General features: G+C 41.8%; 1 protein-coding gene across 1 annotated transcript; it reads right to left on the bottom strand.

Annotated features, from left to right (window-relative positions):
- Positions 1-9,833: 9,833 nt before the first annotated feature.
- On the bottom strand, positions 9,834-24,980 carry LOC133926668 (uncharacterized). Its single transcript, XM_062372691.1, has 12 exons — positions 24,300-24,980; positions 23,851-23,936; positions 16,155-16,234; positions 15,557-15,612; positions 14,844-14,892; positions 14,083-14,232; positions 13,859-13,954; positions 12,376-12,489; positions 12,163-12,290; positions 11,820-12,055; positions 10,338-11,105; positions 9,834-10,244 (listed from the first exon to the last, which is right to left on the bottom strand). The coding sequence occupies exons 1-12, from the start codon at positions 24,974-24,976 to the stop codon at positions 10,195-10,197; spliced, it is 2,490 nt and encodes an 829-aa protein (XP_062228675.1). The 5' UTR covers positions 24,977-24,980; the 3' UTR covers positions 9,834-10,194.
- Positions 24,981-65,402: the final 40,422 nt, after the last annotated feature.

Raw genomic sequence — 65,402 nt, 5'->3', positions numbered from 1 at the left:
TGCTCAACACAAATGTCATTGCAAAGGGGTGAGCTAGATAAAATAATTAAATCATCACAACAAGTAGAAGCATCTACCTTAGGATGAAACTAAATAGAGAGGTAGATTGCTTCAAAGAGACTTTTTGTTTGATATTCAATGCACCCAAATTTAGCCTTAAGCTCTTCATTCTCCTTATTTAGCAAATTGAATTTGCACAATAATTGTTCATAATTAGAAACAAAGGTAGCATAAATGGTATTAAGTGCATTGAATTTCTTAAGCTCTTTAGATTGTTTCTTAAGGGCTCTTTGTTGCTCATTGATCAAATGAAGGAGTTCATCATAGGAGGGAGAATCCTCATTGGCTTCATCATCACTTACATCGCTATTCATATCTTTTGCCATGCGGCACTTGTGTGATGACTTGCACGATAACTTGTGTGATGATGACCTTGAGGAAGAGCTTCTCTTGGAGGGGAGGATGGCGAGGTTCTTATCACTTGAGCTTGACTTTTCATTGTCACTCACCCATCTTTCTATGCTTGCGATTGCTTTGGCTCTTCCCCTTGTCTCCCTCTTGTTTTTAGTCTTCTTCTTCTCCTTCTTGATATGATCAATTGTTTTGACCAAATCCTTTATGGAGATTGGGTGATCAATTTTGGCATTGATCTTCTTGATGTTCTTCTCCATTTATGAGATGAGCTTGGGGACTTTAGGATCCATCTCTTCATCGCTTGAGGTGCTTTGCTCATCTTCTTCATAGCTTTCTTCATCTTCATCTCCTTCATCTTCACTTGAGCTTGACTCTTGCTTTTGTCTCCTCATCCTTGCCTTCATGTATTGTCATTGAACTTGCTTTCTTGTGAGAGCAAGATTCTTGGTGTCAGATGAATAAGAAGCTTCCACCCCCATGTTCATTGTCATCTCATGGGTGGTGATCTTACCGAGCACTTAACTTGGAGTCATCTTCTTGATGTCATTGTTGTCGTAGATGTTGGAGACTATCAACTTGTACTTTGGAAGAAGAGCTTGAAGTATTCTTCTCACCATTTTATCATCTTCAATTGACGTCAAAACTAACCCATTGATCTCATTGACAAGAATATTTAAACGTGAGTACATGTCATTAGCACTTCCATAGGGTAGTTGCTTGATGCCATTGAGCTTAGTAACAAGCACTTGATATTTCTCATTACGTACATCATTTGTATCTTCATATATTTCAATAAGACTAGTCCAAATATCATGTGTATTGGTGAGAGATTAAACACGATTAAATGCATCAACACATATGGATGATAAAAGGATACTCTTTGCCAATGCATCTAATTGCCTCTCCTTATTAGTGATGTGTTGTCTCATCTTTTCCTTGGTGACTCTCCAAACATCTAACCCTTGGACTTGCAAATAACAAGTCATTAGAATTTTTCACCGGGAGAAGTTTGTGCCATCAAAAAGTGGAGCACCATGGGAAAGGATGTGAAGCCTAGGTAGTGAAGCTTAGCTGATCACAACGAAACTAAGGCTCAAATGCCACTTGAATTGGCGAAATATTGTGAAAGGTGTGAAGCTCTAACACAAATTGAAGAGCTAGATGTGAGCCCTACCTCTGATACTAATTGAAGGGATCGGTGACATCCTAAGAGTGGGGGTGAATTAGGACACTTAGAAACTATTTGGCTCTAAAGACTAACCAAGATAAACCTATATCAATTTCTATCTAAATGTACTCTAGATTTATCTAGTGTGCCTACTTTACCGATCGAAACGCTTGCAACCTATCTAAGAAGGTAAATTGCAAGTAAGTAAATGTAGAAAAGTAAATAAGGTAGAGAGAGCAAACTCGGCACAAGAATTTTTCCCATGGTATTGATGGCACGAATGCCTCCTCTAGTCCACATTGGAGCTCCATCAAGGATATGCTCTTGGTCAGCACCTGATCATGGCTATTAAGCCACCAAGTCACTAAGACAATGCCTCAACCCGGATGAGCCACTAAGCCACCAAGGCAAGGCCTCACCACAAGCATCTTTTCTGGTCCCTTGCCACCATGATTACTTTGGAGATTGAGCCACAAAGGCAAGGGTCTCTGCGTCCCTGCACAATCGTCTTGCCGCCGCTCCACATCAAGTCAGGGGGTTAACAAGCTCACCAACGAGTCACCCAAACTCCAAAGTACCGGCGTACCAAGAGGTACAAGCTTGGATCACTCTTTGATCCACTCTCTAGGCAGCAATCACCTAGTAACAAACTCTCTATGCCTATAATCACTGATCACTCTCTGTTGGTGTGCTTATTCACCTTAAATGATCACTTTAAGCACTTTGGTGGCTCAAATGTTTTCTCAGATGTACATGAACTTCTCAGAACTCCAGCAACGTCAAATGACTGAGTGGAGAAGTATTTATAACCTCAAACACACACACTATCCGTTAACACAATAGTTCAGAAAAATTGTTAATACCAAATAATTTGGTGAGAACAATAGTACTAACACCGTATCATCTGGTGAGTACACTCTGACAATAGTACTAACACCGTATCATCTGGTGAGTACACTCTGACAAACTAGCAGTTGGAACCCCCACTCAAGCCTCTATGAACACTGGACACTCCAGTGTATATATCATCCATCACTAGACTATCATGCGAGTTATCCTGAGCCATCTGAGCCTTTCCTTATTCTCTGTGTAAATTGCTCTGGTGAAAGTATCCGATGCACATCACTTCATCACCGTACTATCCGGTGCCTTGAACTTCGTTCTTCAACACTTGACACCCTTTCTGTGTAAATTAATCCCGTGCTTACTCTGGTGCACTTCTCTTCATCACTGGACCATCCAGTGAGTTATCTTCAACCTTCTCTTCTTTTCCCTAGAAATGCTACGGTGCAATTCTTTGTGATCATCGAATTATCTGGTGCATTGATCCTCAACTTGCTCAATGGCTGCAACCGTCTCTGATAGAAATGCTCCGGTGAGGTCTTCAGGCCTCTCTCCCCCTTTGTCAAACATGCTCCGGTGAGTTCAACACCTAGAGCATCAGACCATCCTGTGATGTAAATCTTATTGGGACTTCTCCAATTCAGTCTGATTTTGTCCCGACTGCGGTGGCTTCTTCATGTATTGCATCCATGAGACCTACTAACATATATTCTTGACAAACATGTTAGTCCCATTGACTATATTATTATTAATCATCAAAATCACAACCATGGCCTAAGAGGGCTATTTTCGCTACAATAGAGAAGCTTGATCAAAGATTGCTAACAATCCCATCAAAGCGAGCAAACAGCGCATCCAAAGACTCTATGGGGCCTTGCACAAATATTTGATATTCTTGGTTGTATTTGCTTTAACGTCTGGCCTTAATCTAATGAGTGTCTTAATAAAAGACACTCAAAATATTCTAGATCTCTCGGGCAGCATGGAGGTGCTAGACCCTGTCAAACTCATTCCAACTCAGGCTGGTGAACAAAATATTTCTCGCCTTGTTGTTGGCCTCATACCGTTCAATTTGAATCTGAGTCGTGCGAGCAGTGGGGATCCCGTAGTTGGAATCAACTACTTCCCATATTGCACTTTCTTGGCTTAGAAAATGATCCTCCATGCGTACCTTCCAATATGAAAAATTGACTAGAGGGAGTGAATAGGCACCTCAACAAATATCTTGCAAAATCGGTGGCATTCTCCTATTTGGATCACCCAATAAACCTCAAAACTCAAGCAGAATCAAAAATAGAGTGAAGTTTTAACAAGAGAAAATCGAGGCAACATGACTCCACGGATGGTATATGAACTATAGGTTCCATTTAAGATCAATCCATGTGTCTTAGCACTCGAAAAATCACAACTAGCAAAGAAACAAGAAAGATGAACATCAGGCAATAAAACTCTCCAAGTTGATTGTCTAGAGGCAAAGGAATTCAAGACCCCATCACAAAAGAGTGTGTATGCGAATTTTATGCCTCTAGCAACAAGAAAAATGACATCACAAGGTGCTGAAATTTTAGCCCAAAAACCAAAACGAAAATCAAATCCAGAAACTGAAAACTTGAAAACTTTCAAGGGAACCAATAAAGGGAAACTATAAGGAGATGAGCACAGTAATATGAAAAAAATAAACTTCATTACAACAGAGGTCAGTCCTATTTTAGGCAGATTATAAACATTTTTCACTCAAAACTCTCACATAATACATAGGCTAAACACGCATCCTTCCTCTCCTCTAAAACCCTAGCACTAGGCTCTCAAATGAGTAGCATAATAGGTGCAAGTGGCTCGTTCCCACTCTCCTATAGCCCTACCCCTCTATTTCCTAGCTTTTTCTCAAAATACTCATCTCTTGTAGTACACTTCAACCTACCACCAAAGGTATTTTAGTCCTTTTTCTTCTCCATTCATCGGACGGCCACGGCACCTTTAGGACTTAGCTTCGTCTCGACGCAAACTTCATGATGGTGCCACATACTCCTCCAGTCCTCCCATAGTTTTGAGGCCAAACCGCGGAACCCTAGTATGCTTCTTACAATGTGACTAGCCACCACTTGCTTCCACCTGAAGCAAACACTCCGATGATGACGCATGTCCTCCATCTTGCGATCTTGATCGCACTAAGTCTCTCATAATCCAGATCTTTCAGGCCACCTTATCACTTAGACCGGCATCCCTTTCGCCTGACTTTATCAACACGCAATCTTTATCCTCTGTTTCATACTTTGCTTGACCTTCATGTGTACAGCTAGGATCACCCTTGACTCCGCCCGGTCCTCCTTGATCATTCGGCACCAAGCATCCGCTTAGCCCCGATAATTCGTCGTCGACTGCCAAGTTGCATCTATCACCTGCACACCTTGAAACAAGCAAACATATTTCTCCACACTCCTAAAAATCTCCACGTTAGTATTAAATCAAAAACTTTAAATCAGAGCACATCCTACAGAAAACATGAACACTGGATGTTCCAGTGTGTTCTGCTCTTGAACACCAGACCATCCAGTGAGTGTAACACTATCTGTTCCAGGAAAACTTTGCTCTCTACAAGAAAAGGTCCGGTGAAAGCTTCTGGTGATCTCATGTCCACAATGGATAATCCGGTGTGTAAAAATCCACCAAACCACTCTTCTGCAAACTCCCTGCAACAAAAGGTCGCGTGCATCCTCTGGTGTTCACAATCTCAGCACCAGACTATCTAGCGTACATAATCAAACTTGGCGTCAAAAATCTCCTCTCTGCAAAAATACTACAGTGCTCTCAAAGTCCACCACCGAACCATCCGGTGTTTGCTTTCATTTCTGCTTCAACACTGAAAATGCTTCACCCTTAGGTATAGCCACCACACTCATCGGACCTTCCAGTGCATTGATCTACAATTTCGCTCAAAAAATTGCTCTATGCAAGAAATAGTCCAATGAGTATACACTACCCACACCGGAACATCCGGTGTCTATAATTTTTCTGCGTACAGAGAAGAATTTGCCAATTCCAAACACCGCTAACTCAAGTTAGATATGAACAAGAACAAGCATCTACAAACACATGCTAACCAAGTTTAAGATACATCAACTGTTGTCAATGCCTCATCACATCCAAACTAAGTCACTTCTCCACTTGGTTTCTGAATATCATTCCTGATACGTTGAGTCTTGCGTCTCCCCTTTGTTTCAACCTTGTTGTTTGGATCTGAAATCCAAGCCGGACTATTTTTAGGCTGCTTCGTGAAGTCCTTCACCGCCCACCACCCAAGCAACTCACCAGCCCAAGTACTTTCTACGACTTCCTTGCGGTAGTACGGTGATATAAAATACTCAGATTCTATGTTGCCCTTCGTGCAAGAATCTAGCACATAATAGAAAGGCAAATGCATCAATGATGGCTTGTTGCATGTGCACTCGCACTTGTTGTCACCTGATCACAACATGCATTCCATTGTAATTTCCTACCTTCTGATATCAAATCTTCCCTTGTCACGCACCATCACCTTGAACACGTGCTGACGGTAACCAACAACATGAACCCTATGGGACTGGCTCGTCCCACTCTTCTCTTCCATTTTAGATGTTATCTTCTCCGTGTACACCCTATGCGGGTTGCCCATATGTAGTGTGGCCTTACTATAACGTTCTCAGAGATACCGCTACGTTTCACGAGTGACTCACTCCACAATTGCCACCAATAGCAATGACCTATTCCCCTTCATTACCCAATAATAAACCTCAGTGAGGTTAGTTGTCATAATTCCATAACGTGAACCATCAGTGTTCGCAATGAGTGCCTATTTACCTAATGGTTCGTGTCTAATCCAGTCGGAGAAACACTTAACCCTCCTTCCACCTTTCATCCTCCTGGTCACACTCTGCGGCTCAAGTGGTAAAGGCTCTAATCCCTCAAGTTCCTCCTCACTTGGTACAACTGGTTTCTTCAAAACTTCATCCATGTGCCTATCAGTTAGTTTATCTAGCTCTTCCTACATAGCATCAAACTTCCTCCTCTGGTTTTGTTTGCATAACATCCTAAAAAGATCCATCAAGTTCTTGCTCCTGAATTGTTTGTAGAAGTTTTCTCCAAGATGGCGCATGCACCATCGACTATGCAAATTTGGCCACAACAAAACCCCGCTCACTCCCCTCTGCAATGTGTTGATAGCGTTCAACAAGCGTGCATGGCAATCGTGGAGGACACATACATTCGACATGTTACCAACAACACCTCTCTTAACCCACTACAGGAACCACAACTAACTATTTGTAGACTCGTGTTCCACGAATGCAAAAGCAAAGGCAAAACCTATTTCTCACCATCTACCCCGATAGATGTAAGTATCTGCCCCCTGTATTTTCCTGTCAGTAATGTCCCGTCCACACACATCACCAACCGAACGACTCGAACGCCCGTTGAATGACTCAATCTCCATCCTGATTGACAAAATCATGAGTAGCAATGCAGGTTCGCAGGTTCCTCCCCTGAATAACCTCTAGCAATGAAGGTAGTTTGTGGTACAAGTCCTTATATGTACCAAAGCTCTTCTCTAACACCTTCTGTTTCACTCTCCAAGCCATGCATATGAAATATCATACCCAAATCTGTTGTCTATAGCATGCATAATTCCAAACGAGGACATACTAGTCTTCTTCACAATCTCTGGGTACATCTCCTTTGCAACACAATATGTGGTCATGTTCTTCTGTGTGCGCAGAGGTAGACTCAAATTGTAAGTATGTGGCTCAACAATGGACGTAACACAAACAATGTCACACCTCGGCAAGAATCCATGGACTCGCCACGTGCAATATTATCTAAACATTTCATGTTGTATGTCTGAGGATTAGAAATAACCACCTTGAACTCTCTTTTTCTCCGAGAAGCGCCATCTCTTCATTGCATGTTGCAGATGGACCTTGTCATGAAACATCTAGCCTTTACTCACCACGATGGAGTCATACTGTTATGAAAACTCGTGTCTATCGTTCACCGTGAAATTCTTCAATGCAAAATTCGAACATTCCTCTAGAGTTCCAACACCTAAGTCCATAAATGTGCAGAACTCATTGTCATCTGCCTCCATCAGGTCCACAAGTGCCTCATTCCGCTCCCCCCAATCAGCAAGCATCGCGACCTGATTATCTTCCCCATCATTACGTTCTTCTCTTATCGTCTCTACCTCAACCAATGCACTAGTCCACAAGGGAACTTCTGTAACCAGACTCTCCTGCTGCTCCTCATCGATAACATTTTCGCCAACAGCTTCTATGGTGCTAGGACTGGCTTTTGTTAAACCAAGATCGCTTGCTTCAACAAGGATGGAGTGGGAAAAAACTCCATCTCAACCCCAGTGACACAAAATGCTACCATTGCTTTGAACATGTAAGCTCCCGAGCTCCCACTGCCACCCCGTTCCACGATGTCTAGGATTCAAAACCTTCATCGTCAGCCGCTAATGTGCTGGACTAACTAGTAGAAGATTATACAGCCAACATAACACTTGGACCCGCCTCATCTCTCTCAGACTATTCAATTTTGTGTCCATATACTGGAAGTTACTCAAATCCACCCCACTGTCACAATGCATGACATATCCAGGGCCGTAAAAAACCCTGAACCCCAATATAGTCGACATCCATGATTCAATAACCATACTACACTCTGTCAGGTTAAATAATTGTAGTCAACACACAACATCTACGACAACAAAATCTATTCAACCTTAATACTTGTAGTCTACATAACCATCAAATATCATCATTACTATACCCTTTCTGTTGACACTATACCATTCTAAATAATAATGCTACCAAAAAAACTATTTCACTTCAATTCTAAATATCCTACAACTATGGAATATTTGTACTACATATTCACAACAATTCGACTTCAAACTATTCTATATTGTCTAAATATTGTAAATATTTTTAACTACATACATTGTACAAATATTCTAGATTCACAATCTACTTCAAAATAGTCAGACTTTTCTAACTATTTAAAAATTCTAAACTATGTATGCTCTATGCTAAATTATCTATTCTGCTCTCATGTAAATTTTCCTGCTCTAAATTCCAAATAAATCTAATTTTTTCCCCTACCATTCTAAATAAAATACTGCGAAAATCCACAACAATTCAATTATACAATTTCTACATCAACGGAAAATGTGTACGTCTAATAATATCAAATTTTTGAAGAACATTAAATACCTATTTTAACTCTAAACTACCAAAATATTTGAACTTTTCTAACTATTCTATATTTCCGAACTAACTATACTATATTTTCTACCTATAGCTAATTTCCAAACCATACCTACTCTATTATAAATCTCATACCCTTACTTTTCTAAATTATCTACTCTACTCTATATTTCTCTAATATTCTCTAACTATTTTCCTACTATTTTTTTAAGTATTTCTAATTTCTAACTACTATTTTCCTAATTTTTGTAACTATTCCTAATTTCTAACTATTTTCTACTGTTTTCTAACTATTTCCTAATTTCATATCGTAATGTTTTTCCTAATTTCTAATTTTTCTACCTATTCCTATTTTCCAACCACTCCTAAATTTCTAACTACTCCTAACTATTTCTTAAAAAATAAAAATACTAACCGTTATAGCCGTTGCTGCTCGTCGGCATGCTGCGCCTCACCGCCCGCCGCTGCTTGCTCGCACGTCGCCGCCCGCCGTTGCATGCCGTCTGCGCTCGCTTGCCCTCACGCCTCTCTGTAGCAACGGTCGTACGTGGGAGGGGAATCGATGACCAGGGAATAAATAAAGACATGTCGACACTCAGCGTGCCAACAAGACTAACGTGGCACATGTTGACACTCCGCATGCCGACAAGCCATGACGCATCACCTATCGACACGCGAAGTACCGACAAGTTTATTCGCACCACAAACATGATATGTGGCACCTCTTTCACCAGGTCCACTGTCACGTAGAAAGTCGGCATACGAAGTAACAACAAATCCCTAGTCAGCACCTAAAGTATCGGTAAGTACTTATTCTTACAATTTTATAAATTTTACTATTATTTTTTAATTTTCCAACAAAATAATATTATTAAAAAAAATCGGTAACAACGGAGGGATGCTTTTCCCCTCTTGGATGGTCTAGGATGTTGTAAATATTTCATTTTGGAATCTCGCTATGTTGGTGGCATTTTATTTTGAACGTTGCAGCAAAAATTGCAAAATATTAGTTTTATCGCAAAACTAAAATAACTTTGTATTTACCAATGTTTCGTTTTCTTGTGAATGCGCTGTCAATTTTTAGGAAAATTGTTAAACTCCCTGCAATTTGGGGGGTCTGTCTAAAACATCCCTACAACTCTTTTTCTTTGTCTAACGCTTGCAGCTTTTCTTTGACACCAACTATCCCCTGGAATGGTTTGACTACATGATAGCATTTATGTGGCTTCCAGCTCACCACGGTAGTTTTTCTAGCATGGACTCTAATTTCCTTTAGACCATTTAATCTAATCTATCACTCTATTGTTTGCATGCAATCCACCACGATGTGACTGGCCTAAACTCTAGCTGAGATTGAGTGTCGGTTTAGATCAAATGGTCCAGGAGTCGTTCAAAACTACACTAGACACAACCACGACATGTTGGAAGCGCAATGTGAACGTGCTCGCAGACTCATTACACTAACACTCCAGGCACGCGCTCCAGTTTGCTGCAACATGACCAGTGAGAGCTGTTGCTGAGAAAACTTCAATAACCCAGACGATCATTCAATGCAGTGCGCCCATCACCAGTTTGACCTATAGAACGTTCAGCAATGGTATTACTATGGAATAAATCAATTGATATGGTACTGACTAGTATGCAGTAACATATTAGTAAAATTTCTGTACCTTCAGGTGGCACCCATGTTTCATATTCTGGTCCCGCTTCAAGAAAATCTGGTCTTGCTGGACCCAATGCACGTTTTTGTTTTGATTTTTTTCCTTCTCTCTTGCTAGCATGTGGTTCATTCTCATCCTCCATTTCTTCTGAAGTCTGTAGACCACGTTTATGCTTAAGCAGAAGGGCCACAGCATCAGCAGCAGATGCTTCAGATTCAACAGAAGACGAATCTGCCTCACTGACAGCTGACTGATCAGTGGACTTTCTCTTCCGTAGAATAAGCCCAGGAGCAGCCTCTTCAAGCTCTTTTCCACTGCTTGAATTAGAAAGAATAGTTTTTCGATCTTTGTAGTCCACAAAATTTTCAGGCTCCTCTGCATCCGCCTTTTCTTCATTTGTGAAGTTTTCTTCAGGTTTTATGATCCTCTTGTCGCCAAGCCATTGAGGCTTTGGAATGGCAAACGCAGGTTTGCTGCCATTTTCTTGGTTTTCGGAGACATCATTCTCCACCTTAGCAGGTTTATCTGTTTGTGTTTTGTTAGAAGAACCCTTGAGCTTCTCCTCAGTTGAAGTGGTTTGCGCAATTTTATTTTTTTTGTTGGATTCAGGTCTCGGTTTATCATTAGATGCTGCGGTTTTTGCTTCTTGTGGCTTTAGATCCCACTTGCGAGCTGCTTCTCCCATAGGATCAGCTATTTTTAGTAGGTAAACTACTCTGTCCAGCTCAGTCTGAAGATCAGATAGTGCCTTTTGAATTTGGGCAATGTTATGATGTACTACAAGATAGTTCAAATTAGTTAGATGATTGCAAGACAATTGACTACATATAAAACTGAAAATAAATATAAGAAATAAGTGTGCATAAAAGCATTAACTTCAGGCTGTTTTATCAATGTTAATGGCCGAACCAATGCTCAGGGCTAAACATAGTAATGCGTACACAATGAAAAAAATAGCATGAGCGCAACAGTGTATACTTTAGTCATTTAATACTCGATTATCGTTTGAGGTAAAATCAATAAAGAAGCATGTATCCTTTTCTAAATGCTGTATGTGTATGACCAAACCCTCTACAGTTATGCAATAACCCATAACTGGATTTCACGAATTCAAGGTCATGACAAAGATTTAGTCTAGTGAAGGATTGCTTTTATTCTGGCAGAATATAGGCTTTAATGATTTTGCAAAACAGAAGGGAATGAGGTTCCAGCAGAGGCCTCAAATCAGAATTTTTAGCTAGTATACATAGGTCTGTCTTTTCCCATCTTTTGCTTACCTCACATAAGTCATGATAGCACCATGATCACAGCTCACATAGAAACTATTATACAGTACTTTCCAACAATTCTAAGAAGAAAATAGTAGTGAACAAACAGCAATCAAGGTCATTACTGATGGCATTCAGACATCAGGCTCATAAGGAGAATTCAAACATGTCAAAATTCTGAGATTCATAAATGATCAATCGATTTAATTGGAATGTAACATACCTAATTGAGATGACAGGCCACTCATGTAAGCATCAAGGTCATCCCCAAGATCTGCAGTATCGCTTTGAGCCAGCTTATGCTTCTCTTCTTCAAGCAATTTCTTTTTACTTTCAATATCATTTGTGATGGAATCCTTTTTCTCAAGAAGACTGTCAGCAGTCTCGACTGATTGTTGCTCACTGGATTTCTGACTAGATGATTTCTTCTTCGTCCGATCATAAAATTCATCATCGTCACTGAATTATTTAACAATCCATCAGTCAGCTCATGAGATCAAGCAGTCTCAATGTATAAAAATCATACACCAATGTAGCAGTCAGGTCAAATCTATCAGAGTACAAACCTAAGAACATCTTCTTCCTCAAGATTTGCTTTATGGCTATCACGATTTGTCTTTCCAGAACGAGCACCAAGACTTTCCCGTATACTGTCATTTAAAGTTTCTTCTAGATTATCTAGCTCCTCCATAATCTGAAGAGAAGGTTTACACCAAATGATAAATGAATGGTGACAGCATATTAATAAATGTAGGTGAAGCATATGATCCTCCACTAACCTGAGATATCCGTTGTTCATTTCGTGCAATCTGTGTTTGTTGACCTTGGGTTAGCCCACCTTGAGAAATGTCCTTAATTCTTATTGCATCAATTTCTTTCTTCATGTTGGCAATCTGAAACAAAAGAATAGTAGGTCAAGCTTCATACTGTGCAGAGATACAATCGTACAACAGTGGGGATCCTCATTATATAAGATATACCACATCTGAAAACATAGGGTGGACAATTTTTCAGAAGTTTGGATCTATCATTCCATCTACACAAGAGGATTGCCCTTATATATATGGCGACATGGCTACCACCAAGAGTGCAGTCGCAGGGCTGTCTACAACTCAAACAGCACCTAAGGCAATGCACCTACAACCTTTTCTATAAGCATTCGGTAGTTAAAACCCAGAGTATTTGACATGAGAGACCCTCAGCTAGCTGAGGAGATTGTTCCTCTTGATTTCTCAGTGCCAGTAGCACCAAAATGCCCAAGGGTTTGGTCTGTCAAGTCCTACGTTAGTTTCAGGGAACATGTCCCTTGAAGCACTTCACAAAAGTGTAAAGAACTCGAAGTAAGCACTTTCTGAAGATGATACAAGTAATGGACAACTAGCAACATGATAACAGACACTATTTCAATGTCATTCTTGATTTAGTCTTGTAGAAACATAAGGTGGTAGGCAGATAAAAATTGATTTTACATTCTTACTATCTAGCAAAGCACTAGCAAAACCAAAATTAGCTTCTAGTTCTTAGTTTCTAAATTTAAAACAAGTGTTAAAGCCCCTCAATAATCAATCCCCCCAGCCTTCGGTTATCTTATGGCAAGGGGGCCTACAAACGGCATGGAGTGTAGAGTAACAAACAGCACAGTAGCATGGGTACTGTTCATGTAACATTACTTGTGCTCTTTCTATCTACTTATTGATTAATATAGATATCATTTACTCGAGTATTGTAGATTGCTTGATTGCACCCCCTATATAACTGAGGGATCATAAGCATTTGAAGCATCAAGCATGGTCATTGAACCAATAAGTAAGGAAATAAACTAGCTAATAAATGAGTAAGTGAAACAATTGGTGCCAGGTGTAAATTATATGCACTACATTACTGACCCATGTGTCAGCTATCTGCACCAGAACATATATCATCTGGATTCGTGTAATAAGAGTCCAGAATTAGTTTTCACACATTTAAACAGTCTAGCAGTATGTAAAAAAGCAAGCATAGCTCGGTGATGATATATTCCAAACATAAACTTTTGTGTTCATCACATATCACCAGATTTCCCATTGGATGAAAAAGGCACTCGAAAGAGAATCAGTGTAAAAATAGAACAGGACACAGCTGCATATTAATCGAAACCTAATAAGTGATGGCAACAATTTCACATGCAATCAAACTAAATTTTTCGCCCTAGTAGAGTATAGGATAAATGAGAAGTTGCAATGATCAACAAGAGTATGACATTTCAGTACAACAAGCGCTTACTTTCTCCATTCGCTTTACTATCTTGCTACGTGTTTTCTCCTGTCTATCAGTAAGCTGACCTTTGTAGGTTTGCCAAGTGATTTCATCTGCTTCATCCTAAGATACAAGAACATGTTCAGTAAAAACAAAAAGAAATTTATGAACACCAATTAGGAAAGTGCAGCAAAATATGAAACGGTGCAGCTAGAGCATGAGAATAGCTCCATCAAAAGTTTTTATCTTACCTCTGCAGATTCTTCAACTGCATCCTCAGCCATACCCCATGAGATTCCCTCTGCTAAAGCCGCTTGAGTTTTTGCACGTAAAAGGGAAGCTTCACGATCAAGCATATCTTGCTGAATCTTAGCATCCCGGCGCTTCTGCATATCTTTTTCCTGCCATTCAAAAGAAACAAGTGAATATAAAAAAACTGAAACAACAGGATAGGTTTGTGGTGTTTACTGGATTTAAAAATGTTCCTCGCAACAATATTGACGAGTGGTCTTGCACAATTAAGAAGCATGAGGTCTAAAAGTTAAGACTAACACAGTTAAGGTAATATAACTAGTTAACTAGTTTGGATTCCATATACAAGAAAGTTTTTACATTTTTTGTATGACAATTATCTTTGTTCAACACCAAAATAAATGTTTCTCTAAGAAGTTTTTCAAAATGCTTTGTAGCATTAACATTGGACACAGATAACATATAGCAGGCTTTGCTTGATTTACTATTCGAATATAACTGATACAACATCAGAAGTATTACAAAATCAGTACTGCAAAATAGAACACTGAGAAAATCCTTCTTTGAGGATGACATAGCGTCTCACGGTTTGTCTGGTACATAGCCTCATGAAGCGGAAATTGAAAACAGTAGGCTGCTAGTTGCATCATCAATTAACTTTAATTAAGATGTGGATGCAGCAGCAAGAAAGCAAATACTAAGAAATTATAAAAATGGTAGAGTGGTAGAAGAGACAATTGAATGAGTTTCAGAATCTTACTGGAGGCATCAGCTCAGATGGTCCTTGGAAAATGTACAAACGTGACGATCTAGTTAACACATAAGAGGAAAGTTAAGTCCCAATTAACCCAGTGAAAAGGACACCAAATTAATACAAAAGTGTAAACTGGTTCCCAGAATAATACAACAGTATAAAGGAAAAAAATGAACTTAACAAAAGAGCTAGCAAGGACTTGATCACGTGACTAGAAGTTACAGAGAAATAGTGACATTTTTATTTACCAACATTATTTTCTTTTTTCAACCTTTCTTACTTTCTGTTTCATTTAAAGGGCATTTGTCAAGCATATAATGTAGTCATAGTTTTATAAAATATAATATGCATAGTTTATAAAATACAAAGTAACACCAAAAGTCCTGCTGAAGACATGAAAAACTAGCCACTAAATACATGTCACTGTTTAACATTGGGCATTGGTATACCGATGCCCCCCGTGTTTATTTATTTGACCAGGGAATATGCTTTGAGTATGGAATAAGCCAGTTATGCAATAAATATGTTTAAAGGCTACAAACATTAAAAATTGAAATACTGTCTAACACAACCTAAAAAAAAGGTAGCCTAGAGAGATCATAAATAATTGAGCTCCACAAAGCTGCAATTTATGAAGGAACTTCTGCATTAAGAAATGGAAGATGAAGAGAAAAGGGAAAGAAGTTCCTTCGAAATAAAATAATGAACAGGTAACTTACTGCCCAAATCGAATTACATCTCCAACATGAATCTCCGTGTAGAACTTCTTCTTGATCTGCTTGTTCAGTACGTATCATCAAAATAAATAAGACAATAACAGGGAAGTTCAAAAAATTAAGATAACAAATATAAACACAGGCCAGCCAAATAAAATGTTGACGAGTTTATTTTGAACAAATTATAGCATTGCCATGGTACACATTGATCAATAGCCTAACACACTCCCTGTGTAACTCTTAAAATGTATGAGTTTGCAAGAGTACATGAACATGTGACAAACTAATCAATTGTTACATTTGTAGAAAAAAAAAGGGATGGTATAGAAAAGCTAGAGAGCAAAATAGCTCAAAGGAACAGCATTCAGCTAGCATGAAAGGAACACAGGATATACATTGACTGTTTTATAAGTTTTCAGGAATGTGGCAAATTTACAGAGTGAATCAGCAGTGCAACAACATAAGAATACCAATATATTACCAACACAAATCGCGCTGTTTTCTAATGAAAAAGCCAGGTAAAATGACAGAATGCATTCGTGTAGTTCAATGATATAAAGATCTTTAAAAAATTTGAAGGCTTACCGGAAATCCCTATTACCTGAGTTTTGTTGATGAAAGACCCATGTGTGCTTCCAAGATCATAAAGGAAAGCCTTCCCATCATTTCTAAACTGCAGAACTAAAATAGCATAAAAACAATTCATGAGTGTGCTGCTTAAGCACTAAAAAAGAAATCCATTGTGATAAAGTCCACAAATGTTGCATTCCAAGATTAGTTGAAGTTAAAGAAACATTCAAAATAAGGAGGAACAATTGCCCATAAAAAAGAGTACTTTAGATAATAAATTTTGTAAGGAGAATATAGTAGAAGCGCTTATTCAGCAAGAAAATCAACTGCATAACCTAGCTAACCCAATCTCCCAAGTTTGTTGTATTAAGTTTCTTCTGCTATATGTAATGGCATTCATATGTTATACTTGCAGCATGCTAAGCAAATGCTTTCTCCTCGACAAAATGACATGGTGTTGCACATAACATTAGTATCATCAACAAAGTGGGAACAGTTTGGTTTGCCACTTCACCTTGTGCTGTCACCATGTCATCAATAGTTGTGATTTTACCAAGAACGTATGCACAATGGACTCGACATAGAACTCCTTAGACAAACTAATGGAAAGGTTCCATTCAACAAAATTAACTATTATTATTATCTTGATTCCATAAAGTTTGTCGGAGTATTGAGTAAAGGGACATCCTGGCTAACAAGCCCCACAAGGCATGTGGCGACCGGCGAAGGATATTTTTTGAACGTTGACCCATCGCGCGACCAGTGTGGCGACCGGCGAAGGATATTTTCTGACCCTTGACCCATCGCGCGACCAGCCCTTGGCTCGCCTTGCACAACCAGCCTCCTTGCAATATAATATGGTACTGTGACCAGCCCTTGCTGATCGCATGATGCCGATACCTAACATGTCTAATCGCATTTATTGATGTCTACTCAAGTATTTTTCTTCTCGAAGCACATCCTCCAGCGAACAAAGCCATGGCTGACGCAGATAGGTAGTGCCCCGTCCCGTAGCATTAATTGCTACAGAGTGGGATGTTGCGGAATGACATGCGCCATGCGACGGATGGGATAGGATCTGCAGAACGACCAGGCAAGTGGATGATTTTGCAGTTAGACTCGCGAAGCGTAGGGACGGGACGACTTGGCAGACGAACTTGCGGCGCACGGCGATAGGAGAGGCCGAGCGACCGGGGAAGGTAGGTGCGGCGGCATTCCACGAATGGGACGGGCATGCAGAGCTCTCAGGGCAAGTAAGGTTCACCTGGTTCTCCATGATAATGATCCAAGAGTAAAATATCTAGCCAGGTATGGGTCTGCTAAGAAGGACCCACTTGTAAATTCTTCTCTCTAGTATATAAAGAGACGAGGACCCGATTTGTAAAGGGAGGGAGAATGAGGAGTCAAGAGAACTCATCTATAACCAGTTCACAAACTCTGATAACAAAATACACAGGACGTAAGGTTGTTATCTTTCGGGAGGCCTGAACCTAGATAATCCCCGTGTTATTTAGTTCATCATAAGCACACGTACACCATAAGCGTTCACGCGCCCACCGACCGGTGCACCCCGGAATCATTGCTAGGGATTAACCCTCGACAGTTAGCGCGCCAAGTAGGGGGCACGATTCTGTGTTTCGGTAAGTGTTTAAGATTAGATTGGGTTACCCATGGCCGGATCCACGGTAATCGCTGAGTCCCGTTCCGAGGACCCCGGCCATCGCGAGGTTTTCGCCATGGAATACAACCCGGATGAGCCTGGTGTGCACAGATGAGCCCGGTGTGCTCCAGGAATGAGACACCAAAGCGGAGTTCGAGGGCTCTGAGGCTCAACGGGAAGTTTGCATTACAGTTCATGCAACGGGGGGTAGTGAAGGCTCCTGTGTTCCGAGTGCCGACGATGATTCCCAGGCCACGCGCCCAAAGGGGAACTAGACTAGCACTGGACACAGGGACGCTCTAGCATAGCCCCAACCACCACAGCGTCGTCCAGAGGAGTTGTAGAGGACCCAGTCTTTGGCGGCATCGTCACCAAGGTCGTCACGCCACACGAATGTCGGGGGCTCCCCCCTCGCAATATGTCGTCACCTCGCGCTCGGCAGCTCGACTATGAGGCCATGACGCATACACAGAATCTTCAGACCGTGCGAATGCTTTTTAGCCACCCACCAGTAACAGTACAGGAGGGTTCGCCAGTTGCGCTATGGTTACATGACATCGCCCTCCTGGTTGAGACCGCCCGACGCCAAACTACGGCGCCAAACACCACGTCCGTCGCTAGGACTGGTGAAGGTCGCGATCTCTAAGAATCGCGACAAGCCCCACGGCAGGAAAGATCCCATCCTCCCTCAGTAATGGGGAGCGCTCGAAGACCCCCGCCGCGTCGGGACAACCAACCCTTGGACTTGCGCACCGCGCTGTCGTCCATCAGCGGGTGACTCCCTGTTACGAAACAGGGTGCAACGCCCTATCAGGCTAATTACGAGAGGTGTGCTGGCCGGATAAGTTTCGATCAGTCCTAGTCGAAAAGTATGATGACATGACTAACCTCGAGGAGTTCCTGCAGATCTACACCACCATGGTGCAAGTCGTAGAAGACCACAGGAAAGTCATAGCCAACTACTTCCCGGCCACCTTGACCAGTTCAGCCCGATCCTGGCTTATGAACCTCCCCCACGAATCGATTCGCTCCTGGGAGGATGTGCTACCAGTTTGTCGCCAACTTTTAGGAGACCTATGCTCGACCCAGGGTCGAGGACGACCTGTACCAAGTCAGGCAGCGACAAGATGAGTCGTTGCGAGACTTCATCTAGCGCTTTAACGAGCGCCGAAACACCATTCCAAGGATCACAGGTGAATTCGTTGTCATAGTATTCAAGAGAGGGGTCAGAGACCAAAAGATAGTCGAGAAGATGGCCACCAAGGAAATCCAAAGCACTACCGAGCTCTTTGAGCTCGCAAAAAACTGTGCACAGGCCGCCAAGGCCCAAGAGCGTCAAATTGACGTCAGGTCACGACCAACCTCCGACCAGCCCATCTCCTCCAAAGGGGTCGACCGGAAGGAGAAAATGAAGAACAAACGCAATGAGGGACCATCCGACGTCATGACGGTCAAGCAGACCAACCAACCGCGCCGATGCTTCAAGAGGGAGGAGAAGAAGGGTCGTGGCTACTACCCGATCCATCGCATAGATGCCCACGACCTGACTGAGTGTAAGGTTGTGTAGGGTATCATCGACAAGGAGCTTAAAGAGCGTAAATCCAGGCACGACAAGGATGATGAGGATGAGGCCGACCCCGACCAGTCGACACTAAGGTACCAGCAGACCGATCACATGGTCCACCGCATCTTCGGGGCGCCGCGACATATTCCTCGAACAGGGAATACAAGCCAGTGGTCCGGGAAGTGTGGGCAACCACGCCGGGCCCAAGCCTGCGTCTGAAGTGGTCGGATGTGCCCCTTACCTTCAGTCAGGGAGACCACCGCGCGAGTGTCAAGAGACCTGGTCATTACCCTATTGTGATCGAACCCACCGTTCAGAACATCCGACTGGTTCACGTGTTGATCAATGGAGGGAGCTCCATCAACTTCCTCTTCACCACCGCGCTGGACGCCCTACAAATCCCAAGGAACGCGTTGAAACCGTCTCCCCCTTCTTTGGGATTACTCCGGGCTCTTCGGTTAAACCCTTAGGGCAAGTCGAGCTACCCGTCACTTTCGGCTCACCAAGTAACTTCAGAACCGAAAAGGTCCTATTTGATGTGACGGACTTTGGAACCACTCATAATGCGATCCTGGGGCGGCCAACAATAGTCCAGTTCATGGTCGTCACCCACTACGCATATCAGGTGATCAAAATCCCTGATCCAACCGCGGCCATCACTATCTTTGGCAACACAAAGACGAACCTGCACTGCGACAAGAGGAGCCTTGACATGGTCGACTTAACTCTCAGGTCGCAGCCGGAGAATGCTACGCCTAGTCACCGCCCGGTAAAGGTTCATGTTGCCGCCAGCCAAGACGAGCAGCTCAAGGTAGTATGCCTTGATGACTCCGACCCGACCAGGACGGTCCAGATAGGGACCGGTCTAGACCTCAAATAGGAACTCGTGCTCATCACTTTCCTTCGGACGAACCTGAACGTCTTTTCATGGAGTCCGTCTGATATGCCCGGAGTCCTAAGGATGTGATCGAGCACAAGGTGTCCATGAGACCTAACGCGCGACCAGTCAAACAAAAAGTGCGTCGGTTCGTAGCCGATCGAAATGAAGCACTTCGTAAGAAGATTGACAAGCTCCTGGAAGCAAGCTTCATCCGAGAAATGTAGTACCCAGAGTGACTAACCCAGTCATGGTTCGAAAACACAATGGGTAGAGGATGTACGTCGATTTCACCGATCTCAACAAGGCGTGCTTGAAAGATCTCTTCCCTCTACCCTAGATCGACCAGCTTGTTGACTCAACCGCTGGCGACAATTTTCTAAAGTTCTTAGATGCCCGTTCGGGGTACCACCAGATTAGCACGTACAGGGAAGATAGGGAGAAGCCTACTTTTGTGACCCTTCGGGGTCTTTTGTTATGTAAAAAGCGCCAATGCCACTTACCAACGTTGTAGTCAGCTCATTCTTCGACCACAGCTCGGTAGAAACGTCGAGACGTTGTTGATGATGTGGTTGTAAAGAGTAGAACCAAGGACGACTTGGTCGCGGACCTCCAGGAAACGTTTAACAAACTTCGAAAGTACCACATGAAACTGAACCCTGAGAAGTGCACATTTGAAGTCCCATTAAGAAAGTTACTCGGGCTCCTCGTTTCTAGTCGAGGGATAGAGGCAAACCCTAGCAAGATCAGAGCCATCGATCAGATGAAATGCCCAACCAAGCTAAAGGAAGTCCAAAAACTAACAAGATGTGTGACAGCTTTAAGCAGGTTCATCTCAAGGTTAGAAGAGAAGGGGCTTCCGCTCTTCAAGCTCCTAAAGAAGAGGGGCCACTTCCAATGGACCTCAGAAGTGAAAGCAGTCCTCCAAGTTCTAAAAAGGTATCTCTCCTCTCCTCCTGTACTGACCGTACCTCGACCAAACAAGGAGCTCTTGCTCTATGTTGCAACTACCCCATATATCGCGAGCACGGTACTGGTCGTCGAGTGAGGTCTTTAACGACCAGTATACTACGTCAGTGAGGTCCTACACGACGCGAAGGCTCAGTACCCACAGGCTCAGAAGCTGCTATACGCCTTTCTGATGGCCTCTCGTAAGCTCAGGCACTACTTCTAGGCCCACAAAATCAAGGTAATCTCCTCGCTCCCGATTAGATAAATTCTCCATAATATGGATGCGGAAGGAAGAACAGTAAAGTGCGCAGTAGAGCTCAGAGAGTTCGATCTCTAATTAGTCCCCCCGAACAGGTATCAAGTCCCAGACACTGGTCGATTTTATGGTCGAGTAGTCGTCCTTTGAGCCCAAGCAGGTATAGCGACCAGAGGCGAACGAACACTGAACCATGCACTTTGACGGATCATTGAAGGGAGCGGGGGCTAGAGTGGTCCAAACCTCAGCAACCGGCGACCTACTCAGGTACGTAGTTCAATTATATTTTTCCAGCCACTAACAATAATGCGGAATACAAGGACCTCTTGTCTGGAACGCGAGCAGCCTACGCACTTGAGATTAAATGCTTGTTAGCGATGACTCGCTATTGATTGTTAACAAGTGCAAAAGAAATTTCAATGCTCTGATCCAACAATGGCGGCATACCTCGCCAAAGTGAGAATACTGGTGCGATGTTTTTTTAGTTTTGAAGTCAAGCACGTCCCTCGCAAGGATAACTTCCTAACCGATGAGCTGCCCCATCTAGCTTCTTCTCACGAAACTGCCCTAGTCGGAATCTTTGTAGAAAGACTCACACGACCATCCACCGTGGTCTTGGGTCAAGGTGATAGGGATGCTGTAGGATCAAGGATACCGACTAGATGGGGTGAATAGGCGATTTTAAAAAAAAACTAATTACTAAGCGATCAAGAAAACTTGCGAAACAAACTAAAGATCACTAGAACAATATGAAAGACAATTAAGAGATATATTGAGATTTACAATCCTAGGGTGACATGCAACAAGTTATAAACTAGGAAGACAAATTGCTTAATGTAAATTGCAAGAAAGTAAATAGCTCAAAGATAACACAAGAGATTTTTCCCATGGTATCGGTGATTTGCCGATCACCCCTAATCCACGTTGAGGTGAGTTCGAGCTTTAATCCGCTTCTCTATCAAGTATCCAATTCTCTCACGAGAAAGGACTTACACTGAGCATGGGTCTGCTAAGTAGGACCCACTTGTAAGTTCTCGTCTCTAGTATATAAAGAGAGGATGACCCGGTTTGTAAAGGGATGGAGAGGAGGAATCAAGAAAACTCTACAGTAACCAGTTCACAAACTCTAATAACAAGATACACAGGATGTAGGGCTGTTATCCTTCGAGAGGCCGGAACCTGGATAACCCTCGTGTTCTTTCGTTCATCACAAGCACACGCACACCACAAATGATGTTCCCACGCCCACCGACCGGTACCCTCGACAAAGTTAATGCTTAATGTCTTGATTCAACTTTATTTCATTGTTATGAGGTCATCTATACAATTTTGACAATAAATAAACAGTTTTCAAAGCATGCGGTAAAAATGTAAAAATAGACAACATATGTCAACATATTTGCCAAAATAGACAACAGATCAGCGTATTTGCAAATCTAGCACCTGTATTCGGTACCTCAAAATCCGAAAACCCGAATTCGGTACCTCAAACACCGAAAAAAGGCTAGCCCCACTGTTTTCGGCACCTGAGGTGCCGAATACGGGACTGTTCACCGTATTCAGCACCTCAGGTGCCGAAAACTCCCTGTATCCGGGCCCACTGTTCCAAGGTTTTTTCGGAATTTGATGTACGAATACGAGTGCTAGATAGGTGCCGAATACAGTGCACAGTGCCGTATTCGGCACCTCAGGTCTCAAAAACACCGCACACCGAAAGCAAAGACAGGACGTGACTGCGCAGCAGGTTGGGCTGTATTTAGCGCCTGGTGCCGAATACGGTGTACAGTGCCGTATTCGGCACCTATGGTCCGAACCCACCATTCCAAGGTTTTTTCGGAATTTGAGGTACGAATACGAGTGCTAGATTTGAAAATACACCAATATGTTGTCTCTTTTAGCAAATATGGTAGCGTATATTGTCTATTTTTTCATTTTTTCCCAAAGCATGCTTATCCTCTCAATAAAAAGGTTTGTTCAAAGCAAAGTTCATGGTTTCCTGATGCTAATTCATTTATAATATATTCATCAATGGCAACTGTGCTCACTGTTCTTCCCAAGGTTCATTAATATGGGGATGTACCAGTTCCCAGGTTTTCAGTCTGCTATCTCAGGAATCAGTGAAAAGATGACCTAGTTTGCTGGCCCAAAAGTATTTCCAGTTTTCGTTTGGAAATGGGAACCATCCAAACAGCTAGTCAGTGCAGCGAAGCAGACAGCTACAGCACAGATTCCTGGTTTGCTAGTATTTTAAAGTAATAATAATAACGATAATTTCTACTTCAGTTTCAAGCATGACACCCCTAAAAAAAGCCAGTCTTCAAGAACAATTCTGGAGCAGAAACATTAAACCAGCAGGTTAACACCATGGTTTCGAAACTCTGCCTTTGTCATAATTGAATAGAGGATGACTACAACATACCAGCATGAAATCGAGAAATGGTCAGATGCTCCAGTACAAAATCGCATAGATCAATTCGACCAAACATGTAAGCTCCTTTGTCGGACCTGCATCATGTAATGCCTGTCATTTCACCAACCCAAATATCGGAAAAATCAACAACCAAAATAATAATTTTATAGCAGACACTTTGAGTCCAGTGCAAAACTGTCTCAGAAAGCCATATCCAGTGCAGCGAATCAAAATATGAGAGGAAACAAATACTTAACTAACGTTCTTTAGGGTACTACTCATTTCACAGAACTAAAAATCACATAATACGAGCTAAAATTCACTACCAACTAATTGCACGAGGAACCACACATTATCCTTTACGAAGACATGAGCAGCGAATACCACCGAAAACCACAATAGCACCATAATTATATTCACAAATGGAACTACTGGCAGAACCGGGACTGACGACTCACACGCCAAGCTTGTCGACGATTGTTCCGTCCTTCAGCACCTCGAGGAAGAAGGGGTGACCCGGCGCGGAGCTCCACTCGGGAATGGCGTACGGCGCGCGCGGCCGCTGCTGCTGCCTCTGCCGCTCCGCTGGCGGCGCGTCCGCCTCCTCCATCTCGGTGTCGCCGGATGAGGGCCCGCTGTGGTTCCCCGCCTCATCCACCGACGAGTCGCTCACACTAGGGCTAGGATTCTCAATCCCGTCCGCCCCCGCCGACGTGCCAGGCTCAGACAACGCCTCCGCCTCCGCCTCCGGCTGCGGTGTTGGTGACGAGGGTTTTGGGGGCGGAGGAGGCAGCATAGAGGAGGACGAGCTAGGGTTATCGCTCCCCTCCGCCTCAGCTGCGGATGCGCGAGGCTCCGACGCCGAACCCCCTTCCAGCTGCGGCGCCGACGGCGAGGGTTTCGGGAGCGGAGGCGGCGGCATAGAGGAGATGGAAGGGTTAGGGTTCCGCGGAGGCGGTGGCGGCATGGAAGGGTTCATGGCCGGACTCGGGAGATGAAAAGAGGAGACGGAGACGACGGCGGGGTGGGAGACGAGTTGCGGGCTCGCCTCGAGTCGGGCAAAGCCGGAGGCAGCGTGCGTCGCGGCGAGGCGGCGAACCCGTGCTCGGCGCAATCCTCGCCGTTCGTTCCCCATCCTATTGAATATAGGTTGTATCAAGAAAAACAACATTTCAGATAAAAAAAACAAATCTGGGCATAATTGTATTATTTCTTTGCGGGATTCAAATATCAATTGCCATAGTGAAGACATGTTTGGATGAGGAAATCAAAAACATATCCGCGTCCTTGAATTCTATAATCAAATAATTCAGACAATCCGCATTTGCTTTTCACTATTGCATTGAATTATATAATCAAATAATTCATTATTTCCATTGTTCCACCCTAATGTGACAGCATCAATAAGTTGTTTCTCAACTGCGTATCCACGTTCCAATTTTAGCAGGATTTTATTTTTCCGAAACAAGGTCAACCAGAGAAACTATATGCTCTTCAGTATGGTATGTCTCTTGGTTTTTCTGGAAGTTAAACGCTCGTTAAAGGGTCACTCGCAGCCTAGCGTCTAGATGGTGGTTTAGACGTTTTAAATGTTATGTACAGTAACAGTAAAAATATGTAACAAAACAATTATATACTAAATATTTTTCTAGTGAGAATGTGAGATTTATAGCATACCTTACATAAGCTCTCATTACTTCAATCAATCTTCTATTGTGTTCTCCAATCGGCAGCAAGCACAAGCACATATGAAGCAAGCACAACCAAGTAACATAGCACTGAGCACAAGCATGAAGCAAGTAACATGCACACAACACAAGCATGAGACAAGTAGGCAGGTAGTACATGTAAGGAGGAGCAATTGAGCAACTACATGTTCTGTACTGCTGTTTTTGTTCGCCGACGGTGGAGGAGAAGCAGTGGAGGAGGAGTCCACGGCGGAGAGGACTGGATGAAGACGTGGGTGCGTGATAAGGACAAGTCAAGGGTCGAAGGTGATTGGAGGAGAGGGCGGGCGCGTGACGAGGACGAGTCAAGGACGGGTGAATCCACGGTGCACGGCATGGAGTGTGCGCGACGGTGGTGATTGGAGGAGAGGGCAAAGACGGCAAATGGGAAAAGGAACGGCGCTAGTCGCTAGGCCGATTTGGGCTTAGCAGACAGCCAAACCTAAAGATCATGCGGTTGGTGCGGCTCAAGCTTGACCGAAATTTCCCCTCCCGATCGATCGCGCCAAAAATTCCATCACCTAAATGGCTGACTAGACGCGTACGCAATCGTTTAAACGTGTTCAGCTTGTGTTTAATAACTCCATTTAAACCGTTTTTTACCAGTGTTGACCGTCTAAGCGCGTCTAGCATTTAATTCAGTATTTAGAGACGGTCTACCACTGTTGACCGTCTAAACACATCTAGCATTTAATTCAGCATTTAGACCCTAAATTACACGTAAACCCACCGTTTAGCATTTAAACCTGTCTAAACACCCATCTACATACGTTTAGGCGAACACCGCAAGTAGCGTGGTCCCTATGAGAAGTACCGTAAAGCATATGCAACAAAATAAATTTATTGAAAAATCGTACCAGTTTTAGCTTTCGGTGAGACACTGGGTATTCTCCATTTGTTTCCATTTAGCAACACAGCTAAATTGTCCCGAGACCGGAACCGTACAAAACCACTAACTATTAGGAAGATGTAAGTCCATAGTTTCACTCTTCAACACCATGTTCTCCTTTCCTCAGAACACACGCACACACATGACACTCCATTTTCTCTCAGTTGCACATTGATAAACAAGTTTAGCAGACGCACAAATTAAGCATAGTACATTCAGAAGAACCATCCCATAACTATTTGCGAAGACAAGTCGATGACAATAGTAACTCTAGAATTTCACATTTGAACTTACAGTCTGAAGTTTGTGCATCCCTCCTGTAGATGCATATATGAAACTCAATTCAATTCAGTCCACGGTGGTCGGCCGGCCAAACAAATCATGAAAAAAATATCATGTTATTCAAATGAAGCTTTTATTGCCTAGCTAAAAACTACCCTGGAGACGAACGACGACTCTAACATGACTGCAATTCAGGCCTTGGAAGGAGCACCTCTCTTGTGGAGCATTGAGCATGCATCGTTATACTACACAGCTACTACGTTTGATACAACCGCAAGAACAATCATCAAGGCGGCTAGAATCTCGTCCCACTTCTTTGGTATGCCGTGTGGATGCCTGTCCGGACCAAGCTAAGGATAGATTAATACTCATACTATATATTAAGTTAGAAATTAATCTCAATATATAGCGACTTTATAGATGATAACAAAACATAATGTCACAACTTAACGTAATTATTTGTTATTACAGAAGGGATCTTCGAGGGTCAAAAAGCAAATAAAACTCCGCAGCTAACGTAGTATTCTTATTTCGTGTCTTCCATAAGCAATCAATGTAGAGTACCACCTCAGAATTTGTCATCCTCAGAGTAATCCTTATAATCTTTCCCAGCTGAGCAGTATGATTATAGCAAGTATGAGTATATCTCGTACTCTGCAAGTTATGGTAAAAAATGTAATGAAGACTTTCACAATAATAGAGCTTAGGGGGCATATTTGCATAAAGGCAAAATTTAACAAAAACAGTTAATAAAAATGAAAGTAATAACTAAATAAAACTACCTCAAGAATTAATCTTCTTGACATAAACCACTTCAACCACAGTTAACCAGATCAAATATGGTTCACGCAACCATAAATGAACTACCAATCCAAAGCTAACATTCCCAAACCTCTACCAATGTATTCTAATATGTGTGGCGTTCCTCGTCGTCCATGACCATGAACACAATTGATTAATCATTTTTATATTATACGGAGATGGTACACTTTATCAACAAGTCATTATTAGACTATTTTATCGATACTCGTTAGTACTTTACACACTCCCAAGATGTGCACCGAGTTGACCAAATAATGCTGCATTATTAACTGGAAAATGTTGTATAAGTCACTTGGAAAAGTCAATTCGCTACAGTACCATAAAATATTGCATAACTAATCGGAAAATGTTGCATAATTAATCAAAAAATGTTGAACTAGTCACGAAACTGAAAAATATTGCAATTAACCAAAAAAACATTGAATTAGCCATAAAACCAGAACGAACCAAAAATATTGAACTAGTTACCAATCCAGAGAATATTACATAATTAATTGGAAATTTGAATTGGTCACGAAACCGGAAAATATTGGATAATTAACCGGAAAACTAAAATTCAAGTATATATCCATATTCTAATCATCATATATGCCAATTTTTGTTATCAACACAGGATGCTTGATATAATGATAGTGTGATATTTCTATCTATATATCTATTTGTGATGATATGTTAGTTAAACATCAAAATATAGAGAAGATGCTGTCAAAAAAAATTTATTGGACGGGCTTGTAGAGTAGTTTGTAACATTCCGGTGGTCCCTAGGTGCTACAGTTCTGAACCGGTACTGTTATATTCCCTGTTGTAGTGCATTTCATCGAACACACGTGTGGACTCACGGATTGGCAAAATCATTCGAATATAGCAATACAACAGCAGATCAGGCAGCACATTAGTAGATCGATGCTCGTCTCCCTCTGCTCCTTCGGCAGTACACCAAACCCCTCTCTTCCTGAAGGGCACCCAGGAGAAACATGGTTACTCGCTCGCCCAGGCAAAACCAGTGTGCTGTTGAGCTAGGGCAACAGGGGTAGTCAGCTCCCCCGGCTTTGAAAGATGTGGTGCCATCGATGGTGAGGATCGGCAGTGCTCAGACGGTGGGCATGGAGGAGTGTGCGTCGGGCTCGATGAGAAAGACAGTGATTCAAAATTTGAACGAGGTGGGCCTAGGCGATCCGCAAATCAAGGACAACCCGTCACTAGTTACCAATTCATTTGTAATGGATAAATTTTCAATCCGTCTTTAGAACTATCATTAGTAACGGGTGCTAACAACAACCCGTCACTAGTGACCGAGTCATTAGTGACGGGTATATTTACAACCATTCATTAATTATCTAGAACTAGTAACGGACAGCTACAACCCATCACTGGTGACCGAGTCATCAGCGATGGGTGTATTTAACACCCGTTACTAATGATAGAGTCTCGGAGACGGGTTTGAAAGGTACCCGTCACTGGGACTCGGTCATCAGTGACGGGTGAATTTACCACCCGTCACTAATGTTCTCATCCATTGAAGGGATTTACCTGTTTCCTGGCTATATCCTGAAGCAATGTCAAGATTTGGTAACCGTCTTCTCCTGCAAATAAGATACATCCAGATACGAATATAACAACAAATTACATAATCACATTGTAGGGACATCTAGATACGACCCACATTGTAGGGACAAAGTCACGAGATATGCAACCACAAATTACATAATCAAAAGTTCTCAAAACGTACAATGACGCAAGTTCACATCAAGATAGTTACAAATTACATAAGTTAAAAGTGGAACCACAAATTACATAAGTCAGAGCCTTACCTCCCTACAATAGAACTTGCCTTTTGAAGAGATGACTTCGGTCATTAAGAACAAGACGATCCGTGCTCGAATGTTGGAGAGTGCAGACTCGTTGATGTTGCCGTCCGTATGCTGAATTCCTGTTTCGATACTCTCAAACCTTCAAAACACTATCTAGTAGTCATGAAAAATCAAGAAAATAATTTTTGGTATAGAGCATGCTATCATCTAGTGCTCACAAAGTTCAAATCAAACAATTACTTGTACAATAAGAAACAAAAAATAAATTTCAGCATTGTTGAAATTTGTCTTTTTTGTTTCTCATCTTACCGGTCATATTTTTATCCGAAAACTTATGGAGGGCTAGATGGTAGCATACATGCACTACCAAAAATTTTCATAACTATTTAGATAGTGTTCTGAAGGTCAGCGAGCGAAACGAGACATTTTTATGATTTTAAAATAAATTGCCCGATGTAAGGGTGATAAGTATAAATCATCCACTGAATGGACGATAAGTATAGATTCCCTATTCAACGGGTGACAAGTAACTATTTTTACAATTTTTTAAAACATGTGCATATTTTAGCTATTTTAAAAAATAAAAAATATATAAATAAATAAAATTCCTGGGGAACCTGACTGAGCTGGGCTTGGTGGCTTCAATTGGCAAGGATGCCAAGGCCTGAGCTCTGAACTAAATGATGCTAGGGCTGGGAGATTCTCCGGCTCAGGAGCGCGACAGAGCGACTGCCTCGGCCCAATTATCTGCGCTAGCTGATATAGGCCTTGGGGGAGAGGCAATCGCATTCCATATCACTGCTGGGAGTGACTCAGCCTGGGACTTAGTCTCTGTTAGGCAAGGCTAGAACCAGGCCCCCTCTACTACAATTCAGAGGCACTGGGGGCCGAAAGGAGCGGACTTCTTTAGTGGCGCTTGGAGCCCAAACCAAATAGGGTGTTGTTCTGGCCTCTTCGTCGGATGCTACACCGAGACGTCAAAGCAAGAGAAGAGCAGGTGATAATAACGAGTATACTATGATGTGAGCTGAACTAATGACGGCATGGCATAAGTTGGAGGAACCATATTTAAGTCCTTTGCAAATTCCATTCTTTCATTTTCCGAATACACATATATATATATATATTCTAATATTCAAAACCTAGGTATTTCTATGGGCAATAACATAGATGGTTCTGTAGAATTAATAAGTCTGTGGAAATAAATAGGTTACTTATAATATCAAGCAAATCAAATGAAAATGAGGAGGTAATAGATAAAAATGAGGAAGATAATGAAAGTGATGAAGAATAGATAACGTAACCCTTGGTCACTTATGTGCTGATCTAATGGAGGAGGTTATGGGTGTGGGCAGTGATCACCTAAGTTGTGATTTTCAACTGCTCCACGAAAAAAGAAGTCAAGATCTTCAAAAAAGAAAAAGGCTTATGGAGTCCGTGCTTCCAAAGGTCAAAAAACAAATCATTTTAGATGAAAGGGAACTTTTGGAATAGCATAGATCTTCGTAACTTGGCTAAATATCAGTTCCTCTCAAATACTCCAAAAGAGCAACAACTTGATTTTATTGCAATTCTAGAGACAGGTACAAAGAAATTTTTTTATACTTATCTTAATACTTTCTTTGGTGGTAGAGATTTCTTTTTGGCATTGGACTGAACCCCATGGTAGATCTAGAGGTATTTTATTGGGTATCAATTTAGAGGTCTTTGATATTTGAGGTCTTGATGTGGGGGTACTTTTATGTGATATTTCATCTGAGAAACAAGGATGATGGTTTTAATGGATTTTGGTGGCTATTTATGGAGCAGCACAACCATAGTTTAAGAATGTTTTCTAGCTGAACTGGTCTATTCTTGTAGTAAAGAGAAACTAACTATTATGTTGGGGGTGGTTTAACATTGTAGGAAGCCCAAGTGAGAAGAATAATGATAAATATGATAGTCAATGTCCTTTCTTGTTCAACACCATTATTGAAGGCTTGGATTTGAGAGAGCTAGAACTATCCGACATAAAAACACTTGGGCTAACATAGATGATATACCCACATTTGAGAAACTTGATAGAATCTTGGTGAGCACACAATGGGAACAAACATTCCCTCTATATATGGTGCAGGCTTGATTAGAAATATATCAAACCATACATAGTTACTACTTAATACTGGGAAAGCATCACATAGTGGTAATAAACCATTGTTCAGATTTAAACTTAGTAGAGGTATCTTTGAGTTAGTATCGCATGTTTGGCGTAAAGAATCTGGAGGTCATACACCAGTAGAAAGGTGGCCTAATAGTCCAAAATATGGCGATTAAGACAATTATTATGGGGATGGGCTAAAAATGATAGTGGTGCTTATAGAAAAGAAAAGTAAGAGTTATTAGCAAACGTTGATGAGTTAGATAAGAAAGTCGACTGTATGATGGTGCCACCTCATGAACTAGAATTTAAGCCTAAAAAACAAGCTAGCTAAGTTGTTAAGAAAGAAGGAAATTAAATTGTTACGATGATCTAAAACAACAAAGTTGTTTGACAGTGATAACAAAACTAAATATTTCAGTTGGATGCCAATGGGAAACATATAAAGATACATATTTTTTGACTCGAACAAGATGAAGGTATTATTGAGGGTGATGGGAATCTCAAAAGACATGTTACAAAATAATACAACGGTCTTTTTGGACCACCGAAGAATAATTAATTTACAATGATTGAGTCTTTTTGGGATGATATTCTCCAAGTTTCTAATGCTGAAAAATAATTTGTTAATGAAATTTTTCTCATAGAAGGAGGTAAAAGAGACAATCTTTCAATTGGAAAATAATAAAGCACTTGGAGTTGATGGTTTTCCAGCAGAGTTTTATCAAGCATTATGAGAAATCATTAAAGAGGACTTAATGCTGCTTTTTTAACAGTTCTATAAGTGTGAGTTGCCATTGTTTAGGTTCAATTTTGGGATAATAACGTTGTTACCTAAGTGCAATGAAGCTAAGGAAACCCAACAAAGTAGGCCCATCTATCTTCTAAATGTTTGCTTTAAAGTCTTTACTAAAGTCATCACCAATAGGAATATTGTGGTTGCCCAAAAGATTATTTGACCAACTCAAACAACTTTCTTGCCGGGTAGATATGTTATGGAGCATGTGGTTATCCTTCATGAGATTCATAGGGGAAAAAACTTAATGGTATAATTCTAAAGCTAGATTATGAGAAAGTTTATGATAAAGTAAAATTATCATTTTTTGTAACAAACCTTAGGGATGAAGGGTTTCTCACCTCTTTTTTTAACAAACCTTAGTGGATTGAGCATGTGGGCATAGGGGGAAATGTGGGAGTGAAAATTAATAATGACTTTGGCCATTACTTTTGGACAAAAAAGACTTAATATAGTAGTCGATATGCAAGCTATTTAAATTTCTAGAGCAAAGGAGGAAGGACAAATAATATGGGTGGTGCCACGTCTAGTCGATGATGACCTCTCAATTCTACAATATGCCAATGACATAATACTCTTCATAGAACATGACTTCGTACATGCTAAGAATATGAAACTCTTGCCATGTGCATTTAAGCAACTGTCAGGTCTGGAAATTAATTTCCATAAGAGTGGATTATTGTGTTATGGTGAAGCAAAGAATTTTGAGGAAGATTATTCACTGATTTTTTGTTGTGAAATGGGCAATTACCCTTTTATATATTTGGGAATTCCTATGCATCATAGAAGGTTAAGCAATACGAATTGGAAAGAGATGGAGCAGAGGTTTGGAAAATAACTGAGTTTCTAGAAAAGCAAATTGTTATCAGCTGGAGGCAAACTCGTCCTTATCAATTAAGTCCTTAAAAGCTTAGCAATGTTCGAGTTTTCTATGGGGCTTATGAAGAAATTAGATTTTTATAGATCGAGACAAGCATAACAAAAAAAAGGCTATCTAGATAGAGCATTCTTTGCACTCTCAAAGTCAGGATGGCGGTTTCTTAAGTGCTTACTTAGAAAATGGTTATTTTAAACTAAATAAAGAGTAAGGGGTGTGACAAAATATTCACAAAAATAAATACTTGAGAAACAAAACAATTGCTCAAGTTGAAAAAAATTTGGGCGATTCACACTTCTGGACAAGCCTGGTGAAGGTCAAACATGACTTTTTGAATGTAGGTTATTTTAACTTGTAAAATATATCTCAAATTCTTTTTTGGAGAATGTTTGGCTCGGGCAAAGAATGCTTAAGGAACAATATTCTTTATAATATTGTGAGGAATAAAGATGCAAAGGTAGTGGAGGTATTAAAATTTGATTCATTAATGTGTCTTTCCAAATGTCAATAGTGGGGAATTAGTTAATTACTTTGCAGGAGCTAGTAGCTAAAATAGTGAATGTACAGCTTAATGACCAACAATATATCAGATGGTCTTTATATCAGCATGGTCGATTTTTTATCCAATCTATATGTAGAGTTTTGATAAATAATGATGTCGTACCTAATAACCGCTACATTTAGAAGCTCGAACCGCCTAAATAAAAGTGCAGAGGATCACTGTTTGTATAGTAAAATAAACCTTATGCTACAGTAATATACATTAGCGATATTTACTCTAATAACTGCAGAGGATACCGATCGGTTCGGATCAGGCTCAATCTGGTGGGAGCTGAAAGCTGATGCAGGGTTCCCGTCGACGGCAGACGGCGGCCACAGGCAATCACGCGCGCGTGCGTTCGTGTCAATGGGAACAGAACGTAGTGTTTGTTATTCCAGCCAACAAATAACATTGTTCAGGGAAAAAAACAATGGTCACTTCAGTCCCGATACCCGTTTGGTGCCGCGTCCGACACGATGGGGAATGGCCTCACATCGGCAGTTGGCGAGGTCGAGCCCACAATGTTGCCTGCAGCCAACTGTACTGTCCTAACTCCTAACCGACTACACGTGTTCCCTTGCCTTTTCTGCAGCTGCTGCTGCCACATTTGCCTAGTGCCGTGCTTCTCCATTTATGGCCGTAGAGTTCACATCAGGGTGATGGTATTAGCAGTCCGTTTTAAGAAGCAAATTTTATAAAAAATTATCTAGAAAGGTATTTGTGAGATTTTATTTATATTATTGATCTCGTGATCTAATAGTGGACAAGATCTTATATAATTTACTTTTTCTTTAGCACCATACATGAAAGGGTTTTTTGGTTCAAGCCCTGGTTAAAATTGTCTGACTGAGATCTATGCTTGTAACCACTTTGTTTGATTAGAGACTTAGAGCATCTCCAACAGCCCTTCTATCCCACTCTTTATCTCATCCTCCATCTATTTTCTTCAAAAAAATAACCTCCAACAGACCCTTCATCCAGCTATCTACTTTGCAGAGCACGCCATTTACATTGTCGGACATGCCAGATGTGGCGTGCATCTCCCCCCACGCCATCCTCTTCTAGAGAGACGAAAGAGGCCAACAGCCAGCTTTTGCTTCAAAAAGTTATTTCTTCTCTCTTCTTCCATAAATTTAAAAATTGACTTTGTGGAGCTTTTAAAATCACAACAATTTTTTACTAATAGAATAAATAATAATGAATCCATTTTAACTTGTTCCCACTAAAAATATTTTACAAATTTTAAATGAAAAATCTCCAAATTTGACTATCTTTTACTTTGCTTGATTTTTTAGCATAAATTTAATTTTCAAAGATTAGGTTAAATTCATGAATATTCATATAAACTAATGTACTAATTTTTAAAATGATTGACAAATCTAAGTTGCATAGTGTTTTTTTTCCTTAACATCTCATCAATTTCACATTAAGTTTTGAATTGTTCGTAATTTGTTGGGAAATTCTCTCTTTTCAATAGTTGCTCAAAGTTGATGACTTCTGAACTTGTTCAGTGAAATGATAAGTTGAATGTTAAACTCGCTCCTAGTATACACACTTCACATAATGACAGCTGGGGGTGGGAATTATGCATCCCTTGTACCTCGTCATTTTTCATAGAGGATGTTTTGAGTTAATCTCTTTTAGTTAATTTGGAACTTCAATCAAGAACTAACCTCTGAACTTTTGCTTGACGCAAACTGTTTGGGTTTGCTGCCGGGGCGTTAGGCCTAGCAAATCGGCCTTCTAGGCTCCTCATCTGACCTGTCTGGATCTAATCACCTCATAAGTTACTTTCATTTTCCTATGCTCACTTTCCCCTTTCCTCTCCTCACTCTAGTTGGCTTGTTTGGGAGGGGAAAAATCAAAATTGGTTCCATGAGGATGGATGATTTTGCAGGATCCTCATACAGTTTGTAGATCTAGTGATTGGCTTCTCGTAACTGCTTATTTTACCTCTCAATCAACCTCCTCAAGAGCTGGTTTCCACGATCTGGTGTAGCATATGTGAGAGTATAATACCTTTTCTTCCCTTCCGTTCTCATCATTTCGCATTTGTTTTTCAATTCAAGGTTAAAGAGAACATGAATAGCAAGGAGGTTGATACGAACAACCATAATACATACTAGCCTCTTAATCCTTTGTAGTTTCTGACTCTAGATTGGTGCTCCTTTTTTTAATCGAAAGCTAGTTATATTAGCTTCTCTTCTTTGCAATGGAGGTACTATTCTCCATTTATATTAGCTTTCTTTTTGCCGAGCATAGCTTCCATTTTATTTTTCAAGTTTTTCCTTTTTCTGGTGGTGGTATGCATGCGATCTAAAATCTTGATTAAAGAACCTATCAGATGGATCTAGAACCTAAATCTGATTACATTATCCAGCAAAGAGCATAATCCCTTTCTTTCTTGCCGATTTTGTTCCCTCTATTTTATTCTTTTTGTTTGCCCGATTCAATTGCTTTTACTTGCAGCTTGTGACCTCTAGATTGGTGGTACTCTTTTTGCATGGCAAATAGTTCTATCCTTTTCCGTGCAGCATGTGAGCTCTAGATTATGGAGGAAGTAGTAGACTACATGCATGCTATCTAATACCTTGATTAAAGCAGCAACTATCTAAAGTCCTTACAGAAGATTGGTACATGACTGTAATACTTACTGTGAACTAGCACTGCACTTGTTTCTTACATTTTTTTTTCCATTTGCTGCTCAGATGGATATAGAACCTATTTCTGATTACATTATCCAGTAAATGGCCCGAATGTTAGGTGTCCTAGCTATTGTTGTTGCCATTATCCAGTGGTACCGACATAGACATCATTGCTATAAGGTCACCAAGAAAGCATGGCTCATTGGTGGACAGAGACTTGGTGAGGCAACCAGCCTAAATGAATTATATAATAGAACTGATATAGATTGTATCAGTCAACTTCGAATGAGAAAAGCCGTGTTCTGGAAGCTTTCATCCCAATTGTGTGATGCTGGTCTACTATGAGATACAATTTATGTCATAATTGAAGAACAATTTGCTATGATCCTACACATAGTTGGCCATAATTTGACAAATTGGGTGATTGGTTTATATTTCAAGAGGTGCGGCGAGACCATAAGTTGATACTTTAGTGAGGTCTTGAGAGCTCTATGTTATCTTGCCAAGGATATGATAAACATTAGGTCAATAGAGACCCATCCAAAGATACTCAATAGCCCCAGTTGATTCTACCCATATTTTGAGGTATATCGTGTAACACACATTCAACATTTAATTTCCTATGGCTAGTTTATTGGACTAATAAAAATTCCACGTAATATAGGACTGCATTGGTTCAATCATCGGCATTCCTCCATTTGTACAACTGTCAAGCGAGCATTTGGGACCTTAAATAACTGCTTTAAAATTCTTGCAAACAAGCTATATTTTCCATTTAGAACACATGTGAAGATTGCGATAGCATGTTGTGTGTTACACAATAGACCTTGATAATGGTCCTGACAACATCATATATGATGAAGATCACTGGTATAACAATTTGCCCAAATCAGTTAGAACAGCTACAGATCAAGCTACAGAGAATAGACAATGGGTGGCTATGCAGGATGATCTACGAGATGATTGAGATTCCGTGGCACATAACTTAGGACAAAATTTGGCTTAATTTCCTCTTAAAAACAATACAAAGGCACTTCTTTTTATTCAAAGCACTTACTAGTATGGCATTTTGTATCTCGTTTATACACCATGGGCATTTGCAAGTGTCGGAGTTACTCTAATCAAAGCTAGCACATAACATGTGCCAGATCTAGGCTATAATAGGCAAATGTATGTGCCAGCTCTGCGCCATCAGATCGAGGGCAAATTTTGTGCCACTTTAGTGAAAGCGGGGCACATAACAAAAATTTTAGCGGGAAATGAAAATTTAGCACGTCGACACACTAGGATATATATGTCCTAATGAATCCCTCACACACAAACACACTCTAGTCTCCCTCTCTAGACAGGCACACACATGCACTCTCTCCCATCCATGGAAACCAAATTCCCTAAACCACATATCCTCTCTCCTCCCAAATTCTTAATTCCTGATCACTCTCCTCCTAAATCCCCCAATTTCTGCTCCATTTTCCTCCCAAGTTCCCCAAATCGCAGCTCCCCATTTTCCCAAATTTGAGCTCAGTTCTCCTCCGAAATCCCCCAATCTTTTTTACCCAAAGCCTCCAAATCTACCACTATGTGAAGCTTTTGCATTTGTTATCAATTTGGGGCTGTGATTTGTAGAGGGGAGCTGGATCTATGAACTGGGGAACGAATAGGGCATTCAAGTGTGGGAGTAGGAAGGAAGAAGCAATCTCACATGGTGCATCTGGTGGAGAAGAAGCAAGCAATTTGGAGAGAGCACATTACTACAGTAACAGAGCACATCTTGGTGAGCAACTTCTACTTTTCCTTTATATATATCTTGCTATGTATTTTTGTGTGATGCATGGATGATATAAATAAGTTATGTGAACACCTAGAAAATATGGCTAGCTGGATGAAATTTCTTCTCCATGATTCTGTGTGCATTCTTGGTTGCTACTGCATCATAGTACTTGTTTAGATTTTATTTTGCATATGAATGGTCCAAAAACTCATTGAATGATAGAATAAATAATGGAAAGAGGAATATCAGCTTGCAGTACAAGTACTTTTAACATATACTCTAAAATTTAACCTGGCTCTATAATTAATTGGAAGCTTGCAGACTACAATACAATTGGCATTAATATTATAAGCATGGACAAGAGGTGGATGCATTTACCTAGGTAATTGGATCTCAAAATATAGGATTAAAAATTATGACTCTTTTCTTACAAATGGATAACAATATCTATTATATACTATAGTCAAACAATTGAGTACTACAATGGACTGAAGGAATTTATAAAGTTTGCTTTAGCTAAGTCTGGAAGAGGTGGCACAATCAGTTGCCCTTGTGATGATTGTGTAAATTGTTATTGGTTAGAAGCAAACATAGTGAAAGATCACTTGGTCTCTAAAGGATTCATGCCAGGATAGAGTATATGTATATTCCATGGTGATGATCTAATTTCTGAATTGCTTGTTAGCCCAAATTCACAAGAACAAAATGATAAAGTGATGAAATCGATAATATGCTAAGGGAAGGACTTGGAGTTTTTGAAAATGATATCAGAGAGGGGTGTGCAAATTGTAGTGATTATGAGATAGAAGGGGCAGCAGATGATGAAACCTATTATAGATTGGCATCTGAAGCTAGTGAAGAATTATACCTAGATTGCTAAACTTTCTCAAAGCTACAGTTTCTCATAAAACTCCTTAGTATAAAGAATATATGCGGTGTCAATAACACTTACTTTGAGTAACTACTATTTTGAAGGGAAGCACTTCCTAAAGGAGAAAAATTACCATGATGCTAAAAATTTTGTTAAGGATGTTGACCTTAGAAACATTGATGCATGTAGAAATGATTGTATCCTATATTGGAAAGAGTATGCTGGTGCCAATTGTTGTCTAGTATGTGGTGTTTCTAGGTGGAAATCAGAAAAGGTAGGTCTTAATGAAAAGCGAGTGCATAAGGTTCCTACAAAAGTTATTCGTCACTTTCCGCTTGCAAAAAGATTGCAAAGAATATTCATGTTTTCAAAGACTTCTACAGACATGAGATGGCACAGTGAAGGTCGCACAAAGGATGGCTTATTGCGGCATCTAGCGGACTCTACTGCATGGAGACACTTTGATTTTAGGTATCCATAGTTCAATTCTGAGTGTCGTAATGTTAGACTGACTTTGGCGGTAGATGGATTCAATCTGTTCAGTACTTGTATGATGATATGATTCCAGAGAAAAAGAAAACAAAACAAATTACTAGGTTAGGGTTGCTACTTGGATTGCAGACAATATGTTTAGAAAGAACTCTTGCCACAGTGAGGCAAATGGAAGAAGAAAATGCACAAGTTAAAGCCCGAATGGAGGATATATCATCGGAGTACAAGTCATATAAAGAGTATGCTGAAAGGAGATCTGAGAGTTCTGATCGATAATTTGCTGCATTAAAAGCATTATTATTGTCCTTACAAGGATCTAATATTGGTGCTCAGCTAGAAGCACCACATAATGCAAAGGTACTACACCTATGATTGCTCCAATTATTATGTTGTTGCTCACAATATTGAATACACAGCTCTAGTTTTAAAACTTCTAGATAGAAAATTCTAATTGTATGTGATTATTAGGATGTGGCTCCAAAAATAGGTTAGCAAGTACCATTGTCATCTTCTAAAAATAGGCTGCAAATAGATCAAATTAACCCAATAAGGGCGAGAAAGCTGAAAAATGAATAAGAGACAAGTAAAAATGATGTGTTCATGAATAATAGCTCATATATCTTAATACTTGCTGTCCTAGAGTGCTAAGGTAGTTGCGCAATGTTCACATGCTGGAGAGGAGCAACGAGCAGCTCATAATGCACATGTGATGTGATTTTTATCGTCTGATTGCTAAAAGCTTGGTCAACACATATCTTTAAATGTATTTCTTTTGTTGTATTAATGCAATATTATGTTGATTATTAGGATGTGCCAGTACCGATGGCTCAACATAAATGATCACCATCTTCTGGAAACAGGGTACATGTAGATGAGAATAACTTAACAAGGGTGAGGAAGCTGCCACAAAGACAAGCATAGGTGAAAAATAACTTAAGTCAAAGTCATTTAGAACATATATGCATGGAGAGTTGGGTCATACCTTGATATTCATTCTTGTAGGTTGTGAAAGATGTTGCTTTGCACTCACCCACTAGAACAAATATTGTGGCACATGGAAGACTTATAAGTATAATAGAACATATAAAGGTCAAGATGGACTACAATTGGGAGAATTCTATGAGGTGCTAGTCGATGTTGTGCTTGATAGCAGCCTTGTTCTATCTAGAGTCCAAGGAGAATCTATTAAGTTAGGTGATGTTATTGGTTGTTGCATCCTATGGCCACACCAAAATGTACGAAATGACATACACTAGTTAGTAGTAAATATTATCGGTAAAAGTAGGCTAACTAACTCTATAATTCTATCTTACTTTAGGTTGTGCAACTAGATGGATCTGTTTTGAATATGCCCAAGCCTAGAAAGATACTTAGCTTAGATTTTTGGAAGTCTTGTTCATTGTTTAGTTACTTTAGCCCAACTAATGGTTAATTTCTTCATCAAATAACCAAGTGATATGATGGTTTGATGTGTGAGACATGTATTTTGTTGAAGAAGTGGTGGTATTTTGGCTTAACCCTGTTGAAGACTAGCACTAGTTCTGAAGACTTGATGAAGTGAATCCACATTAATTTCTCTTTTGGTGTTCAGTCTCTTTGAATATGAAAACTAAGACCCTTGCCTCTTTGTGTATGAAGCATGAACTAACTGTTACATGCATGTATGAAGTTAGTTGAATTGACAAATAATAACATTGTACGGTTCAAATCGTCTGTGTATTTGTTCAACTCCTGTTACAGTTTATATGTATGTTTGTATGCTAAATGTGATCCCCACGCATGTTTATTATACATGTGAAGCTAAACCTTGTATGCTAAATGTGACACATGTGCGTATTTATTACATATGTGAAGCAAAACCTTGATTTGCGGCCGAAGCTCTATTTTGGCATGATTTTTTCCCTAATTTGCAGCAACGTAATATATTTGCCAGCAAATAGCGGTATTATACATGATATATGTGTCAAGCTACTGGTGCTACCACAACACTTATATGTATCATGGAGTATAGGAAGAACAACACATACGTGTGATAGGGTATCAAATGAGATGCTGATAGATATACGTGCTAGTTTTCTATGTGCCGTGCTATAGAATCCCCAACACTATGTTTTGCATCACATAATATATGCCCCCTAATAGAATTTTGAGGCAGTTATGTAGATATGATGCCATATATGTTGCATGCGAACTTCATCCGTGTTGTAGTAGCTAGCAAACACCATGTGGAGTGAACGTTGATATTACTCGGTGCTATTTTATTGCAAGACAATTTTGTTCTTTTGCTATTGCTCTAAATTATTTTATCCAAAATTTCTCCTTACCCTTGCTTGTTCTAGTTATTACTTCCATCATGTATCCTCTTGTAGTTCACACCATGGATACAGGAGAAAGCCAAGTGAATGCTAGGGGCAAGGAGAAAGTCGGAGCATCAAGTTCAAGGGCAAAAGCTATATCTTAGCCTACAGATATATCTGAATTTCTTCTTGACTGGTACATTGAGAAGAAGATGGCGATGCCTCCCAAGGCTAGTTTTAAGAAGTTGTATCACACTACATGTACAACAGTAGTAAATTCTCAATATGAAACTACTTATAGTGTTGCTCAAATTCATCGCCACTGGGGATGTCATAGGGATACTTGGGGTCTTGTGGCTAAGCATGTCAATACGAGTGGTAATGACTGGGATGATAGTAAAAAAATAATGACTCTATCTGAATCTACTTTGAAGATCCTATTGATAATTATCTTTTCCTGTAATGGTCATGATTGACTTTGTTGCAAATGATCCTTATGAAGTTTTTCCATGTAGGCAAATGATCGCTAAATTCTCTCTAAACCAATTCAGTTCTTTGACAAGTTGCAAGAATTATTCAGTGGTTTCACAGCTAATGGTTCATTCATGCAAGATCCTTGAACAACAGTTGAATCAGACAATGATGATACTGATAAAATGGACATAATGAATGATATGTCTGGCTATGTTGACACAAATGTTCCAGAAGGTGAAGACTCGGATAAAATAAAGTTTGATAGTGATGAATGTCAGGAGGTGGTTGCCTTCGCTGCAACTGCTAGCCAAGTTTCTTCATCTAGTATCCAGTCAATGAAACCTAACAAGAAATGTTTCAAAAGAGATGGCAAGTCAAAGACACTACCTGCTGCAGCATAGATGTATAAGGCTAACAAGTTGAAGTCAAAACCATCTTCTTCATCACATGATAACAACGATATGGATGTGGTGCTTACCAATACTTTGGTGGGAATCCAAAAGACCCTTGAAAAACCAGTGTAGCTGCCAAATGATATGATGAGAGTGGGAATGCACCTTTGCAAGCCAGAGTTTCAAGTTCATCACGATTTCATTATCAGTATGGGTCAAAAATATCTCGAGCGCTAGGTGTAAAATTATTCGTATGGTGATGATCCTGCAAGCGACCAGTGATCTTGTATGGATACAACCACCTTTGCAAGGCTTTTGACTGTGGTCGATTTAGTCTTTTTTTGTTGTGCCCTTTTGGTCATGCAATTGTTGCACTGTATGTGTTTAAACAATTGCTAATTGCTAGTATGATAAGCTGTTGTGTGCACTGTATGTGTTCTAACTTTTGAGGACATGTTGTTAAGAACTCTTAGGATTTCTTATATGCACTATATTCAGAATATTAACTGGAACTTTATGTGTAATGTATTATGAAATTCTTATTTAGTCTACAATATCTAAACTTATTTTGTACCACCATTTGAATACTCTCTTTTGTTATTCCTCGTACTTGTGAAATGCTTCAAGTATCAGCCAAATACTTGTTGCATCTGAAAATTTTCATCTAGAGGTAATCTCATCACCTTCTAACCAATGGTGAGTGCAACCCCAGGCAACTCATGAACCAAACACTACATGTGGCTTCTATCAACTTAGGCACCGTTCTAGGGCTTCAACCAAACAATACCATGGGTTTAAGGTCTGTCTGACCAGGCAATTTTGCAAGCAATGACAGGCAGCTCAAGTGCCCAGGCAACTGGTCCAGGGTTCGAACCAAAGAGGCCCTAGATGCATGAAGTTCGTACTCCCTCCCATCCAAATCAAGTGTTGTTTTAGGTTATATGTAATTAATGGTTTCAAATTTTATCTATAAATTACTTTTTATATATTGAGTTTGAATACTTGAAAATAACACGAGTAGATTTGTCTTAAAAATACTTTTATAATAATATTTTACTTTATTTTATTAATATATTATAATAAAAAGTAATAGTCAAAATTATATTTTACAGGTTATATTAATATCTAAAATGACACTTATTGCGGATAAGAGTGAGTAACATTTATTTATGAGTAGTAGCAGCATTCATCCTCCGCCTCAGTCGGTGTTGTTTGCTCACCGAAAACAGTGCAGCAAAGCCTACCGATTCTGAGCCAGGTTCAAGAGTTACTGCTGCCTGATGAGTACTTTTTGGCATACTTTTACTCTTTACAGGTTGCTATATGTTAAATAGTGTCATATAAATTATTAGTAAATAATGTTTAAAGTTGACTTTAATTAAAGTTGATGTGACAACTGCACTCAAATTTAATTAACATTTTATACTTCCATTTTTAAGAACATATTAAATTCTTACATAAAATATACGTATTTTCTTAAAATATGATAGACTCACTACAATCCGATACTGTCAAAAAAAAAATACTACCTAGATCCTGATCCTAACAACCATGGTTGTACCAATGTTTGGTCAAAGTTTGTAAACCCAGGGGCTATTTGCTTTTTATTCCCAGGGTGCCAAATCAAAATTTGGCGGCATCCAAAACTAGGGCATAGCTAAAATTCAGCTAGGAATATGATATTTGGATGTCAACCGTGCCAAAATTCATAACATGAAAAAAAATAGTCATATGCATGACAGTAATCCCTACATGTAAATAAAATATTAATACCGAAATATAGTCGCTATGGGGCTTCATTTGTCCATTTAATTGTAAGGATTACGATGTTGCAAATAGATTATAATTCTCACTTACGGTTTAGGAGATATTATCGTTTAAAGGTTGATTGCCAAACAATAAATGCACCTGTACCCTATGCCCTTGTGCCACGCACAAAAGTTTCATGGAGCTTGGCTGCCCAGGCAGCTAGGGTGAGCGAATTATCCCTGGGAAATAGGTCGCGATTTTGTGAAGAGTTAGTCTGGGCGTGTCAAATTTTTCTAGGGTCAAATTTTTCTAGGGCCCATCAAAATTTCTTGAGCATGGCCTAATTTTGGTCTTTAACAAAGTGTCGGCTAATTTTTTTGAGCATGGCCTAATTTTGGCTTGGTGATGTAAGATCCAACCAAACAGCCCCACAACAACAATCTTCGACAGTTGAGCACTCTCGTGCATGCTTCAATTAAGCATATGTCCATGTTTCAAGCGCAAGCCTTGATCGAACCATTTCTTCCAACTCAATCTGCTGCTTCTCAGGCTCGCGCATCCAGAACTTATGCTATCCCCTTCAATCTTATGCATGCTTTTTGGGCCCCACTTCCTGGTTCGAGTGAGATTTACTCTTCTTTATTTGCCTGGAAAATGTGACCCGCTTAGTGTTTTTCGTTGACGTTGTTGTCAATAAATTCAAGTATGTCCATCACAGCTCCATATGCCTTCATGCGAGTCTTACCTGCCTTAGTAACATAGCTCTTTTACGGTGGTCTATATTACATAGAGGTGAGAGGTAGTATAAATTTAATCTAACAATCTACGTAATTAGATATTTCATTAATTGTCACAATTTCGTTAAAATTTTCTACCATGTCATTCAAGATTATGGTAGTAATTTGCCCAACTCGGTGTCCATCGAAACAGGCTGACCCAAATGTCCTCTCAAACACGCACGACGATCTCCACCTAGGCCTCCTCACCGTCGTTGTCCCCTGGCGGCCGTGACACCAACTCCATCAAGTCTCACTTCATCCTATGACGCCGCCTGCAAACCTAGACCCGGACAACAGCGAGGACCGGAGCAGCAGGTCCGTAGATAAGTTCCTGAAGCATTCTGTCAGACAGGGAGGATTAGAATTTCTTTCTCCAGTTTCAGTTTAGCTAGCTCCCTAGTTCATTCAACTTGGTGGAGCAAAATTCAGTAAATTGATCAACCTTATACGGCCAATTGAGGCCCTGCTTGGCACATGGGAGTTGTATCCTCATTGACGTGGAATTAATGCAAAATTACTTTGAAATTCTTTTGTACGAAAAAGCCATAGTTTAGCTCATTCTTGCATTCAATTTGCGCTTTAGTATGTTGGTGATTGATCGGGGAAACTGTTGTTAGATGCGATCTTTTAATTTGAGGATTTGTTACTGTTCCTTTACTCTCTGATTTAGTAGTTGGATTTGATGTGAAATATGTTGTTGAACTGTTGAGCTGGTTAGCCTTTGTGATGCGGGCATCCCAGCTAGTCATGTAAACAAGGATGCTTCACCCGTAAACCAAGTTGCTCCAAGCATAAATGAAGCTACTTCGCATATAAACCAGCCAAATGAAGGTGGATATGTAGTCTAAGGACCGATTACACGAAGCCGTGCCAAAAAGATACAATAAGAGGTGAACTCGTTTCTTATTGAGTTGAACTTTAATATTGATGAGAATTTTATACTACCTAAATGTTGTATATTTGTTTTGCTAAGATTTACACTTAAAGAGAAGGACATTGCTCTAGATGCAAAGAGTTATGAGAAGTACCACGTGATCTTTGACCAATTCCAAGCAGCGCCGTGTTATCCTCAACCAGCTCCGAATAGCGCCACGTGCTCCTGGACCAACTCTGAGCAACGTCGTGTGCTCCTCAACTGGCTCTGAGCAGTGCCATAAGATACATGAACACAAAGAGAAAACAACGACTACAAAGAGGAAGTAGTCAATCTCGTCGACAACCTCATCGACCATGAAGAGGAAGCCTCGACCGCCTCTACAACTTTCAATACCTTTAGTATTATGACAACTTCTTCAACTTCCATGAGTAACGCGGCCGTGTTATCAGCTCTCAATTGGTACTCCTGGTCCATTGATTCCAGGTTGTGTTGGTTCGTAACTTAGAGTGTGGTTAGGCGAATCCTCGATTCAAGTTGTTGTATTGAGACGATGGTTGGCTTCGAGTTTTATTTGATAGGTTGCGTTGTTATCCGGCTTCTTTAAAGCTAGTTATCTTGTTCATGATCCTACGTCGTGAAGATCGGGACACCATCCGTATCACTATGATTGTCAAAGGTCTAAATGAACTATTGGACACAAGCTGCCTATGACTTTCCTGACTGATGAAGCTCCGTTTAAGCACTGATAATGCTTTATAAATGTTGATACTAAAATATCATGCATTGATGGGTCACAGTTTAATTTGGGAACCTTGGACACCTAAGATAAACAATTCATGTACATGCCTATGGTTTCTATTCCTGCTATCAGGTCAAGAGTCTGCATAATGCATATTGAATAGCGCATGTGTCGAATATCTAACTATATGGTACATACATATATAAAATATATCATATATGGATAAGGTATGTCGTGTGCATGTTTAACAACTCCGGATATTACGAAACCGGATCTGCAATACCTGATACTCCCGGAGATCTAGTAGATGTATACTAGGAAGGTCTTGATTGGTTACCCAACTCGAAAACAACTAGTATCCTAGCCGAATTTATCTAATCTTTCGTGGTGGACAAGATGAAGGATTCTTCATCCACTACGGCGAGATAGGAGGTGATACAAGATCTCTATATATAAGGCGGAGACCCAGACCCCCGAGGGAGACTCCTTTTCCCAGAGGAGGACAACTCATCTACAACTCGACGCAAGCACTAGGGCCACATGAGATAGTCGGTGACTTCCTCATTACTATAGTTTAGATTTCATCTACACCTTGTAATAGATCTAGACACCTTGTTTGTATTCGAGTGAATACATAAACATCATCTACCACACAAGATGTAGGGTATTACTCTAATTGGAGGCACAAACCTATATACATCGCGTATACCTCGTCTCCTGTTTGATTCCTGAATAACAAAACCGTTATTCTTATGGACATATTGTCAGGAAAAAACCCTCGATAGTTGGCGCGCCAGGTAGGGATTTTCTGCTTTTCAGGATCGACTATGTCTCGACTGCACATTCGCACCAAATTCTCTGACGCGGGCTTCTACGACCGCTTCGAGTCACCAGTGATTGCTTTCGAATCACCCCCGGCTGGATCTGAGATCACGTTCGAAAATGTTGGTTTTCCGTAGGGACGGTCAGGGTGGACTGATCCACACCGGTATTCTTGAGTCCAATCCATTGGACGCGTACCGTAAGGTGTGACACCTTGAATGGGATCTTAAAAAGTCCAATGTTCTACAGTTTATTGGCACTGACAGTGATGCAAGTGGTGTCAATGGCTCCATCAACAGTCGGAGCAGGCAAACAGATCGGTTCATGTTTATGGCTGGAGGAACCGGGGTCCTACCTACTGACCGATGGTGGTAGATCCAAACGCCGTAGTGAATAACAACACGGAAATCCTCAAGGATCCAACAGCAGCGGCCACCAACGCCGGCAATGCTGGAGATATACCACCGGAGACATCTGCAGCCGGAGCTTTATATACTCCTAATACCATCAATCATCGACGAACCGCAAGAGGACCGGCGCCTCCTGGTCTTCAACGACAACTTCTAGTGGGCACGCCTCCACCAGCACTGGTCCCAAGATCGAGGGACGAACTCCCTCGGGGCAGCCATCACGAGGCTTCACAGGCTTGACCGCAGTCGAGCCTCGATAGTGGTATTTTTAGCACTTCAGATGCTAATGTCCAAGAAGCTCATATGATCTTTAGACCCCTTCCGAAGTTGGATATGTTGAATCCTTTAACCCCTATGGTTAATAAGGTCAGGACCCTCCTTAATGCGGCTCAGATCCAAGTTTCTCGAGAAAACAATCCTAGCGCCTCTAGGCCCCCCAGCCGGCAAGGTGCTGGTTCGAGGAGCCACATACGCGAATGCTCTTGAGTAGAAGGGTCGCAAGCAGGCATCTCGGGAGGTCGACCTCAAGTACAGCTCTACAGGTTGAACTGCAACTGCCTCGTCCACGACCACAGGAATAAGGAAGACCTAAGGAACCTCATCCCTCACAACAGACGTGACTTGCGGGAGGCTATCAACAACAACCATGAGGAGCGTCATGAGGTAATCGACTCTATAATTATCGTAGATCTCCAGGACGGAAAGATTGATGTCAATCTCCTGTTCGAAGGGACAGGCATGACAGTCCTTCTCATCCGCCTCCTGAGGAATTTGATGGAGGTTATGAAGCCTTCGTTCCAGAACTCTGCTCGATACGGTGGCTTGAGAAGTTCAAGACGGGCCCGATCCAGAAGTATGATGGGAAGATCAACCTCAATAAGTGGTTATAGATCTACACCACAGTTATTTGAGTAGTGGGTGGAAACAATAAGGAAATGGCTAATTACCTGCTAACTGCGTTTGATGGACCAACGAGGTCCTGGTTGTTGAACATGCCTCCCAACTCGATCCGATCATGAGCCGAGTTGAAAGCTTAGTTCATAGCCAACTTTCAGGGTACTTTCGAGTGCCCAAGAACAGAGAACGATCTCCATCAACTGAACCAATGAAAGGATGAGTCCCTCCAAGACTTCATATGATGATTCAGTGATAGGCGAAACATGATCCTAGATATTTCCGATGAACCGGTCATCATTGGCTTCAAGAGGGGCATCAAGAACACAGATCTAGTTGGGAAGCTTGATACCCAAAAGATCCAAACGGTCCAAGAGCTTTTTGAGTTGGCCGAAAAATCTACAAAGAAAGTCGAAGCTCAGGCACACACCAAAAATGCTCAGCCTGGTAAGGACAATCTTGAGTTCTCGAAGAATGAGGAGAAGAAGAGCAAGCCTGGTGACAAGCGCAAGGGTCCGGACATAACTGTAGCCGCGGTTGATAGGAGCAAGTCGTGTAACACCGGGGACAGTAAAGGCCTTAATCGAGGTGGCAAGAAGTGGTGCCCCGTTCATCGGACCGATCAGCATGACTTTGACGAATGCTATGTCCTTAAAAAGAAGGTAGAAGAAAAGCTCAAAGCCATCGTTGTTAAGCACCACGGTAAATAGACTAAGCCAGATGCTAAAGGTGATGAGTTCGAATTCCACGAGCCTGACCAACATTTGGCACACATCTTCGGAGGATCCACCTTGTACGAGTCAAAAAGATGGTACAAGGCAGTCAAATGGGAGGTCAACCTAGCTCTCACCGGGCCTACTCGGTACCTCAGGTGGTAGGAAGTTACGATTACCTTCAACCAAGTTGACCATCCTCCCGCGGTCCCACATCCTGATCAATATCCAATTGTGGTACAGCCGACTATCCTCAACATCAAAGTTTCTCGAACACTAGTTGATGGGGATAGTTCGCTTAACCTCATCTTCGTCAAGGCTTTAGATAAGATGGGGATTGAGAGGTCAGAGCTCAATAAGGGAGTCAAGCCTTTCCATGGCATAACTCCTAATTCATCGACGATGTCCCTTAGCCAGATCGAGTTGCTAGTCACGTTTGGCACACCCGACAACTTCCACACAAAGAAGCTTACCTTCGACATCGCAAATTTTGAGACAGCATATAATGTGATCCTAGGCCACCCAATGTTGGGTGAGTTCATGGTTGTCGTGCACTATGCGTACCAGACACTCAAGATCCTGGTTCCTAAAGGGGTCATAAATGTCAAAGGAGATCAAGGAGCGGCAGTCAAGTGAGACAAGCAGAGCCTGGACATGGTTGAATACTTTAGTCGATCGTCAATTACTTCAAAAGGTGTGGAGTCCAAGCGCTAGAAGCATCTAGCCGCTAGTGACTCCAAGCTCGTAAGCCTTGCTGGCACATCCCAGTCCGACGATGCCGTAAAGGAAGAGACCAATGACGGCGCCAAGGACAAAAGAACTAATGGTAGTGTCAAGGTAGTGCCCCTCGACCCGTCTGAACCAGCCAAGACGGTCGAGGTTGGGGATGGTCTTGACCCCAAATAGGAACTCGAGCTTGTTTCTTTCCTTTGGGTGAACCAAGATGTGTTTGCATGGCAACTATCTGATATATTCAGGGTCCCTAGGGAAGTTATTGAGCATCGAATAGCTGTTAAACCCGATGACAAACCTATGGTACAGAAGCAATGAAGATATTCTGAGGATAGAAAGCTAGCTATCCAGGAGGAGGTAGACAAACTCCTAAAGGCGAGCTTTATTTGAGAAGTTCGTCATCCTATGTGGCTTTATTCGAGAATGTGTATCGACTTCACCGACCTCAACAAAGCCTGCCTCAAGGATCCTTTTCCTCTCCCATGCATCGACCAGATAGTCGACTCCACGACAGGTTGTGCGTTGCTTTGTTTTCTATATGCCCATTTGGGGTATCACCAAATTAGCATGAGAGTTAAGGATGAGGAGAAAACTGCTTTTACTACTTATTTCGGTGTATTTTGTCATGTAAAGATGCCTTTTGGTTTGAAGAATGCCGATGCTATGTATCAAAGATGTATTCAGAATTGTCTACAACCCCAGATTGGGCGCAATGTACAAACTTATATCGATTATATTATAGTCAAGTCTAGGACCAAAGATACATTGATTATCGACTTCAAGGAAACATTCGACATCCTTAGGAAGTATCGCATGATGCTCAACCCTGAAAAGTGCATGTTTGGCATGCCGTCTAGCAAGCTTCTCGGTTTCCTGGTGTCATGTCGAGGCATTGAGGCTAATCCATGCAAAATTGAGGCTCTCGACCAGATGTGGTCACCTCGAACGCTAAAGGAGGTTCAGAAACTGACATGATGTATAGCAGCCCTTAGTCGATTCATTTCTAGGATGGGAGAACGAGGGATGCCATTCTTCAAGTTGTTGAAGAAACACGACTGGTTTGAGTGGACGAAAGAAGCGGAGAACACCTTCAAAGACTTAAAAAGGTATTTATTATCTCCGTTTTCTTACCCCGCCTAATGAAACAGAGGAGCTCTTCTTGTACATTGCAGCTACCCCACAGGTTGTAAGCACGGTTCTGGTGGTTGAACGGGAATGCCTCAAGAAAAAGGCCAAGGTCTAGAAACCTTTTTACTACATGAGCGAAGTCCTACATGATGTGAAACTATGATACCCGCAAGTTCATAAATTATTTTATGCAGTCTTGATGTCTTTCTGGAAGCTACGACCCTATTTCCAAGCGCATAAGGTCACTGTCATGATGACGTATCCACTGAAGGATGTCATACGAAATAGGGAGGCTATTGGACGAATCACCCAATGGGCGCTTGAACTCAATGAATTCGACGTACACTATGCACCACGCACAAGCATGAAGTCGAGAGTACTGGCAGAATTCATCACCGAATGGACAAGCGTTGACAAAACTAAGCCAAATGTGGTCGAGGACCACTGGACGCTCTTCTTTGATGGATCGCTCACACTTCAAGGCTCGGGAGCTCTCCAACGGGCGATGAACTCAAGTACATTGTTCAATTATATTTTAAATCTTCCAACAATATTGCAGCATAGGAGGGATTGGTAAATGGTCTCCACATAGCTATGTCACTTGAAATCAGACGACTTCTCATGAAAGGGGACTCACAGCTAGTCGTAAACTAAGCGCAAAAGGAGTACCAATGCTCGGACGACAACATGGCGGCTTACTTGTATGAGGTGTGCATGCTTGAGGAAAAGTTTGAAGGCCTAGAAGTAACACACATTAGAAAGAGTGATAACACTGGTGCAGATGAACTTGTTAGACTCGCTTCTTCTCGAACATTGAGGCCCATAGGAGTCTTCGTTGACAAACTCCTCAGAGCATTTGTCCTGACAGTTCGGTGAACGGATACTGCCCAACCCGACCAGCAGTCTGGCTAGGTTAGCGAGGCAGAAACCGCAGACACGGTAGTTGCACTACTCAAATGCTATCCGATTTGGATAACTCCGTACTAAGCCTATCTCGAAGGTCGAGACATCCCTAATGATGATACGTCCATAGAGAAAATTGCTCGTAAGTCCAAGCCATACGCTTTGGTAGACGGCAAGCTCTACCAAAATGTGAGTAATAGAATCTTGATAAAGTGCATCACTCAGGAAGTGGGCAATAAATTATTGCTCGATATTCATAGAGGCATGTGCAGTAATCATGTGTCTTACCGCACCTTGATCAGAAAAGCTTTCTGCTAGGGATTCTATTGGCCAACTACCCTCCAGGATGCTTCTGAGCTGGTCAAAAAGTGCGAGGGCTGCCAATTTTTGAAAGGCAAACCACTCGACCGACCCAAGCTCTGCAAACAATTCATCCTTCTTGGCCTTTCTCCGTCTGGGGCTTGGATATCCTGGGGGTGTTCCCAAGGGCCCAAGGAGGTTACAAGTTCCTATTCATGGCTATCGACACATTCACTAAGTGGATTGAAGTTAAACCCGTTAGGAAGATGACCACAGAAGTGGCTAAGAAATTCATGAGGACCATTATTACTGATTCAAAATTCTGCATTGGATAATTACATATAACGGTAGCCAATTCAAAAGCGGGACCTTTATTGCGTTCTATGAAGAATTCGGCATTAAAACTTATTTTGCCTCTGTAGCTCACTCCCAGAGCAACGGTCAGGTTGAGCGCGCCAATGATATAGTCTTGTAGGGCTTCAAAACTCAGGTTTTCGACAGGCTGAAGGCCTACTCGAAATGATGGATGAAAGAGCTTCCCTCGATACTATGGGTCGTTCGTACCTCGACTAACAGGGCCACAAATGAAGCAATGCTCCTAACTAAATTGCAGTTCGAATCACCTCAAGTGGAAAACTACTCGGAGGAGGGGTAGAAGCAGTTACGAGCAGACAACATTCATTTACTTGAGGAGTTCCATGATCAAGCATTCATTCGAGCGGCTAAGTATCAGCAAGCGTTGCGTAGATATAATAATTGAAAAGTCCAACCCAGGAGACTCGCTACTGGAGATCTTGTCCTACGAAAGGTGCAGAAACAGGTCCAGTGACATAAGTTATCGCCTAAGTGGGAAGAACCCTATATAGTAGTTGAAGTTGCTCGACCTAGATCAGTATAGTTATCTACTCCAAACAATGAGATACTCGAGAACTCATGGCACATCGATCAACTCCGACAGTTTCATTCATAGATAAGGTAAGTTACAGGTAAGTCGATTACATTCAATCAGATTAACTAACCTATTACATATTTTTCCTCTCAACCATGTGGAAAATAGTGAAGATCCACTGCCTCCAAGAATTCAAAAGCATGTGGACCCCTATTCGCCCTTAGACGAATCGAGAAACCTTTTGTATTCTTCCTTGGGGCTGCAGCTGATAACTCCGGTATTTTCGCATATGAACAGTACTTCCTGCGGTTTTAATTGTTATCTTTCCGCTTTCTCTATTTGAGCAGTAGGGTTGTTGTACTCTAAAATTCATAAAACTTTTTCTGTATATCCTATAATTCAAGATGAATCCATTTTAAAAGTATTCACCTCAATACCCCATCTAGGTTTTAAAATAAAAAAACTCCAAAAATAGTTACTTTTAGAAATTCTAGTAATTTTTAAGGCCTCAAATAAATTCTCAAAAAACTGAGAAAATTCACTAATATTTCTATCATGTGGCGTAATAATTTCTAAAATTATTTCCAACCCTACGTTACTTGGTGAAAAAGTGAGTTTCTTTGCAATGCTCCATTTATATGCATTTTTGTCATTTCATACTATTTAGCCTTATAAACGCCCTCTAAATAATTAGCAATTATGTTTGATTTTCCTCAAAATTTTGCCAGGGCTTAATGCAACATGTACAGGTCCTATTTGCAAACATGCACATCCAATAGAGTCGTAGAATTTGAATTATTCAATTTCGAATGTTGGTATATGTTACAATTTGTTCTATAACAATAATACTTAGGTGACTTGTGGAGCCAAAAAGAATTGCCATTTGCAGTCTAAACCATACTAAATTTATTGTATGGATAGTTCAGAATATGTTTTAGCCGAACCACACATATGATTTTTAGGAAGACTAATAAACTTTAAATTGTGCATGTTCAAAAATGGCTAAGTGCTATGGCTACCCACAGCCTTTGAGACTACAGGGTGAATTAAGCATTTTGAAACGTACATTTAAATTAGGAAATAATTTCCAATTTTTTTGAAAGTAAGCAATTGATAACATTAATGTTCTTAGGTTTAAGCCATGAGATATGTTCATCAAAAATCTATACACAATTTAGGTTACATTGAATGAAACAGTTGTAACCATTATCCATGAGTAGTTTAACTGTGGATTGGAATGAGCCATCCGATGGTGATTTCACGACAGAGCTTTTAGCATGAAATGACAACATATATGTCGTGATAAGATTATCCGAATATATTCTGGATGACAAACCAGAAAAGGTCCATAGACTTTGTCGGTGAATCAGGAACCAGGGGTCCCCAAATCCCGAGGCCAAGCTAGCAATCCGCCACGTGGCGCCATCCCGCGGGGTCACCTCCGCAAGGTAAAAAAGACTAAGTCCCGGGAGAGGGCGCTCGGGGCCACAGTCAGTGGTCCCTGAGTACCCGGGTTCCCCGATGATCTGCGAAGACTAAAGTGACCGGGAAGAAAGTGCTCGGGGAGGGGAACAGTGACCCCCGAGCACCCAAGTCCCCCGACGACCAGAAGAGCCAAGTACTGGGAGAGGTGTGCCCAGGGCCGCGAGCAGTGGCCCTCCGGGCACCCGAGTACCCCGAGGACCCACTGAAGGAAGTTCCGGGAGAGAGTGCTCGGGGCTCTGAGCAGCGGCCTCCGAGCACTCGGTTCCCCGAGGATCCGTACAGTCAAGCATGCCCGGGAGAGAGTGCTCGGGCCATGAACAGTGGCCCCGAGCACTCGGTTCCCCGAGGATCAAGAAAGGGCGTCCTCGGGAGAGAATGCTTGGGGAGGTGAACAGTGATCGCCGAGCATTCGGTTCCCCGACGACCCAGGAAGCCCCTCCGTCAGTGGCCCCCACAGGGGTCCAGCGATGAGGTACCAGCCAGTGAAAGGCCCGAGGCCGCATTTAAGAGCGCGCGTGGCCTGTCACCTCCAACTGCTCCCGCCACGCTCGGTGTCAGTTCCTGCCATATTCTGGCAGAAGGACGTGGGGACATTAAATGCACGGGTCCCATCCCGTGCCATCCGGCGCGCCTCGGGATAACGTCAAAATGCTTAATTCACTATGTAGTCTCAAAGGCTGTGGGTAGCCATAGCACTTAGCTATGTTTGAACATGCACAATTTAAAGTTTATTAGTCTTCCTAAAAATCATGTATGTGGTTCGGCTAAAACATATTCTGAACTATCCATACAATAAATTTGGTATGGTTTAGACCGCAATGGCAATTCTTTTTACTCCACAAGTCACCTAAGTATTATTGTTATAGAACAAATTGTAACATATACCAACATTCGAAATTGAATAATTCAAATTCTACGACTCTATTGGATGTGCATATTTGCAAATAGGACATGTACATGTTGCATTAAGCCCTGGCAAAATTTTGAGAAAAATCAAACATAATTGCTAATTATTTAGAGAGCGTTTACGAGGCTAAATAGTATGAAATGACAAAAATGCATATAAATAGAGCATTGCAAAGAAACTTATTTTTTCACCAAGTAACCTAGGGTTGGAAATAATTTTAGAAATTATTACGCCACATGATAGGAATATTAGTGAATTTTCTCAGATTTTTGAGAATTTATTTGAGGCCTTAAAAATTACTAGAATTTCTAAAAGTAACTATTTTTGAAGTTTTTTTTTATTTTAAAACCTAGATGGGGTATTGAGGTGAGTCCTTTTAAAATGGATTCATCATGAATTATAGGACATACAGAAAAAATTTCATGAATTTTAGAGTACGGCAACCCCACTACTCAATAGATAAAGCAGAAAGAGAAGAATTAAAACCGCAGAAAATACTGTTCATCCACGAAAATACTGTTTAACCGAGTCAACCAATTTAGACTCAGGCTGCCACGTCGAATCCACGTGTAAAGGCGTTGGGGTTTTCGCCAATGTGATCACTTTAGTCACGCCAATGAATATGACGTGACTATGTTAAGAGTCACGCCAGACACTTTGGCGTGATAAAAAGGGCTAGTTCCTGAAAATTTTGAGTTTGACAGACTATTATTAAAATATTAGTTTTAAAAAGACTAAAATAAAAAAAATCCTCTTCTCCTCTACGCCCTCTCCAACCCTTATCTTAGGTTTGCAAATTAGTGAATCTGTGAGTACCTATCGATCCTCTTTAATTTAATTAATAATATTATTTTTTTCAAGTTGATTAAAATTTTAAAAAATTAGTATATTTGATTGAATAAAAAAGATCAATACATACTCTTAAATTAATTAATTTGCACCTAGCTTCTCATCCCTCACCATCTTCTCTTCCTCATCACCCGGTGGCGTCCCAGCCAGAGGCTGACGGCAACAAGAACCGGCAAGTGCAATCTCGGGAGTTTGGTTGGTGGCAGACGAAGTCCGCATCCTGGATGCCCTCACCCCACACGCGTTGTTCGGGCGTAGCCTCGTGTGCACTCTCATTGGCCTGCCTAGGCGCCGAGCGTCCGTCCAATTTTGTTATCTTCTCTATGGTTCTTTGATCTTTCTCTCTTTTTTTTTACAAAATTTGACCTAATCTCGACGGGGATATTATGACGTTTGTTACTACTAGCTGCTATGTATGAGAGCGAAAGGAAAATGGGGAATTTAATGGTAATTTGGCGGATTTGTTTTGGTTTGCAGTTAATTTTGTCCACGCGGCAGGCGAGTCCTCGTGCCTTCAATTTTTTTTGGGTGCACTGGACCTTGGCGTGAGGCTGCTTTACCTGCTTGACGCCTATCCTGAGCCACGTCTGCAAAAATAGTATGCCTGGCACGCCCATTGACCCTCGGCGTGGTTACCTCACGCGTCGATGAGCAAGGGGTCCTTTTTTGCAAAATCTTTTTGTTAAGGGTCTGTTTGTGGAAAAAGTTTTCGAAAGGGACTAAATTATAAAAACTCCAAGAACCGTGAAGTGTGAACATGCCGGTGGTCGGTACCACCTACGCAGGTCTCACGGGCACGGCACGCCACTTTCTCCCACCAAACCAAATTTGACAGCAGCAGCCGAGCGAGCGGCCCGCGCGCGTCGTCCCGTCATATACTCATGCGAATCCTGCTGATACGACCGCGCGCAACTTACGATTCGGGCAGGGGAGGCCTGCGGCGTGTGGAGAGGGGGCGTGGCCTGCGGGTCGAGACCAAGGGGGAGCTGGAAGGTTGAGGTGGGATTTGTTTAGGTCTATGTGAATTTATATTGGAAATTCCAATTTTATTTAAAAATTTGTGCTGAAAATTTTTTATTGAAAAAAGTTTGTATTAAAAAAATTTCTGAATAACTTTTTCTCGATAACTTTTCTTGATAATTTTTTAAATAATTTTTTCCAATAACTTGTCTTGATAACTTTTACTTAATAGTTTTTTGAATTTTTTTCCAAAAAATAAAAGTTGCGGAGGGAGAGGACTTTCGAAAAAAGAAAAGTTGCTATTTGGCTTCCCATCGCGCCCGTGAATTAGCCACATCCTCTTCGTCCCTACCCTGCAATCGCTCGGCGGTTGCCAACAGGGTTAACAAATGCGACAGAAGACCGAAAACTGCACTCAACACATTCTTCAAAAACCAAAGAATTCGATCAAATTCAATCCAATTTCATCAAAAAAAAATCATTTTGAATTTGAATTTGAAATTGATCAAAAAATGGCTCAATTTCTAAATGCAAATCAGACCGACCGGTCAAAAACTGTGCATTTCAAGTGGTTTTCGTCACATTTGTTAATCCGATTGGCAAAGGAGCCTCGGCGCAAAACGAAACCTGAGTTCGTATCATTATGTTCCGGGCGTGACGATGACTAAGGAAGAGCAAGAAAGTCCCTTTGTGATCGGGATGAGTCATACCGATACCATACGCAATCACATGCTCGTGCGTCCCTTCGCGACAGGGAATGGCCTCACGTAGACATGGTCAAGTAGCTAGTGAGGTCGTCTAGCCCACAGGTTGCTTGCGGCCAATAGTATTATTCTACTAACTCCATTCTCTTTTAAATATTATTTATCTTCGGCACATAAAATATGGTTATAATAAAAAATTTATACATGGCAGTTTACTTCTCTCGATTTTTCTAACATTCAATGATAATAAGTCACCAATCCATCACACTCATTAAATTGATACTTTAATTTTCAATAATTTTTAATATAAACACTCTAGTAAAACGTTATTGTAAAAAACTAAAATGACATTTATTTAAAAATAATATCAAATTTCTAAAATAATATCTAACTCTAACCGACTGGCTACAGGTTTTCCCTTGACATCGTATCTGTTGCTTTATCGGAAAAAAATCGTATCTGCTGCTGCCACCTCTGTCTATATATTTGATCATTTGTGGCCACAGCGATGTGGTACGTCGTTTCGGGCAGGGTACCAAGTCGGTGCATGAAACTCTTACATATATATGAGCACCAAGATCGTAGGAGCAGTATTCCTTCGCAGCCTCGGTGGTGTTTGGCTCACCGAAAACAAAGAAAGCAAAGCCAACTGATTCTGAGCCGGGGTTCAAGACTTACTACTGCATGCAGCTGCAGTTGATGATTACTTTTTGGGGATTTTATGCGCGACACTACAACACGCTCCACAACCGACGTGAACATCTGGGCCTAAGTGCCAAACATTCCTCTCTACCGCTGGCATGAGTAGAGATGAAAACGGATGGAACAGGTACGAAAATGTCTCAACCGTTTTTACTTTCATATTTACTCAACCGGAATGAAACGATCACGGAAATATTGAATATTCGAAAATAAACCAATCCAGATGAAATATGCTAATATCAGTCGGGAATCGATGATTCAAATCTAGAACTTGTATAATTTTCACATAACATTATGATATGATCACATGACCATTATATGTATATTCACTAATTTTGGATGACCATGAAGCATGATGTTCACTAATTTTCCACGTACATAATTTCTTACCCGTTGTTTGTATATTCAAGGTCTCACGAAAAGATTTTCTGTTCACATGTCAACAAATTTTATTGTCTCCTTGTCTAGTAAAACACTACAGACATCTTGACATGAACCGATTTGCAAAATAAACAAATGACAAGATTGAGAAAGAAAAAAAAATCTCATGTGGTTCTAAGTACCATAATGATTACTCACCTAATGTACACAAGAAATTCACAAAAGAGAGATAAGGAATCATCCTTGAATGCATCAACAAAAACGACGCAGCCAAGTTCGTTCAATGAACTTCAAAAACAGAAAGGATGAACTCATAGAAACATGCGGAAAATAAACGCATGCACATTCTTCCTGTTGCTGGCGAGGAATGTACACATTGGCACCATCAGTGGGATTGTGTGTGCATGTCACCATGCTAGGGATCGGGATCCAGCAAACCTAGACAGCTGTAGCCATTCAAGAGAGCTCATGGGTTCTGCACGGAGGAGGTATGCACTCGCGCCACCAGGTGAGGGAGCTCATCGACGAGCGCCCACGACCACTCTCAGGTCACCATGGTCCACTAGCCACGGTTTCGAGCCGTCACCACGGGTCATCACCCACCGCATGGTGACCCACCCGTTCTTGTACACAACTGGGAGCAGGTGCTCCAATGCGAGGCACGAGGTAAGGAAGCAAGCTCGATGCTGCTGTGTGCCCACTGCCGCCCGTCGGCTGGATCCGGAGGGCATTGGCCTGCGGGACACAGGGCAAAGCAAAGGAGATGACGGAGGCGTTGGTGGAGCTTGTGAAGCCACGGAGCATGCAGAGCACTAGTTGTCACGTCGTCAGTGTGCTCGGCCGCACCCCCTGAGATCGGAGCTAGCGCCACCAGATCAAGCCGTCTGCTACCCCTCCCAACATAGATTCGATGAGGGAGGGACAAATCTGGCAGCCCCAAGTCAACACCACCCGATGGAGTAACCAATGCAGCCCACCGTTATGAGTGAGAGGTGGAGAAGAGAGAGTGGAAGGATAGAGAACCCGTTGGAAGAGAAGACTGAGAGGAGAGAGAGAGTGAGAAAGGAGTAGAGAGACGAAGGAGAGAGAGAGAGTTGGCCAATGGGTCTTATGGGCTAATCCTATGAAGCTTGAAAACGAGACTGAAAATAGGATTATCTTGTCTAAAAATGAGAAACCGATAAAACAAGCAGGATAAAGCCTTAATTGTTTTCGATCACGTATTCCGGATTGGTAATCCCATTCCCATCCCGTTACCATGTAAGACCCGTGAATTCAAAAACAAGCAAGAAAATACGAGATACGGTTGTCAAACGGGATGGGATTTTTCCGTCCCGTTTTCATCCCTAGGCATGAGAAAGCAATACTTTTCGACCCATATGAGCACAATGAATTGATGAACTGTAGGTAGATGTGTTAGGTCCAACCCAGCGTGATCAATTAAATTAAACAGTTGAATGTATCCTCTCCTCCCCGGTGAGCGTGAGCAGATGAAGTCATGCTTCGTTCAGACAGCTCAAAAAGTTTTTTCATGTTTCTCCTATTTTTTGGAAAGTTTTCAAAAAAATTCCGGCTCAAAAGTTTTAAGAGAAAATTTATTGGAAAAAGATTTTGAGAAAATTTATAAGAAAAATTTCTGAGAAAATTTTTTTAGGAAAAATTATCAAGAAAAATGTACCGATGAAAAGTTTTCAAGGAAAGATTATAAAAAAAATTATGTGGGCTGTGACTTAGGCTAAAAAAACTTTTAAAAAAAGTTATGAGAGAAAAGTTATCGAGAAATGTTTTGAAAAAAAGTTATTGCGAAAAAGTTTTTGAGAATTTTTTTTAAAAAAAATGTTTTGAGAATGAGAAAAAGTTTCAACAAAAAGTTAACGATAAAAATTACCAAGAAAAAAGTTTTCAAAAAATTTACGAAAAAAATTACCGATAAATTTTTCAGCATAAACTTTCTGAACAGAAATTTCAACCTAAAAACTTAAAAACCACTCCGGACCAATGTGACCTAGCTATCCACAACACGCGTGCTCACACGTGGCCCAGTAGCGGCCAATCAGCGTGGGGTCGCTCAGACAGGTCGTCGGTGCGTGACTTAGAAACAACGACCACGCACAGTCCGGGTGGACCGCGACTTTCCACGCGCGTTCTAAACAGAAATTTCGCTCCTATCTACACCACCGCTAATCATTTTGAGGCACCCATGTCGCAGCTAGCAATCACGCAGACGGTTTTACCACCAATTAATCAAAATTGTCCTTCGCCTAGTCGCTTTAGCTAGCTATAGCTATCGCCATCCAGCTTCTACTAGACCGTGTGCTTGGCCGTGTACACGGAACGGGTGCCCCTGCCTATTAGGCCGGTTGGATCGTGTAATCCGCGGTTAGGCCTTATAATAAGCCTGATTATACGGTATAACCGCTACTAGGCGGATGATGGGTCGAGTACCGGTTACCGATTTTTCAAAACCTTGTCGCGGCCTAGCCACTCGAGTTAGAAATATCCTAACCGCTTTTCATATATATTATGCAGGTAATTAATAATGATTTCGTGCCGACTCGTACAAGATAAGATTAAGATCTAGTCATGTTCTATCGTAAGTGGAGTATATATAATTTATGTGGATTGTGGAGAAAACAAATCTCATAAAAAAAATTATCGAGAAAACACTCAACTATATTTTTACCCTAATAAATGTCTGCTAAGATGACCTTAATTCAAGCTGCCTTTAGCAGTGTCCAGATGGATCGGAAACTCGAAGCCTTCCTTCATGATGGCCATCATGTCTTCCTTCATGATGAGGCAAATGGAGAGCAAATAAAAAGCTTGAAGCGTGATATCCAAGGACTCATGAACGCTGAGTGACAACTCAACAGTAGCTGCAATAATCTTGTCTCTCGTAGCCTTTAATTTCCTGCAGCAACCATCGTATCTTCGGTTCAAAATATAAAACAATTTGAAATGGTGTACAAACTGTTCACGAATTATGTTTTGAATTCGAGTTTTTTCTTAAAGATGTTCGGGGTTCCCTAACTCCCCTAGCTGAAGCAGTCTGCACATTTCCATTTCACTAATTTAATCCACTAAATTTGGGACCAGCAGTGGTCACACAACTCTCTACTACAGTAGAGACATGCGAATGAGAGGTGACCTCGGTCCGGCGGGGTTCCTTCGCTTTCCCTTCCCCTTCGGCAGCCTCTCTAGAGTCGGAGGGGAGGGGAAGAAGATGCACGCGACTGGTGTATATACCTAAGCCAAGTTGTGTTAGATCTAGGTTGTTTAGGTTGTAGTTTTGGCTATGGTGATGCAGTCGCTGCGGCCTTTTGTGTCTTTTGGCCCCTCTCCGATGATGGATCTCCAGGTGGTGCAGGTGTTGACGGTGCCACTGCTAGTGGGGTCCCAAGCGGAGCGATTCATAGAAGGATTTTGTTTCTTGTGTTCTTCCCCGAAGTGAAGAGCATGTGGATTTTATCCTTCCCCGTTCTCTCCGGTGACGAGGGTGACGACGAAATTGGTATCCTCCTCGACGAGATTAGGGTAAGAATACTATCTCTAGTCCTTTTGCAAAAGGATTGGATACAGTTGCTGTCCCCTTATGTGGCTACTTCTTTCGGGTGTCAATGTGTTCATTGACAGCAACATAGTTTACTTCTGAGTTATCATCTTTAGTGAATATGTGGATGTTGACGTCAGTTCTGATGCTGTCGGTGATATGGGATCCGGGGGTTCCCGAGTCCCGAGGCCAGGACAGCGCAGTGCCACATGGCGTCTTCCCTCGGGGACCACCTCCCCGAGGGCCCGAGGGAAGCCAGGTCCGGGAGGGGGTGCTCGGGGCTAAGAACAGTTGGTCCCCGAGTACCCAGAGTGCCCCGAGGACCCGAGAAGAGCCAGGTCCGGGAGTGGACGCTCGGGGCCAAGATCAGTTGGTCCCCGAGCACCCAGAGTGTCCCAAGCACCCGCCAAGCCCCATGCCGGTGGACCCTGCAGGGACTCCACGATGAGGTGTCGATCGGTGGGAGGCTCGATGCCGTATTTAATGGGGAGCGTGGACGGTCACCTCCAACCACTCTCCCCCATGCCTGCCGTACTGATTACGTCAGTCCCTGCCACCGCCTGGCAGGGAGGCGTGGACATAATTAATGCGGCTGGTCCCATCGCATGTGCCCTTGTGGGGCCCATGAAGAAAGACGGCTTGAAGATATCTTCGATGGGCTTGAGGCTTATCGCATATCGCCCCGTTGCATCAGACCGTGTCAGACCTACTCTGACCAAACGGGTATGAGAGAGTACTCAGAGACTGGCCGGTGGGCGCCCCTACGCCTGCTAAAGTTGGGACGTGAAGACCGATGGGACCGTACGAGGGATGTATTTTCAACCATCTGTAACATCAACTATAGACCCATGATGGTTGCTTTCCATTTATTATTTACGGGAACTTGTGCCTTTGTTCTGGGCACTCCCTGAAGGGCCTCCCCCCTGGTAGATAAAAGGGGGGGGGAGCACTTCGTAGAAGGGGACGGAGAAAAGGAAGCTCAAGATAGAAAGATAGACCCCAAACCTTATAACATAGAGAAAAATGAGAGATCCAGAGAAAAGCATTCGAAGAGCATTGATAACATACTAGACATACAGGAGCAGGGTATTACGCCTCCGTGCGGTCTGAACCTATCTAAAGCCATGCTGCATTTATTACATGTTTTATATTCTACCCACGGGTACCCGTAGGCATACTTGATATGCAATGGTGACCCAATCCATTATCCAATTGTAAACCCTAGCCCAGGCCATTCCAACCAATGGCCCAACCCCCACCCTAGTCTCCCACCCACCCAGGCGGCCAGCCCTCACCCCCAGTCCCTCAACCTCATCCAGTCATCCCCATCTCCCCCTAAACCTAACCGGTCGCCGTAGCCAAGCCACGCCCGCCCACGCCCCTCACCTAGCCGTGTGCCGCCACCAAGTCATGGCCTACCTGTGCCTCTCCCCAGTCGCCTATGGCCCACCCATGCCCCTCCCCCAGTCGGTCGTTACCACCCACCCACGGTAGTCATTGCCGCCCACCCGCAGTAGTCGTCGTCGGCCACCTGCGATCATCCCCCAGTCGATCGCCGCTGCTAGCTCATGTTCTGCTCTAGCTCTCCCACCTGGCAGGCCACCCACTCGCACCTCGCTATAGTCTCCTGCTCGCGTCTCTCCCCCAGTTGGCCGCCACCGCTCGCCCACGCCCTACCGTCGCCGCCCGCCTGCTCTTCTCCCCCCAGCCAATCGCCATCGACGTTCGTGCCCCCAATCGGCCGCTACCATCCCCACAGATCCATCCACAACATGGGCATGCCGCATATCCATCTACCCGCATATCTCTCCTAGCACGGGCATTGGTACCCACGGGCGACCCGGCGGGTTTCGGGTATCCAGCGGGCACGGGTACGGGCATGGAAATTTGCCTGTCACCCTTTACGGGCGCAGGTAGGGGCAAACGATTCAGGTGGCGGGTCAAGTACGGATCTGCTTCGTTTGAACCCGACCCAACCCGTTGCCATCCCTAGGTGGGCTTGGTTTTAGATATTTAATAACCTTGAACATAGCTCTGGTTACAGATTTAGCTTGGAGGATGCTCAACAATCCAGAAGCACTATGGGCCAAGATTCTGAAAGGTAAGTATTTTCCTAATTTATCTTAGAGGAGAGTAAGCAATCAAAGCTACAAATCCTATACTTGGGACTCTATCCTCAAGGTAAGAAACATACTCTCCAAGGATGCTCAATGACAACTCTTTGATGGTAATATTTCAATTTGGAATCAACCATGGTGTCCAGA

Source organism: Phragmites australis, chromosome 8 (genome assembly GCF_958298935.1).
Source record: "Phragmites australis chromosome 8, lpPhrAust1.1, whole genome shotgun sequence".
NCBI lineage: Eukaryota > Viridiplantae > Streptophyta > Magnoliopsida > Poales > Poaceae > Phragmites > Phragmites australis.
Note: the sequence above shows the minus strand (reverse complement) of the source record. Positions and strands in the feature narration are given on the sequence as shown.

What these genes read in the sequence shown, in the direction of transcription:
- LOC133926668 (XM_062372691.1), bottom strand. Translation starts at nt 24,976, where the DNA reads ATGGGGAACGAACGGCGAGGATTGCGCCGAGCACGGGTTCGCCGCCTC. An exon ending in CTTTCATCAACAAAACTCAG is followed by an intron (nt 15,613 to 16,154) that starts GTAATAGGGATT and finishes CTGAACAAGCAG; the next exon opens with ATCAAGAAGAAGTTCTACAC. An exon ending in GATGTAATTCGATTTGGGCA is followed by an intron (nt 14,893 to 15,556) that starts GTAAGTTACCTG and finishes TGTGTTAACTAG; the next exon opens with ATCGTCACGTTTGTACATTT.